The sequence below is a fragment of the Engystomops pustulosus genome, chromosome 4 (assembly GCF_040894005.1).
Source record: "Engystomops pustulosus chromosome 4, aEngPut4.maternal, whole genome shotgun sequence".
NCBI lineage: Eukaryota > Metazoa > Chordata > Amphibia > Anura > Leptodactylidae > Engystomops > Engystomops pustulosus.
The window spans coordinates 167452212-167524300 of record NC_092414.1 but is presented as its reverse complement, the minus strand read 5'-3'; the positions used below and the strand labels follow the sequence as shown (position 1 = coordinate 167524300).

Genomic DNA, 72089 nt, shown 5'->3' with positions numbered 1-72089 from the left:
AAGCACCCCACTCAGTGGCAACAAGCCCGTTCACCTCCGGCCGTGCACACCACTGCTCCTTCCCCTGTGTCAGCTGCTAGTCAGCCCCCTGCCCAGGACCCTGGCACAAAAACCCCATCGTCGCCTCCACGATCCTCCACAGCATCCACCAGCGTTCAGCTCTCCATACCCCAGACGCTGGAGCGGAAACGCAAATATAGTGCAACCCACCCGCACGCCCAAGCCCTTAATGTGCACATCTCCAGATTGCTTAGCCTGGAGATGCTGCCCTATAGGCTAGTAGAGACCGAGGCCTTTCGCAACCTCATGGCGGCGGCCGCCCCTCGGTATTCGGTCCCCAGCCGCCACTACTTTTCCCGATGTGCCGTCCCAGCCCTGCACCAGCACGTGTCAGACAACATCATCCGTGCCCTGACCAACGCCGTTTCTGACAAGGTCCACCTGACCACGGACACGTGGACGAGTGCTGCCGGGCAGGGCCACTATATATCGCTGACGGCACATTGGGTTAACTTGGTGGAGGCTGGGACCGAGTCTGACCCTGGGGCTGCTCATATACTGCCGACGCCGAGGATTGCGGGGCCTACCTCGGTCCAGGTGTTTCAGGCCTACTATGCCTCCTCCTCCTCCCACCCCTCCTCCACCTCCTCCTCCGAACTACCATCCGTGGGCACGGCGCCATCAGTCGGTAGCTCTAGGCACAGCAGCAGTGCCGTCGCTAAGCGACAGCAGGCGGTGCTCAAACTGCTGAGCCTAGGCGACAAAAGGCACACCGCCCAAGAGCTATTACAGGGCATCACGGCGCAGACTGATCTGTGGCTGGCACCGCTGAACCTCAAGCCGGGAATGGTTGTGTGTGACAACGGCCGTAACCTGGTGGCGGCTCTGCAACTCGGCAGACTGACACATGTGCCATGCCTGGCCCATGTGTTAAATCTGATAGTGCAGCGTTTCCTCAAGACATACCCCAATCTGTCTGATTTGCTCACGAAGGTGCGCCGCATCTGTGCGCATTTCAGGAAGTCCAGCCCAGATGCTGCCACTCTCAGGGCAGCGCAGCGCCGCCTCCAACTGCCCGCTCACCGACTGTTGTGCGACGTGCCCACGAGGTGGAATTCAACACTGACCATGTTATCCAGAGTTTACCAGCAGCGCAGAGCGATTGTAGACTGCCAGATGTCAACTTCCACCAGAACTGGTAGTCAGGTCAGTCAGCTTCCTCAAGTCTACAATGAGGAGTGGACGTGGATGTCTGATATCTGTCAGGTGCTGAGTAACTTTGAGGAGTCAACACAGATGGTCAGTGGCGATGCCGCCATCATCAGCCTCACCATCCCGCTGCTTGGCCTGTTGAAAAACTCTCTGGTCAGCATGAAGTCGGAAGCTTTGCGCTCGTCACAAGAGACGGGGGAAGAATATTCCCTTGTTGATAGCCAAAGCACCCTGAGGTCTGTTTCTCAGCGCATATCGGAGGAGGTGGAGGTGGAGGAGGATGAGGAGGAAGAGGAGGAGAATGTTGGCGAGACACAAGAGGGGACCATTGTTGAGTCCTTCACTGTTCAGCGTGTATGGGCAGAAGAAGAGGAGTTGGAGGAGTTGGAGGAGGAGGAAATGGACAGTCAGGCCAGTGAGGGGAGTGAATTCTTACGCGTTGGTACTCTGGCGCATATGGCAGATTTCATGCTAGGCTGCCTATCCCGTGACCCTCGCGTTCAAAGAATTTATTCCAGCACCGATTACTGGGTGTTCACTCTCCTGGACCCACGGTACAAGCAAAATCTTCCCACTCTCATCCCTGGAGAGGAAAGGAGTGTGAGAATGCATGAATACCAGCAGGCCCTGGTGCACAAGCTGAAACAGTATTTCCCTTCTGACAGCGCTAGCGGCAGAGTGCGTAGTTCTGCGGGACAAGTAGCGAGGGAGAGTAGGCGAGCAGGCAGCTTGTCCAGCACTGGCAAGGGTACGCTTTACAAGGCTTTTGCCAGCTTTATGTCACCCCAGCAAGACACTGTCACCTGTCCCCAGTCTCGGCAGAGTAGGGCTGATCTTTACAGAAAGATGGTGAGGGAGTATGTAGCTGACCATACCATCGTCCTAAATGATCACACAGCTCCCTACAACTACTGGGTTTCAAAGCTGGACATGTGGCACGAACTGGCGCTGTACGCCTTGGAGGTTCTTGCCTGCCCTGCCGCTAGCGTCTTGTCCGAGCGGGTTTTCAGTGCAGCTGGTGGCATCATCACCGATAAGCGTACACGCCTGTCGACTGACAGCGCTGACAGGCTGACGCTTATTAAAATGAATAAAGGCTGGATTTCTCAGAATTTCCAATCTCCACCAGGTGAAGGAAGCTCAACCTGAATAATTGATCCACTCCTCCTCCTCCTCATTTTCCTCCTTCTCCTCCTCTTTGTACAGTAAAGCAGAGGAAAATGGCTATTTTTTGACAGGGCCCACTGGCTCTTGCTATAGTACTTCATGCATTTAATTTTTCTGGAGGGCCACCTACCCGGTCCTCTGTTTGAAACAATTTTTGTGAGTGCCACATACAGGCACTCAATCTATTCCATTTTTCTGGAGGGCCACCTACCCGGTCCTCTGTTTTAAAAAATTTTTGGGACTGCCACATACAGGCACTCAATCTATTCCATTTTACTGCAGGGCCACCTACCTGCTCCTCTGGTTTGAACAATTTTTGGGACTGCCACATACAGGCACTCAATCTATTCCATTTTACTGGAGGGCCACCTACCTGCTCCTCTGGTTTGAAACATTTTTGGGACTGCCACATACAGGCACTCAATCTATTCCATTTTACTGCAGGGCCACCTACCTGCTCCTCTGGTTTGAACAATTTTTGGGACTGCCACATACAGGCACTCAATCTATTCCATTTTACTGCAGGGCCACCTACCTGCTCCTCTGGTTTGAACAATTTTTGGGACTGCCACATACAGGCACTCAATCTATTCCATTTTACTGGAGGGCCACCTACCTGCTCCTCTGGTTTGAAACATTTTTGGGACTGCCACATACAGGCACTCAATCTATCCCATTTTACTGGAGGGCCACCTACCTGCTCCTCTGGTTTGAAAAATGTTTGGGACTGCCACATACAGGCACTATCCAAATTAAATTGTCTCCATAGCAGCCTCCACACGTTGTCTCCATTGCTACCTCCAAAAGTCGTCCATATAGCTGCCTCCATACATCGTCCCTTTATCAAACGAGGTGTGTCAGGCAGAAATTTGGGTTGTTTTCATGGATTCCACATCAAAGTTGTTAACTTTGTCGCCACCCTGCTGTGTTATCCACAAAATATACTGGCAAACTTTTACCATTTAGGGATATTATTTCAGCGCTTCTTGCGCATCTGTTTACATTCCCCTCACCCGGCATATCCTAAACTTATAAGAACGCTACTACACTTGATCTTATACAAAAGGTTCTTAGAAGTGCTGTTTGGGGAGTAGCCTAGAGACAGGGGCTTGGATTGGCGAAAGCTCGCCTGGCAGCGGAACGCCAGCTCCATGCGCATCATGCGCTTCTTGCGCATCTGTTTACATTCCCCTCACCCGCCATATCCCAAACTTATAAGAACGCTACTACACTTAACTTGGTGCAGGCTGGGACCGAGTCTGACCCTGGGGCTGGTCATATACTGCCGACGCAGAGAATTGCGGGGCCTACCTCGGTCCAGGTCTCAAAGGCCTACTATACCTCCTCCCACCCCTCCTCCACCTCCTCCTCCTCCGAATTACCATCCGTGGGCATGGCGCCATCAGTCGGTAGCTCTAGGCACAGCAGCAGTGCCGTCGCTAAGCGACAGCAGGCGGTGCTGAAACTGCTGAGCCTAGGCGATAAAAGGCACACCGCCCAAGAGCTATTACAGGGCATTCCACATCAAAGTTGTTAACTTTGTCGCCACCCTGCTGTGTAATCCCCAAAATATACTTGCAAACTTTTACCATTTAGGGATATTATTTCAGCGCTTCTTGCGCATCTGTTTACATTCCCCTCACCCGCCATATCCTAAACTTATAAGAACGCTACTACACTTGATCTTATACAAAAGGTTCTTAGAAGTGCTGTTTGGGGAGTAGCCTATAGACAGGGGCTTGGATTGGCGAAAGCTCGCCTGGCAGCGGAGCGCCAGCTCCATGCCAAGATCCAACTAACATAGTTTTAACTGCAGCACCTTTAATCTACTACTAGTTCACTGCCTCCATACATGGTCCCCTTATCAAACGAGCTGTGTCAGGCAGAATTTTGGGTTGTTTTCATGGCTTCCATGTTAACTTTGTCGCCACCCTGCTGTGTAATCCACAAAATATACTGGCAAACTTTTATCAAGTACCGATATTATTTGAGCGCTTCTTGCTCACCTCCTTTGGTTCCTCTCTGCCACCCATTGGTTTGAAGCCTGAGTCCATTTAGGGTATGTCGCCATGACACTCTCTAGCCTGCTGCCGCTGCCTCTGCATGCCGTCCCCTATAGTGTCAGGGTCAATTATTGGATGTTTTAGATGCTATCTAGCTTCATTCTGTCACTCTGTCATGGCCATGCTGTTGCCCATAATTTTGGCATAATGGTGCGATTATGCAGCCTCAGAGGCATCCATGCATGCTGCCCCTGCTGTTTCCTGTCCATTTCCGTGGTGTTTCCATCCTTTTCTGAGGTTCCCAGGTGTTTGGCCAAGCTTCCCTGTGCAGAGCCTTGGTCCCCTTGAAAAATGCTCGAGTCTCCCATTGACTTCAATGGGGTTCGTTATTCGAGACGAGCACTCGAGCATCGGGAAAAGTTCGTCTCGAATAACGAGTACCCGAGCATTTTAGTGTTCGCTCATCTCTATTTATAAAGCTTTGTACATCTCAGTTCACCAATAATAAGTCACAAGATGTTATAATTGTTTTTCCTTTATCTCACTTGTTTGGTCACTGTAAATGATTCCAACAACTTCAGTCAACGGACCAATAAATGAACTTAAAATTAATAAATATATTTATTTGAGGAAGTAAATATTTTTTTTTAAAAATGGTGGTATAGCAGCCCTTTACCTCACAGTCACATATCTCCCTGATTTCTATAGGGATGTTTGCTCAAACCTTTGTCCGACTTTTGCCTCCTGGATGCCCTGTACCTCACCTTGACTTCACTGACTGACTCCCTCCCTCACTACCTCTGGCCTCATTCACATGAACATATGGCGGACGTATATATAGCTGCAAGTTTTCGGCTGGATATACATCCCCCATAGTCGTCTATGGCGCCTGGGCTCAGTATGGTGCGCACACCTTATTTTCCTACTTCTCTTCTAATTAGTTATTACAGCAGGAAGAGTAATGAGTATGACCTAAGATTGACAACATCATGTGGCATCATGTTTAACCCTTTAGGCGCTGAGGTCATGACCGCAGCACCTATAGGTGTCACCCACCTCTCCTTCCAGCGATCGCCCCTCTCCCCCTGCACTGAGTATGAGGGTGCTGATCGCCTCCACAGCAGCCCTGGGATCCAATGAAGGATGCCAGGGATTCCTGCAGATGTCAGCCTATACATTTGCATAGATGATCACTTGTTAAAATCCCAGAGGAGGACAAAAAATAAGTGTAAAAATAAAAATTAAAAATTTTTATACAAAATAAAAGTACCCTAAATGCCCAATATAGCGTAAAACTACCACAACCGTAACAACCCATACAATAAAATAAAATCATTATTGTACCCGTATGGCGAACGCTCAAAAAAAATAAATAACCATCCAACCAATAATAGCGCATCCATCCAACCAAACAAAAACACAACATAAAAATGAACAAAAAGTCACATTTACCGCTGTACGATACCAATAAAAAGTACAATTTGTCCTGCAAAAAAAAAAGCCCTAAAATAGCTTAATTAACAAAATAATAAAAATGTTACACCACCTAGTATACAGCAATACAATATCAAGGGATTTTTCTCTCCGGTGTTTATTCTGTAAAACAAGTCAAACATAAAAAAGCTATACAAATGGGATAACATACGTAACATGATAGCTAGGGTATTTGGTGTATAAAACACAAAAAAAACCATAAAAATCAATTGCAGAATATATTTTATTTGCACCCCTCCCCCCCAAAAAAGCTAATATAGGTTAAACAATGGGGTGTAGTGTTACTGCAATCTAGTTTATAAAATAGGTCCATAGTTTGGAGGTTTTTACCTCCCGACTATAATAGGGACTCAGCCAATGGGGAATGGCACCTGAAATGTGTTCCAGAAAAATCAGCCAAAAAGACGCTTCTTTCCTTCCAAGCTACATTTTCTGCACCTACAGCAGTTTGTGATCACATGTTGGATATCCCTGCATTCTAGAGAAACTGGGTAACAAACTATACTTCTTTAACCCCTTTTAAAAATAAAAATTTAGGGGCCAACGCAAGGTTTTTTTGGAAAATTTTTTCACTTACACGAGCCAATGTACCGTATATACTCGAGTATAAGCCGACCCAAGTATAAGCCGAGGCCCCTAATTTTACCACAAAAACCTGGGAAACCCTATTGACTCCAGTATAAGCCGAGGGTGGGAAATGCATCGGTCACAGCCTCCTCAGTATATAGCCTGCCGGACCCTGCCCAATGGTATATAGCCAGCACCTGCCCCCCAGTATATAGCCTGCCAGCCCATATCCCCCAGTATATAGCCAGCCCCCTGCCCCAGTGAGTTTTGATATATATATTTTTTTACTCAAGTATAAGCCAAGTTTGGGTTTTCAGCACATTTTTTTTGTGCTGAAAAACTAGGCTTAAACTCGAGTATATATGGTAAATACTTTCTATAAAACATTTCCGGTGGTAAAAAGCTTCATATAAGCCTTGATCCTATTTTGAAAACTACACCCAGAGAATTTATCATTTATAGGGGAGGTTCACTGTTCTTCTGTTCTGCGCTCTGCTGTGGCCCCTAAAGTAGTTTACATTCACATGTGAATTATTTCTGTACTCGTAAGAAACTACACAACAAAATTTGAGCTGTATTTTCTCATTTTATCTTGCATGAATATGTAAATTTTAGGACTGAATAATCATTGTATTGTCAAAATTTTAAAATTCCAAATAAAACCCCCGTTTTGTTTTAATTTTTGTGAGATACTTGAAGGGTTAACAAGCTTATAAAAGACTGTTTTGAATAGTTTGAGGGTGCAGTTTTAAAAATGGGTGATTTGTTGGGCGTTTCTAATAAATAGAACTTGGAAAACCCTTATGTAGATGAATCAACCTCTAGAAAATTGTGCCAGCATAAAGCAGACATATGGTTAATGTTAATTAGCAATAGCCAATTTGGCTGGATAGACTAACTGTATGATTAGCATAACATTTAGAAATAAAAAAATTTATTTTTATAAAATTTTTAATAAATTTCCATTTTTTTTATAAATAAGTGGCAAAAATGTAAACTAAAATATAGCATTAATGGGAAGTACAATATGTCATGTAAAAACAGTCTAAAAAATAAACTCAGGAAGATAAAGCGTTCCAAAGTTATAACTGCATATCGTGACACAGGCAGATTTGAAAAATCATGCTGTGTCCTAAGGGTGAAAATGAGCTTAGTCCTTAACCCCCTTCCCGACATTTGACGTAGTATTACTGCATGGCGGGAGGTGAGTTGCCGCAAAATGCAGTAATACTACGTCATGCTTCTGGCGCCGGCTCCTTAACGGAGCCAGCGCCAGAAGCTGCAGGTTTCGGCTATATATTATAGCCGACACCCGCCACTAACACCTGCGATCGGAGATTTCTCCAATCGCGGGGGTTAACCCCTAACACGCTGACTGCGGCGTGTCAGGGGCATGTAACGGCAATCAGACCCCCACCCCCCACCCCCCGGTGCTTACCAGTAAAAGTAAAAAAAAAAAGTTAAAAACACTAATTAAACACTTTTTTTAAAGAAAAAGAATTAATTAAATAAAGTTAAAGTCCCCTAAACACAAACATTCCCTATACACATCTAATTAAGTAAAAAAACCTGAAAATCACCCAAACCCCCTACATATTTTGTATCGGACCCGTAAGTTGAACGCCGTAAAAACAAAACCCGAAAAACTGAGAATTTGTACATTTTATGATGTGCAGAGAAATGTATGGAGAAATTAGAACATTTTGAATTTCGAAAATTGAGAATTTTTCCAAATTTTTACCAAATATCAGTTTTTTTCATAAATAAACTCAAAACATACCACCAAAATTTTTCAACTAACATGAAGTACAAAGTGTCAAGAGAAAACTATTTCAAAAACACTTGGATATGTTTAAGAGTTTCAAAGTTATAACCACTTATAGTGACACAGATTTGAAAAAATGGGCCGTGTCAGGAAGGTGAAAAGTGGCTTCGGAGTTAAGGGGCTAAGTATGCATCGCTCCAGCCTTGTCCTGCCCATCATAAGCCGAGAATACGTCATCACTGTGTTGTTCCCTAACAGGCAAAAGTAATCAATCGCTGCACCATCTCCCAGCTGCTGTGTGTGAGTCATACAGCTCAGGTTAATTAGTCTTGTATGGACAGTCCAGGAGGTTCCATGTAATGTGTTTATGTATGGCATTCAGACGCAACCTGCTTTGCCAAGGTCCTGAATTTTATAATTGCTTTTTGAGCAAAACCACTCAATTCAGGGATTAAACAAGATATGTTTTTGTATCAGTGTAGCTACATGATTTTCAAGGTATGTTTGGTTCACAATGCATAAAAATGAAAAATGGTAGATTGGTTAAGTAGTATATATTGATGAATAAAATCAACACACAGGTACACAGAGACAGTATACAAATAATGATAGGAACATGCAAGGTACAAACAAATGAGTCCAGACTAGAAAACGGAATAGTGTGTAAAAATGTGACAATCTATTCCCTTACAACTTGACAGTCCAAGGGTAGATTCAGACGGCCGGAATTGTGGCTATAATCTGGCCTCACCAATTACGGGACGAACTCGGACTCCAGACTTAGCAAGCCTAATATTTAGAGTAAGACTACATTCAGACAACCGTATGGGGGACGTATAAACATCGTATATATGTCCCCCACAGATGGCAATGGGCGCACGGTGCCGTACCGGAGTGGTACGGTCCCGTAGCCAGGAGAAAGATGGGACAAAGAGGGATGATTTAGTTTGGCCGTGGCCTGGGACCAGGTGCTCCATGGCCTGGTGGTTGGGGACCACTGCTGTAAGGGTTACTGATTGTATTTACATTTTTACATTATAGTTTTATTAAATGTATCTTCCTGCAGGTTATCAGGTTAATGATTGGCTGGAAAGTCCCAGAGCAGAGAGTCTATAAATTCTCTTTAGATATTAGTGTGTGTCTCACTTCTGAGATTGTCTTAGGACTTGGTCTTTGTGGCTTTGTCTTTGCGTGGAGATTTTAGTGAGATTCCTGTGTCTCTTGTGCTACTACCACATAATCCTATTGAATCATAGGATCAGTAGGATCATCCTACTGAAGCTGACCACTGGTCTATGCTGCGCTTCCTGCAAGCCAACAGCAGTCATTGCCACAGCCAGACGATTCTATAGCCTTCTAGCCTCAGCAGATGGAGTTACTGCCGGTTCGGTGATCACCGCTGTTTAACCCTTTAATGACCTTTTTTGTTTCTGTGATTACATTTTTCACTCCCCACCTTCAAAAATATATAAGTTTTTTTAATTTTTCCATGTAGAGAACTGTATTTAATATTCCATGCCGTGTACTGGAAAGTGGAAAAAAAATGCTTTTGTGCCATTTTGTTACAGGCTTGGTTTTACGGCTTTCACTGTGAGCTCCTAATGACATGTCTCCTTTATTCTTTTGGTCGGTACGATCACAGGAATACAATTTTTATTTTACAAAATTTGAGACCCGTAAGAAAAAATCTGTTTTGCCTACTACTGATGCTAATAACTTTTTCATCCTTTGGTGTTTGAAGCTGTGTGGGTGTCCCTTTTTGGTGGGGCAAGCTGACGTTTTCTTTGCTACCATTTTGGGGACTGTGTGACCTTTTGATCCCATTTCTAGAATTTTTATGTGTTGCAAAATGGGCGCTATTTTCCATTACGGGGGTCACCACCGGGAATAACCATAATTATATATTTGATAGATCAGAACTTTTGGGACACCTAACATGTTTATGATTTTGTTTATTTTTATAGCAGTTCTAGCAAAAGGGGGGTTATTTGAACTTTTGGGATTTTTTAAAGAAATTTTTCTCATTTTTACTTTTAAAATCTTACTGTTTTAATGGGACATTTCAAAAACACAAATAGAAATCTTCAATAGTGTTGTCCTCTCTAGAGAAATGTGCAACCAGTGGGAGATCTTTCCTTCTGTTTTCATTATCAGGTTGATCTGATATTGGTGCTCTGACCTTTTTCCATCAAAGAAAAGCTATATACACTACATATAGTGGGCAAAACTGAATGAACATGTCCAACTGTTCAGTGTTTCATTACTTTTTTTTCACAACTTTTTCTCTAATACGACTGCTAAATTCCTGGTTCAACTGAAATTGATATATAAAACAGTCCTCCTCATCATGCTGTTGACATTTTGACCACATCCAACAATTGATAAGCAATTGCTAATAATCGATGAGCATTGTACAGCCTTAAGCAATATGTTCTTAGACATAAGTGGGAACTGAGCTTAAAATGTCACCAAGATGTCACCAAAAGCCATATATCCCTAACATTTTCTATAGATAGGGTTATAAGTTCCAGCGTGTTACAGCAGCAGACTGGAAAACTGATGGGACATACAGGCACATTAATAGTATCCCATCTGGAAAGGCACTAAATTGGGAAAAAAAAGTCAAGTTCTGAACTTTAGAATTCTGGTGTTATAGGTTTTAACAAATTTCAAGATTTTTACTGACTTGTTTGCACACATATTTGTGTCCCCTTGTGCTGCACACTCCACTTTAGCTTTCTTGCACCAGATTTATTGAACATCACTATTTAAAAAGACACAAAACGTCATAATCTCACTCCAGTAGGGGTACCGTAACATTGCAGTAGTAGTTGTGGAGTTGTAGATTTGATGATGTCCTAAATTGATCAAACATTGTATGCTGTTGAAGAAGATTGTTGCAAATTATGGCCACACGGAGTCCAGAAAAAACAACTTTATAAATAACTCTCATGAAAAATCTTCCCCATTGTCTCAGATACTCTGCATACGACTACTGCTCCATAGTAAACTCCTACTTAGTACAGGCTTCCAGACAATTTGCACGCAGATAAACCAGTTGGAAATTTTTGAAGCTTTGTGAGCCGTGCTGTTCTTGTTAACATCGTAAATCCACGAAGATACCTATAATAAGCAAAGGCAAAGCTTCTTATATTTTCCTTTGTAGAACAATAAGGGAAATACAGAGTTTCGTGTTCTTCTAAGATGTGCTTCTGTGTGCTGGCAACAATTCCTGCAATTTAGTCCCTAGCTTCACATAAAGACAGCACTTGCACTGAATCATATTCCTCCTACAAGCCATTTCTAGAGTCTGCAAAGGATTACATAGACTCAGTATTCATTATCTAATTGAACTATGTCAGGGGTGAAAAGGAAGACATTTTACATAAGCCTTTTAGATAATTAAAACATACTGACTATGACATATAGAGCAGCGGTAGAGACCTGGATAGTTGAGGGTTCTCAGTGGCTACCAGGTCACATGTTAACTAATCTTTCATCTTTCTTCTTCTTTTCTGATGCTTTCAGAATGTAAGCCAGCGTGTTCCTATTACCACCTTTAGCAGGAATAATTTGAAGATATTTTCAAAGGCAAACACAATTATGGAATTTATAAAGAGATGCATAGATGCTCATAATAAGGACATTGCCCTTACACAAATCACTGGTCAGACCACTCATGGACTAATGTGTACAATTATCAGTGCCAGAGTTTAAGAAGAATCTAGCTGAACTGAAGTGAATGCAGACTAGAACAATTTAATTAGGGGAATGGGATGACTACAATACAATGATAGATTACTAAACTCTAACTATCATTATGTGGGGTTATTCAGTTTAGAAAAAAGAAATGACTAAAAAGACATAGTGTGTGCGTGCCAAATTTCCAACCTGTATCTATCAGCCCTGGTGTTTACAATCTTGGTTGCCCCTGGATACGACCATAAATCTTCTGACTGGTCGGATTCTTCTCATGAATAGCTTCTCTTGTCTGCACACTGCAGTGCTCTCTGCTTCCTGCCCCTCCCCCTGCATTACAAGACCACTTCAGACACAGGCACTTCCTGCCAGCAAGCAGCAGTGTGCAGAGACTTACTCTACAAGCTACAGACAGAAAAGGTCTTTATAGTAGAGCTGACTATGTGTTTTATTTATTAGGTGATGGAGCAGAGCTGAGAGTGTCATTGTGTTTTATATCCATCTCATGGATCTCATCATCTCTGATCTATCTCATCTTTTTTTCTGTGTGTCAGATACTAGTAGAATGTTAAGAAGCTAATTTAAAGTGTAGATAAACTCTGATAAACTGCTTGATACACCGCTTGCAAAACCGTTTTATAAAAAAAAAATCTGATTAAAAACATAAGTTTAAAAAATAATAAATATGACAACATGCTTTGCATTCTACAGCAGATGCTTCATCAGTTCTGGATATGTTTGCTATTTTAGAATATTATACAAAGGGCAAATCTATTAATATATGTAATAATTCCGTTTACATAAAAAATATACATATAGGGTGCATTCACACGGTAGTATGTCCGCCGGGTGGGCATACCGCCGTGGCTGGAGAGGAGGAGGAGGTGACCCCTCCCCCCTCCATAGGAAAAAAGCAGCGCACGACCACACACTCAGGAAAAGGTAGAGCATGTTCTATCTTTTCCCGGTGTATTGCGTGGAATGGTGCCACATGTGTGGCACCGTACCACCGCCGTGCCGCCATTGTCATCTGTGGGGACGTAGATGCAGCCACAAATTTGTGGCCGCATATACATCCCCACAGACGACCTTCTGAATGAGCCCATAGGTTTTACTTTTTTATGTTTACAGACATGTGCTAGGGCTTGTTATCTGCAGGACAAATTGTACTTTTTTAGTGGTGCCATTTAATATTCCATGCAATGTACTGGCAAAGGCGGACTTCAACCTGGAGAAGGCTTCTTCAGCCGCAGAGGGCCAGGCACGGGGATTGGCACCTTTCTTGGTGAGTGCCACAATGGGAGAAAAATGTGAAATAAACTGCCAATAATAGTTCGCAAAACCCAGGCTCGTAGGCCTTCTGGGCGTGGCCACTGAAGAACTGCAGACAGTTTAGCAGGATCCATCTAGAGGCCTCTATCCGATATAATGTAGCCGAGGAAAGGGAGGCTTCGCTGGTAAAACTGACATTTTTCAAGCTTGGCGTAGAGATGATTGACCCGTAGCCAGCCATGAACTTGATGTACATGTGACTGATGGTTCTTGTGGTCTAGAGCAGTGATTTTTAACCAGTGTGCCGTGGAACACTAGTGTGCCGCGACACATGGTCAGGTGTGCCGCGGGGAAAGTTCCCCAAACTATGGTGCCCCCTGCGCAGTCTCGGCTTCTTCCAATGTAGGAGACGTGTACAATAACACATGCGCAAGCTTTGAACCTCGCGAGACAAAATTACATCACCGAGGTCAGCGCATCATCCTGAGAGCAGAGAGACTCTCGCATTTGCCCACTGCCAAGGTAATGCCCACCAATAATGCTGACTATATGAGCTTTTGCCTGAGTATATGAACTGTTGGCAGAATACTCAGCATATGAGCTTAGTACTCCAGCAGTATACTGCATATAACAATGAGAAATGTAAAATGAGAAATACTATAGTCATGAGGCTGGAGTACTACAAGTACCAGCTCATATGCTGAGTATATGAGCTGGCACTTGTACTCTGGCCTCATGGCCATAGTACTTCTCATTGTACCCCTTTATTTTGCAGTATTCTTGCCGTCCTTCTTGGTGACAAAAAAGAAACCTGCGCTAGCTGGAGAGGAGGACTTGCGAATGAAACCTCTTTGCATGTTCTCTTTGATGTACTCGGACATGACAGCTGTCTCAGGAACAGAAAGAGGGTAGACACAGCCTCTAGCAGGCAGCAGGTCCACTGGGCAATCGTAGGGACAATGAGGAGGCAAAGTCTCTGCTTGTTTTTTGGAAAAAAACATCAGCATAGTCCTGGTAACAGATTGGTAGCCCCTCCAGGGACTTGGGGGTCACAGAGGAAGTCAAGACAGGTAGAGGGACCACCATACAGTGGGACTGACATTCTGGACCCCAACGTAGGATCTCCTCTGTATTCCAGTTGAGAAAGAGATGAGTTGGAGCATGGCAGCACATAGAAGGAGAGTTTTTCTTTATGAAGAGCTCCAATTTGAAGAGACATTGGCTCAGTGTGGTACCGGACCAGATCGGACAAGATTTGTCCACCTACTGAAGATATGGCAAGGGGCTTCTCGAGAGGAACCACTGAAATGTGATGCCGGGAGACTAGAGTGGCATCCACAAAGTTCCCTGCAGAGCCAGAGTCCAAGAAACCTGAAACTTGCATTGGAGTGTGGGTACCAACACTGAAGAGCGCAGGAACTGTCAGGCGTTGAGAAGCTGTATTCACACCTAGGGACGCTTCTCCCAAGAACTCTAGGTGCTTGTGTTTCCCGGACGCTGGGGGCAGACAGGACAAGCCCCAATGAAGTGCTTAGGCCTGGCCCAGTACAGGCACAGATTCTCCTGGCAGCGTCTGGAACATTCCTTGGTGGAGAGTCGGCTCTGTCAACTTGCATAGGCTCCTCTGCAGACTGTGCGGCTGGAGCGGCCTTTGGAAAACAAGAGCCAAGCATGGTAGACGTGGAAGCCGGGCTTGCAGTTGCTCTTGACGCAACCCTTCCGCACATTCCCTGGACCGCACGTTTATCCGAGTGGCTAGGTTGATGAGACCACTCAGAGTAGCTGGCAGGTCACGGGCGGCCAATGCGTCTTTGACCTGATAAGACAGTCCCTTTTTAAATTTTGCGGACAGGGCCGCATCATTCCAAGAGAGTTCCGAGGCCAGGATACAAAACCTGACAGCACACTTGCCTACGGGTCCCCTTGGCGTAAGTTCAGCAGTGCCATTTCAGCTGAGGAGGCTCGTGCGAGTTCCTCCAACATGGACTGGAATTCAGCCAGGAATGCAGTGTGGGTAGCCATGACTGGGCTGCCTCTGTCTCATAGAGGGTTAGCCCAGGCCAGGGCTTTCCTGGAAAGAAGACTGACAAGGAATGCCAATGTTTGGTGACAATCTGGGAAGGCATAAGCTGTATGCACTGGGTGATAAAGCCCCTGTACAGCTTGGGATCCCCATAATACTTGTCAGGCATAGAGAGTCTAAACCTTGGTTCTGCTTTTGGAAGACAAGCCGGTGTGACTGGAAAAGTCGCAGGAATTGAGGCTGTAGTAATCGCTGGAGCCGGATGCAGATGCTGAGTGGCAAGCATCTGTTGCAGCGTCGTGGTGACTTGGCCAAGCAGCTCTCCATGAGAAGCAATCTGCTAGGACTGCTGGGCAACAAAGCTGGTAAGATCAGCCAGAATAGGAAGCGTCACCTTGGCGGGGTCCATGGTCGGATCTTACAGTCAGGACCCCTGGACCACCGCAGGAGATGGTACTAGCCGAAACCTGGGCACCTGGTCTTTACTAGAGCCCACCGCAAAGCAGGATGGTCTTGCTGTAGCAGGGTGCCACCAGGTCGCTCCACAGGTGCAACTAGACCGTGGTGGCAGCCAAAGTCGAGTTACAGAATCAGAGTCCAGGCTGGTGTTCAGGCACAGGCAGACAGTCAGGGCAGGCGGCAGAGATGTAAAGGTCAGAGGTTGGGTCCGAGGTCACAACTGGAGATCAAAGCAGAGCAGGAACGGGAACAGGAACAAGCAGGGAATAACGCTGGGAAACTTTCACTAAGGATATGAGCTCTAATATCCGTTGGGGAGTGATGGGAGTCACCGTTTTAAATAGAAACCCGGAAGTGGCCAGCACCAATTAGCGGTGCCCTGGCCCTTTAAATCGCCGAACGGCAGCGTGCGTGGCTTAGCTGTGATGGTAGCAGGATTGTGGAGAAGTAAGTGAGGGCCAGGGACGCTGCCATGAGGCATGGATCGCAGCGACACCCATGACACAATTTTATTGCTATTTCCCGGGGCAATACAGGGAAAAATCGGCACAAATCGGAAATATTCGGGTAACACGTCGGGAAAACGCAGAATCGGGCCCTTAGTAAATGACCCCCATTATGTCATAACAAGTTTGGCACTTGCACCTTATGTGATGTAGGTAGTAAGCTTGGTTCTGGTGCAACTTCAAACTGGTAAAGTCTTGTAATTTAAAAAAAAAATCTTGGACTGGTGGAGAGCCCATAATCCTAATACAAGGTCCATGGTAACTTTGATATCAGTTGTATATCAGAAGAGTTTATTTACAGGAAGAAGAAATAGCTGGCTAAGCAGATACATGTCTTAGATGTCTGCTGCTAAACTGAATTGCTCTGTTCTCTAATGATCAAAGTTTTTTATTCCATAGTAATATATTATTCTCTTCCAGTTGTGTACCATGTACGTCTCGAAAGTAGACTCTGACCTGTGACCCCATTGGTTTTTTCTATCAAAAATACAAATTCTATAGAAATATATAGAGCATTTTACGAGTAGGTCACAGGAATTGAGCTGTACTGCTCAGGGTGACTAGTAGAAGCAGCAGTTTCACAAAGCATGAGTAGTAGACTAGTGAATCATATGCAGAGATAGAATGACCCTACATATTAAGGTAATAAACATAAAGGGAGGAATTTATCATGATGTGCCACTGCTTGATGTTATCCAGCCCCAAATTTGGATATACAAAGTGGAATAGAATACATAGAATTATACTATAACTTGCAGCAGGAACTGGAGTGTTATAAGTGGGTGTCATGCACCAACCTACTCTCCTCCCCTCCCCTCCTTTTTGTAGTACTGTTAAATTCCCCCTTTAAAGCTTTACAATCCAAATAAATGTGACCAAAACATCTAGAAGAAGAGTTGATAAAAGTTTTATATGGAAGAAATAATTGCTAAATGGTATTTTTACAGTACATTGAATAGGTGGCACCAGGTGTAGTGGACCCACTGAAACACCATGGACGATGACGTAAGCCGACACCTGGGAGCGGAATCTAAGTGGTACACGGTTTTCACCAGAGCCTGCTGCAAAGCGGGTTGAACTTGCTGCTGGGTGGTACCACCAGGTCGGTCTATAGGTGCGACATTGTTCAAGGTAGCGGCCAAGGCGTAGTGTAGAATCAGAAGGCAAAACGGCGGTCAGTAACAGCAGGAGGTCGAGGCAGGCAGCACAGTATCACAGTCGGGTATGTAGCGGTAGGTCAGGGCAGGGAGCACAGAATCAAAATCAACAACGGAACCGGGGTCAAAACAGGAAATCGTAGTATAGGCAAAAAGCTTAGATAGTAAGCTTTCTCAATGGCTATGAGGCACAAAAATCCGACGTGGTGGAAGAAGCTGGCTTAGAGGGAATTTCGTGAATGGCCAGTACAAATCAATGGTGCGCTGGCCCTTTAAATCTTCGGTAGCGGAAGCGCACGCCTTACCGCCAGAGCCAGAACAGGAACGAGGACAGGCGTGTATACGTGATGTTTTCCATCCATGCACGCATGTATGCCACTGTTTTCCATGTTTTATAGTTTTCAGCATGGTCCCTCACTAATTTCTGGTCCCCAACAAGACTTCCACTATCCACCTCTCATTTCTTTATGACAAAATCACTCCCTTTTCTATTTTCTTCCTTAATCGCTTGTCTTAATCACACATTTTATTCAAAGTTGGCAATGTTAAGCCCTATACATAAATCTATTGCATGGCCTATGGTTTGATAAAGAGGTGGTCTGTTTACAGAGAGGTAGCCTTCATAGTAGAAAAGGTTAAAAAAATAAATAAATAAATCACTGCATGGAGGGGGAACCTTCGCTAATAGCAATTACCTTGGCTCTTCCCAAATGTCGCTGCACACATGACAATGGGATTGCGAGGACAGGGAGATGTAAATATACTGTTACTGGTCTCTGTTCATTTCTATGATTGTTTTCTTCACTGGATCAGGTTATTTTTTAAATAGATGCTTTATAGGAGCCCCCTCACTGCAAATGTAGCTTCTGATGAGCACAGAAGCTGGATACTGGCCTTCCCTCTGATGATTTATCAACGCTTTTTTTCGCCTAAAGTACTAAAAGTAAAGTATTTGTTATTTTAAATGATCAATTGAGACCTATCTTTTACAACTGTGCATTCCAGTTGTCTGTTAATCTTCAGATGTTCTTAAATTTTCTATTTATTTTATATTGTATGAGCTATAATATTCACACCCGTGAGTTTCTAGCTGCCATGTTTCAGAAGATATAGGTAATTTGAAGCGTGCCATACAGCCAATCAGCTGAAGGCAGAATGGAGAAAGCTGCAGGGAGAAAGAGATGACATTTTGGAAAAGTACATGCCGCCAATGGTCTTTTTCAATTTTAAGTTTCCATTTATTGTTCACCAGCTTCAAAAATCCATAACTTTTTTTATTTTTCCATGTACAGAGCAGAATGAGGTCTTGTTTTCTGCAAATTCCAAATGCAGTAAACTTGCTGAAAAAACACATTTGAGCCATTTTTTTACAGCTTTCATAGTGCGCTCCAAATAACACCACGATGTCAAGCATATATTTTTCATAAATTTTTAAAAATGTATAAAAAAAATGGACTTTAACCCTAGGTTATCTGAATAATCCTACCATATACTGCCATAATACAGTAAAGCAGTATATGGGAATTTACCGTAAATGACACATTGGGGGTCATTTACTAAGGGCCCGAATCTTGATTTTCCGACGGGTTATCCGAATATTTCCGATTTGCGCCGATTTTCCCTGAATTGCCCCGGGATTTTGGCATACGCGATTGGATTGTGGCGCATCGACGCCGGCATGCACACAACGGAAATGGGGAGCCGTGGCCGTAAAAAAACCCGACAGATTTGGAAAAACCGCCGCATTTAAAAAAAAAGTGTTGCTTGACCTGCACCCAGCATAGGACGGTGAAGTTCAGTGCACTCCGACGGACTTCAGCGCAGCAGTGACACCTAGTGGACATCGGGGGAACTACCTTACTGAATCCCGGCCAGACCCGAATCCTCCGCAGAGAACGCGCCGCTGGATCGCGAATGGACCGGGTAAGTAAATCGGCCCCATTGTAATAAATGTGTAAAAACGAGACAGCCTTGGGTCTTCGTAACCCAAGGCTGTCATAGCAACAGATCGCCGCTTCCGCTGATCTCACAGGAAGCGGCGGTCCATGCCTATATAGTGGCGCCCAGAAGCAGGTTAAAACCTGCGATTGGCTGTTACCGGTGGGTGTCTGCTGCAATATGAGAGGGCTCAACCTGTGAGTCCTTTCCATACAGCACAGTTAACGTGTCATATACTATTACGTCACTCGTCGGTAAGAGGTTACAGAATAAAAACCGTGATATGAAATGGCACAAAATCTGATCGCATCTTAAAGAGCTGTTAATCCCATCAAGAAACAGCCACTTTGTAGCCTAAGGCTCAGCCCCATTTTTTGTATTCCGAAATGCGTCGCTTTATACAGTTATAACTTTTGAACACTTATCAAAGCAATTATGAGATTGTTTTTTTCTTCACATGTTGTACTTCACTTTTGTGGTAAATTTTGGCTGATAAGTTTTGCATTTATTTATATAAAAAAAGACCGGACCTCAGGGCTGCCATAGGAACAATTAGTGCCCCCCAAAGACAGCGTGAGGGGGAGGGGCCATTGTGGGGGGAAAGACCCCTGGCAAGCAGTTTAAATGGTGTGGTCGCATTGACCGCAGCATTTAACGGGTTAAACACCGGCGATTGGAGCCCACTCCAGCCGCGGGTGTTACACTGGGATGTCAGCTACTGGCTACAGCTGACATTCAGTGTATCCCGATGCCGACTCGGTTCCGATCTCGAACTGAACTGATATATCGGAAGCTGAGCGCAGTGACTTCGCGCTCAGTGTAGAGCGTTTAAGAAGTTAATAGAATCTTTTAAGGCTTTTGTAATTGGCTTGAAGTACTATAAAAATTTTGAAAACCTAAACTTATTCCTTACTCCAACCAACAGGGTGCCTTTTGTCACCGCCTGCCTTTGTTGGTACACAGGTATTTATTCACACTGATAATGTGGCCCCTAAAACACTGTGCAAATTGTTGACGTGGAGTTACCCATCAACCTCTGTATACCTTTAGAACATAGTGATGTGCTGACATATGTAATAGCTCTTTATTATTTTATCTTCACATTAAAAAAAATTCCAATCCCAGACAACCTATTCCATAATAGATTACTGATGCCGTTACTCCTAGAGGGATAATAATTATTCTGACTTTCCGGCAGCATTTATTAACTGACATCTCCATTGCGTTCAGACGAAATCCATTATTCCTCAAGCAAGTGACGAGTTAATACAATTTTTACATGAAGTTACAGCATTGTTTTAGCACCTCATCATTTTACTTTTTTTTTTGTGTTACGTGAATCACATTTCTCTGTTCAGTCTCATTCTAACCAGCAGAGTAAAACGTGCTTCCGCCTTGTCAATGCTAAAGACAGCAGGTGCTCAGTCCAATCAGAAATCTCATTTTCACCAAGAAAAGAGTGTAAACTAGAGGCAGAACTACCCCCCTGTTTGGTAGTGGGAAGGAAAGCCTATAGCTAATCAAGGTGGCATTGATCTAAGGTCAAGACAGCTGGAATTAAAATTATCTTCAAAGGAAGCTAGACAAACAAAAATGCACTATGATTTTCTGTTCTAAGAATACCTTAAAACCTGTGGTCTTATTCTTCTAGCACAGATATGGAAGAAATTCTAAGCACTCCCACCAGCCACGCATTCAGCAGATTCCTCCTTTGCCGCTGTAGTTATCTCTTGACCTGCACAAATTATCACTTGCACATCTCTTGAAGCTGTATTTTTAATGCCATTTTTCTTTTGCTCCTCAGCCGTTTCCAGACCCGGCAATGAAGGTGTTAATGTTCAGTCCTGACAAATGTGCATTTGACATACAATGGTGTAACGTAACCGTGGAATATTGTGGTGTTAATCTGAATGCTATGCATCACACACCTACTAAAGCTATTACATTAACCTGCGATGAGCTTCTCCGCCACACGGTTCTGACAGGTAGACTTGTAGATAAGTGTTGGAAACTTTACCCTGGAGCTATCTACTCCATTTGTCAAACTTCCCTATGTGAATTGCTACATTTGTTTTAGAGACACAGCACCACGTCTTTTTTTAATGCACCACTCAAAGGGAATAAGCCATCAGAAAATGACTTCTCTTTGAAGTTAAGCTTTTAGGACTTTTTTTTTTGTCTATATTTACAAATTTTCTTATTCCTATATTCAAATAATGATCTGAGACCTTCTCATCTATAGGAGATTTCTTTGCAGCAGTTACCTCATTATCAGCAGAAGGAGGAGTACAATGACAGCTGTCATCTTAAAGGGAACCTGTGACCAGGATACCCATTTTTAGCACTCCCCCAGTCCCCACAGAGCATAGTACATACACTGCCAAAGTGTTTTTGTATAAAAAATAGGTTTTACAGAAAAAAAGATATGTTATATTGTACCTTTCATTAGCATCTGCTGTGTGACTAGGCAGTTGCCAATTGGGAGGGGCTAGAAAGGAGCAGTCCCCCCCACCCTTGGGAAACATGTGACCTTTTCAAATATATGAATAACTCCCAACACTCGGGATTGGCTGTAGAGGAGCAGGGGGCGTCGCTAAGCCCAGTGATGGGTGTTTTCATATATTTGGAAAGGTCACATGGAGAAGCAATTTCCCAAGGGTGGGGGGAAAACTGCTCCTTTCCGGGACCTCCCAATAGGCAACTGCCTAGTCACACAGCAGATGCTAATGAAAGGTACAATATAATATATCTTTTTTTCTGTAAAACCAATTTTTAATACAAAAACTCTTTGGTAGTGTATGTACTATGCTCTGTGGGGACTGGGGGAATGCTAAAAATGGGTCTCCTGGTGACAGGTTCCCTTTAATATACGAAAAATATGGACCACAATTCACAATAGGTGGTGATCACCGCCAATCTACCTCTCGACCTTGGCACAATGGCCACCACGCAGAATAGGTCTACAAAACTTTCCTGTTATACTCAATGAAAATCTCTATTCTAATATATATCACATGACTACTATAAAGCATATCTTTTATCATTAACAACAGCTCAGATAACTTGGCTGCCGCCATACAGAGATGGACAAGCTGACATATTCATTATACCTTTAATGGGACTAGGTATAGGAAAGACAAACAATATAGTGATCCCTAATTTCAAGCAAAGTAAAAATTTTATACTATAAAATCAGTGTCTCCTCTGTCGCACCACCACAAGCAAAGGACACCATTGATAAAGATGTTACAAGACCATTTTGAGAACTGTATGCCCGGAACTGTATGATCACTTCATAAGATTGTACTGGCTTTTGAGGTTAAGGAAATGTGATTTGATCCAGGCCGATTTAGCAAGTTTTTCCACTTACAAAGAATGTATTGTAGGTGCACTTCAACTGCGAGAGACAGAATCTTAAAGAAAAAAAAAAAATTCCAGGAAATCCCATTGTAAGATAAAAATAATAATAATAATCAGCATTTGATTGCGTGAAATAAGTATTTGATCCCCTACCAAAATCTGTCTCTCTCAGTACAGTTAGTTTTTCCTAAAGAAGCTCCTCCTACTTTGCAGTCATTTACCTGTGTTCACGTGTTTGAACTTTTTTCTTGTATAACACACTCAATCACATTCCAACCTCTCCAGTATAGGCTAGACCAAAGAGCTTTCTAAGGACACCAGGGACAAAATTGTAGACCTGCAAAAGGCTTGGATGGGCGATAGGACAAAAATCAGCTTAGCCCGAAGACAAAAACGGTTGGCACAATTATTAGAAAATGGAAGAAACACTGCATGCAAGAAGTCACTTCTTGGGGTAAGGAGGATTCTGAGAAATGTTAGGAATCAGCGCAGGACTACACAGGAGGACCTGTTCAATGACCTGAAGCCAGCTGGGAAAACAGCTCAAAGATTACCATCAGTAAACCACTATGCCATTATGGATTACAATAATGTAGGGCTTGCAAGGTCCCCCTGATTATGCCAGCACATGCCCAAGGCCTGTTTGAAGTTCCCCACTGACCATCTGGATTTTTTTGCTGGTTTTGGAGGAAGAAGGTGGTTGAGTTCAAACCTTAAGAACACCATCACAAACGTGAAATATGGGGATGGATACATTTTACTTTGGAGATGGTTTTCTGCAAAGGGGACAGGACAACTGCACCATATTGAAGGGAAGATGGATGGGGCCATGTATCATAAGATTTTGGACAAAAACTTTCTTCTCTCAGTAAAAACTTTTAAATGATTCGTGGTTGGGTCTTCCAGTTTGAAAATGTCCCAGAACACACAACCAGGGCTACTAAGGAGCAGATCCTGGTATGGTCTCAGCAGTCTCCAGGCTTGAACCCAATCGGTGATCTTGGGCTGGAGCTGAAACTCAATGTTTCCCAGCAACAGGCTTGTAACCAAAAAGATCCAGAGTAGACCTGTATGGAGGACTGGGCCAAAATCCCTGCTGCAGTGTGTGCAAACTTGGTCAGGAAATACAGAAAATGTTTGACCTCTAATATGATTTTCTGGATTCTATTTAAGATTCTGTCTCTTGCAGTTGAAGTGGCCTACAATAAAAATTACTAGCAAAATTGGCCTGGGATCAAATACTTATTTCCCCCACTTTATAAGATGTAGAGTATTTATCAGGGAATCTATTACATATGAAGTTTACTATACAATCTGATATGTACTTGTGCCAAATCATTTTTTGAAAGAAACTGAAACACTGATTAAAGATATAAAAGGGCTTTTCCCAAGAATCTTGAAAACCACCCTGTGTGGTAAACAAGGGATAACAAAAAATAAAACCAAAACATGCTTGCCCCATCCCAACCTGCATGGGTTAGTAGTGTTGGTGGTCATAGGGACCTCTGAAGCCAAGCAGGAGCTTCAGCGAGCCCCAGTGTCTTATAATAAAGAATAAATGTTTTGTTATATGGCGCCAACATTTTCCACAGCGCTTTATAAATCATGTACAAACAGAATAAGACATCACAGAGTGACAGTCAGAGTAAACAATAGGAGTGAGGGCCCTGCTCAAAAGACCTTACAATATATGGACCTGAAGCATGTGACATCAATGTGGTCCATTGAAGCCAGTGAACGCCTGCAATGGGTCCAACACCGGCATCAACACTCCTGGCCCAGCCGTTACTGTCATCCAGCTGATACTCGATGTGACGCTGGAAGCAGGATCAGGGTAAGTATGTTTTTTTTTTTACTACTGCCATGACCCCCATGGGGATTTGAGGTTTTCTGCAATTTTTTTAGGCTACTGATTTATGCAAAGTTTGTTGAAAGGTTATTCACCATTTTACAAAATATTACAAAATGTAAAAGAGAATACAAATGTATAAAATAATAATGATAATAATAAATCATCTTTATTTATATAGCACCTTTATATTCTGTAGTGCTTTACAAATCATGGGAGACATATACAAATATAAACATTACATTACACAGTACAAACAGTCCTATGGGAGGAGTGAGGGCCCTGCTTGCAAGAGCTTACAGTCTATGCGGATGAGGGGGTGACACAAGAGCTTACAGTCTATGAGGATGATGGAGTGATATAAGAGCTTACAGTCTATGAGGATGATGGAGTGATATAAGAGCTTACAGTCTATGAGGATGATGGAGTGATATAAGAGGTATAAGAGCTCAAGGTATAATGCTCAAGCCATTCTTTATAAGGGAACAGAGTAAAATAATTTAACATATAAAAATGCTGCTACTTGAACCAGTCATCAGTCGCCATCTTCTATACAAAATCCAAGGCCAATGGAACTGCAGAGTAGACTGAAGCTTGGAACCTGGTGTTTACCGGATAACAGAGAACACAGGGTGGGTTAGTAAAGAGAAACCTAAAGTTTCATGTAGTTAAGATATGTGACAGGCTAAGGAAATGGCTATTAAGAGCATGTTTGAAGCTTTGTAAGTTGGGTATAAGTCTGATATTCTGTGGTAGGGCATTCTTGGGAGCAGTCTTGGAGATGTAAATGGGAAGTTCGAATTAAGGAAGAGAATAATCTAATATCACTGGCAGATCTCAGAGCACAGGTTGGGCATGTTTTCAAATGTAAAGAACAAATGCCATAATCCACATACAAATATAAGAACTTATCAAAACATTTTAAAATGTAGTAAAATCAATCTAAAGGACTAAAAACAAAGATATAGTAACCAGAACTACATATTATTAAGATTCTATTCTAGATCCCATAATTAGTGCTGCATGTGGTACCAGTACTGTAGAAAGAAAAAGAAATTCTTCCATAAATTCATTTTTTACAATGAAAGAAAGACACAACTTTGTCATTCTTTTCTACAGAAAAATCACACGTAATCCAAAATTCAATTTCCCACTCATGTGGCATGGGGATAGCTGCAAATTAAATTCTCCGTTGCCTCCTAGAGTGTTAGGGGCTCACTGAGCATTTCACTCCGGGTTACTCCTCTGCTTTCAACAACTGATCCTTATGCTCCAATAACTCCTCAATCTCTCATCTCAACCTGCCAAGCCACGAGGGCAGTCAGACATGATACGTGTCATACGTCTAGGGAAGAGGAAAACGTTTCAGAAGAATGTTATAATTGACACCCCGTTATTGAACAGACCTTGGATAATGTCATGACTCCTTATGCACAACAAAGATTTTAGCCATTTATCATTTTTCAATACAAGAGTAAATCCCATACACTTAACCCCAAAATGTTTCACAATTCTACTCAGAGGGGAATTTTTTTTTTTATAAAAAAAAAGTACCGTATATACTTGAGTATAAGCCGACCCGAGTATAAGCCGAGACCCCTAATTTTACCACCAAAAACAGGGAAAACCTATTGACTCGAGTATATTGGCCGAGGGTGTAGTATACAGCCAGCCAGCCTGCCCCTCATGTATACAGCCAGCCAGCCTGCCCCTCATGTATACAGCCAGCCAGCCTGCCCCTCATGTATACAGCCAGTCCCTCATGTATACAGCCTGCCCCTCATGTATACAGCCTGCCCCTCATGTATACAGCCTGCCAGCCTGCCCCTGTATGTTGAGCACATAAAAAAAAATAAACTTAATTCTCACTTTGAGGCGATACTCACCCTCGATACTCGGCGGTACTCTCGATCCCCGGCAGCAGCTTCTGTCTTCTTTCTTCTCTTGCGGGCGGAGTCGCGCCCATGCGATCTCTCCCGCCGGCGCTCACGATGATGCGGCGGTGTCGCCGCTGATGACGTCACACCGCATCATAGTGAGCACCGGTGGGGAGATCGCATGTACACGACTCCGCCGGCAAGAGAAGAAAGAAGACAGCAGCCGCCGGGGATCAAAAGCCACCACCGAGGATCGGCGCCGAGGAGCGGAAGGTGAGAACTAAGTTTATTTATTTAATGTGCTCAACTTCGGGATCGGGAGCCGCCAACGGGTATTGGGAACCGCCGCCGGTGGATCCGGGCACCGGAGGGTGAGTATTAAAATTTTTTTTTATTGACTCGTGTATAAACCGAGGGGAGGTTTTTCAGCACATTTTTTGAGCTGAAAAACTCGGCTTATACACTAGTATATACGGTAATACTTTTGTAAGTGGCAAAGAAAACCCCGACTTCTCTTTGAGGTCAAGGACTGCATTGTAGGACAATTCCTGGACAGCTTTCTTTTGAATTATTTAATGAATGTGATAATTATGGTGGACAGTGGTAAGACATTTTTTATGTCATTACTTCAGTATGGGGTGTGCACACTGTCAGCTGATTTCTACTCCCTATTGAAGGACAGGATAACAGCACATCCTTCGGTACTATGGATAGTTTTCCCTAGTCTTAGGAGGACTGTTGCAGACCTGTCATTACCAATAATTCAATTAGATTAATTTAAGTCCAAATCCCTCATAAACGCTAAGGAGGACTGTTCTCTTTGAACATATCAGATCTAAACATCATAATACTGAATTGCTCTCATTTTACTGCTTTCCCAGTCTCTGTATCCTGTTATTTGACCCAAATGTACAAACCTACGTGACTGTACATTGTGGTGGCCAGTATGTTACCGTTGTCTAAGGCTGGGCGATCAAAGAAGGAGGAAAACACTTAATGATAACCAGGCAACCTCCATAATCAGTATTGAACACCCTATTGCCCGTATTAGAAGCCCCCTTCCCATTTTTTGGGGTTGCTGTAGTGTAGGCAGGGCAGCTGGGTGCTCAGTGAAGGCATTGAGGCCTACCAAGCTTCGGCCTGTGTTAGGTCCTAAGATAAAATCATTTTCACAGTCATCTTCTACAGATGAGCATCTGAAAGCATTGTAAATGTATAGTGTAGTAAGGAAGCTTGTCAGTACAAGGCCAACACTCCCACAGAAACGTCTGACCAAGCCGAGTACTGAATAGACATAGACAATAACAATGGGGCACAATTACCAAGGGTCCGCACACCGCATTTCCGTAATCTTTCCCGACTATTTCCAATTAGCGCTGCATTTAACAGGGGTTGTTGGCGCACGCAATCGGATTTTGGCGCAATTGCAAAACTTTCATGCAACACAAATGGGGGGTGTGGCCGTCGGACAACCCGTCTGATTCGGACTAAGCGCGAATTTAACATTCAAATTGTGTCGCAAGACATGCACTTACATACACCGGGAAGAAGAAGGTGAACTCCGCCGGACCTCAGTGGGGAAGTGACACATGCATGATCTTAGTGACCTAGTGGGACCAGGTAAGTAAATGTGTCCCAATATCTTCAAGGAAAACTTTCTAACCTCTGTAAACAGTCTGAAGGCGGCAAAGCATCAAGTTTAATGTCAAAATATTCACATGTCCCCTTAAAGGGGTTCGCCACTAACAACAAACTTTACCAGAGTAAATACTACATCCTAATTAGGTCTCCCAAGCTGTACTTTCCCCAGTAAAGTTTATAGCTGCTGGCACCACAAATCAGCACGATGTTACAGAAGAAAGAAGACGGGCGTGGAAGCCAGAAGAGGACTCACGCGGACATCAGGGGAGCAGCGGGGCACATCGGGGCCACCGGAGGATGAGTATATAAGTTTTTTTTTTTTTTTTTTTTTAATGCTGGGGTGGCTATATACTACTGGGGGCCGGCTGTCTACCGCTGGGGGCCGGCTCTCTACCGCTGGGGGCCCGCTGGGCTGGCTCTCTACCGCTGGGGGCCCGCTGGGCTGGCTCTCTACCGCTGGGGGCCCGCTGGGCTGGCTCTCTACCGCTGGGGGCCCGCTGGGCTGGCTCTCTACCGCTGGGGGCCCGCTGGGCTGGCTCTCTACCGCTGGGCTGGCTCTCTACCGCTGGGGGCCGACTGGGCTGGCTGTCTACCGCTGGGGGCCGGCTGTCTACCGCTGGGGGCCGGCTGGGCTGGCTGTCTACCGCTGGGGGCCGGCTGTCTACCGCTGGGGGCAGGCTGGGCTGGCTGTCTACCGCTGGGGGCAGGCTGGGCTGGCTGTCTACCGCTGGGGGCAGGCTGGGCTGGCTGTCTACCGCTGGGGGCAGGCTGGGCTGGCTGTCTACCGCTGGGGGCAGGCTGGGCTGGCTGTCTACCGCTGGGGGCAGGCTGGGCTGGCTGTCTACCGCTGGGGGCCGGCTGGGCTGGCTGTCTACCGCTGGGGGCCGGCTGTCTACCGCTGGGGGCAGGCTGGGCTGGCTGTCTACCGCTGGGGGCAGGCTGGGCAGGCTGTATACTACTGGGGGCAGGCTGTATACTACTGGGGGCAGGCTGTATACTACTGGGGGCAGGCTGGGCTGGCTGTATACTACTGGGGGCAGGCTGGGCTGGCTTTATACTACTGGGGGCAGGCTGGGCTGGCTTTATACTACTGGGGGCAAGCTGGGCTGGCTGTATACTACTGGGGGCAGGCTGTATACTACTTGGGGCAGGCTGGGCTGGCTGTATACTACAGGGGGCAGGCTGGCTATATACTGGGGGGGTCTGTGACCAATGCTTTTACCACCCTAGGTTTATACTCGAGTCAATAGGTTTTCCCAGTTTTTGGTGGTAAAACCAATTTTTAATACACAAACACTTTGGCAGCGTATGTACTATGCTCTGTGGGGACTGGGGGAGTGCTAAAAATGGGTCTCCTGGTGACAGGTTCCCTTTAAGGGTACTTCTTCTGACGAGCAGTCTTTCTACGTCGGCACGCCAGAAGATTCCGGGACATCGGGTCCTGTAAGTGCAGGTGTCAGGGTGTGACATCACAGCCCAGACCCGGCACTAACACCCATGTTTAAACCCTAAAACGCTGCTGTCAAGCATGAGCTTACCGGGGGATCCGATCCCTCCTGCCGCAGACCTGGCGTGTGTCCCGAGGATGGAGACTTCTCTTGAAGCCGGGTGCCGCCTCCTGGCAAGACCCGGCTGTAACTAAATGAGCATGCTCATTTTATAATAATAATTAAATAAAATAAAAGTCCCATAATCTCTTCAAATAAACTATATAATACACGACAACACAAAAGCATACATATTTGAGATCACCATGTGTGTATTAACCCCTTATGACCGACACTAGTTTTCAGCTCAATGACCAGACTTGATTTTTCAAATCTGACAAGTCTCATGATAATTGGTTATAACTTCGGAACGCTTTAACATATCCGGGTGATTTTGAGATTGTTTTCTCGTGACGCATTGTACTTCATGTTAGTTGTAAAATTTAAGTGATAAGTTTTGCGTTTAGGTCTGAAAAAAAGTGAAAATTTGGCAAAAGTTTGTAAAAATGTTTCATTTTCCAAGTTTGAAATGTTCTGCTTTCCAAACAGGAAGTAAAACTACCCAAAAAGTTTGATAATTAACATTTACAGAATATCTGCTTTATGTATCATCTCATTTTTCTAGGATGTTATGAGGCGCAGAAGTTTAGGTGCGATTTTTCTCATTTTCATGAAAATCCCCAAAACTCACATTTTGGAGGGACAACTCAGCTTCCAAGTGACTTTGAAAGGCCTAAATAATAGTTATTGGGGGACATATAAAAGTAAAAACACAGAAAATATTAACAAATATTCATAAAAATACATTTACATTTCCCAATACAATAAAACCAATCCCCCGCTACACTACAAAATAAAATTAAAAAAAAAAAAATAAACACATCGCCATAGTCGCTCCATTTGCCCATGATTATACATACTATATATCAAAACGACTGAAAGAAAAGGAATTCCTCAGCAATGTTCATTTTGAGTTGATTTGAAAATAAAAAAAATATATATATAACACTATAAATTGCCAAAAAAGCCCCTTTTCCGCTTTTAGACAATAATAAACCTAAAAAAAAAAAAATCTCTACACTTTTATTACCTTTTAAATATGTCCAGAAAAAAATGGTGCAAACATTTTTAAGTTTGCACGCAAAAAAAAAGTTATGGTCCTCATCCTGCCATGACAAAAACCGCCCTGGTCATACTGTCTAAAAATGTAAAGAAACATCTGCAGCGTTATGTCAGTAGTTTATCATTTTCTCAACAACAGTAAAAGCGCACTATTACATTGTTTAGTGACGCGGTTTTGCCTGTGTACATAGGTGTAAGTGAGGGCATCAGACCCTTACTATGATCCCAGCCACAAGTGGTGACGTCACCCGCACCCTGCTCCTAGCGCGCCACAAGCATGACGAATGGCTTGTGGTGACGTCAAACAACACGTGGTGCGGGTGCAGCACCTATAGGCTGCCGGTGTGGTGACGCCACCCGCTTCTATTTCCTGCTTTCCGAATAGCCATTCAAAAAAAACATGGCTGGGCGGGATTTCTAGGAACTAGCCAATCAGAGCGATGAACCGGGGAACATGTCCAGGCATAGTACGGGGAGCCGGCAGTGTGACACGTGGTGCAGTCTCTCTGTGTCCGGCGCTCGGTGACAGGTAAGTGAGAGGATGAGGGCGCAATATAAGCCACAGGGATGTCTGGCTTCCGGGTGTACACGAACAGTTACACATCCGATGCTTGTCCGGTCACATAGTAGGAGCCGGATAGAAATCTGTATGCGATAAGGTGGTCTCTAAACACGTGTTCACACTGGCCGATGTGCGATTATTTGCGGCAGTGCTCAGCAGCTGTTCTGTCTCCCATGGTCTGGCCAGTGTAAGCACAGGCATATCAGCCACACTCCAGTGGTTTCAGCCATTTATTCTATTGCATCAGGTGATGTAATAATAGTAATACTTCTCATCCCTGATACCACATCTCTCCTGAGCCTGGAGTATGAAGCCCTGCATCCAGCCATTACTTCCAGGGGGGTCATGGAGCCCCCTAAAGGCAATAAGTAGCCTTCTCAGCCTGGGGTGATAAAGGAAGTGACATCCCATGGCTGGAGCAGGTGCCAGGAAACCCCCGTTAAGGCTGCATTTGTGAGATTGTGAATGAGCCGGCTTCTTTGCATGAACAAGGGGAGTCGGCTTCCTGCAGTGAGCTGATGGCTCACTTAATCCCGCCCCTAAACAGCTAACCATGCCTCCTTTAACCTGATTATAGGTTATAATACCTGATTATAATCCAGCACACTAAGGCTGGCGGCACACATGGCGTTTTTAACCCGTTTCTAAAAACGTATGCCTTCTTTTTTACAGGTTTTACCAATTATGTTAATTAAAACTGGTCAAAAACGCATGTGTTTTTTAGCGGGCTGCTTAAAAGCGGCCCAAAAACTGGCATTTGCATAAAAAAATAGTTGTAAGTTGTACATTTTCTGGCACCCTGACAGAATCTCCTGTGTAGTCCCAGGGAGGAGCTCCTTGGTGACTCAGCTCTTGGCCCCCACCGTTTGCTCCTGTACAGCTCCTTCCTTGACCACTGATGTCATCTCACCAGGCTGTGAACTCTGTGAAGGACCAGGAGTTAGGAGCTGTACAGGAGCACAAAGGTGGGGGCCAAGAGCTGAGGAGTCTAGAGCACAGTTCAGGGACGTGTTGTTTTTTTAAATGCAGCCAAACCAAAGCCCAACCCCTGGGACTACACAGAGGATTCGGTCAGGGTGCAAGGTAAGTTATAACACACAATGTTATTGAAATATGTTATGAAATATGAAATACTTGCTTGTCTCTGCCACTGAGTTGCTGATTTACCTCTGCATCCTGGGTATTGTAGGCTGAGAACCTGGACTAAGTGTTTTCTTAAAGGACACCTGTCATCAGGTCTCTGCCACTTGTCCTGTCACTACTACCTGTTAGAGCAGCTCACAAGGATCCATCCCAGCCTTTATCTAGTTATTTCATACATTATTCATTGTAAAATCATCTATTCTTTATCATGTAAATGAGGCTGATCACATGGTTAGAGGCAGTGATGTCACCCCTGTTCCCCCTCCCCTCTCCTCCCCCTGCTCATGTCTGTGTGTAATGTATAGTAAAGCATGGCTAGTGTGAGTGCTGTACCTGCTGACATGCTGCATCCTCCTAATATACAGGTGAGAGACACAGACATCAGCTACACATGAATCTGACATGTTCTGCTGTAACATGGCTGCCTGGAGCTGCTGTATCTCTCCTATACACACACACATGCACACACAGGCTGCAGGGGGCGTGGCCACCAGCACCAGGAAGCACATCATTATACAGCCTCACATCATTATACAGGCTGTCAGTCATGCACTGGGGGTGTGGCTGTGCCTCCCACTCATGAATAGAGTGGACAGCTTGAATATGCTAATGCTTCATTGGACATTTCACAGGTCATTTGCATACAGCTTTAGGACCTCATTGCTTAGGTTTACAGGCATGTAGAGGGACAATGAAGGGATAGAGGCAATGCTCTCTAATGGCAGTTTATGAAAATAGATTTAGTTTAGGGGGGTTATTTTGCATGACGGGTTCTCTTTAAGTGAATTGTTTTCTGTATTATTAATTTATTTTTTATATATATTATTTTTCTGGCTTTTCTAGAAAATGGATTGCACAACTTCCTCTGATCCATTTCATGAGTTCTCCGGCTCCGTTGACTACTTAAAGGAATCAAAATTAAGACCTGTCCATAAACACAATGATAAGGAGTACGAGAAGCGCAGGCTGATCATGAAGATCAAGAGCTGCTTATCACATAAAGCATTTCAGAAGGAACGTAAGCTCCTGGAGAAGACCAAGTCTAAAGAACCTTCCGCCTCCCCTCCGAAATATTCTCCTGCTTGTGTTGGTGACAGTGGCTCGTCCGTGGCCGGCAGTTCACCACCAAGTCCAGTGTCTTTTCCTAGTCTTTCCCAGAAACCTAGGAATTACGTTGCTATTGATTGTGAAATGGTTGGTTGTGGTCCACGAGGGAAGATCAATGAGCTGGCGCGTTGCTCTATAGTTAACTACAAAGGAGAAACTATATATGATGAATACATTAAACCTGAGCAGCCGATAACATCCTACAGAACGCGGTGGAGCGGCATCACTCCAAAACACATGTTGAAAGCTGTTCCATTCAAGACGGCCCGGAAAGAGGTGAGCAGTATCAAAGGGAAATCACATTTATAATGCAACATTCCTTATTCTGTCAATCTACAAAATATTTGTAGATCCAGACTTAGAACATCGATCACAAACCCTTTTATCTGCCAAATAGAAATTGTTGTAAATGCTAGAAGATCCGGGTCACAATTGGGTTTCTGTTATGCCCTTACATTATATAATGTAAAAGAAACGAAACTGGGTTCCAAGTAGGGTTGCACTGATACCAGAATTTTGAGTGAGATCTGATACCCAGGAAAGTATTGCGATACTCGATGCCAATATGATACGTTCAAGAAAAGAATAAAATATTATCTGAATGTTTAAGGTGCAGTCACATGAGGCGACATGAGGTCTGGGGCGGGGCTCAGCCTGATCTCATTTGCATTTCTAATGAAACGCGTGTAACGCTCAATCGGTGTTTTGCCAGGAGGCTTTAGTGTTTTATCACAGTGTAGTACATGTGTTGGAAAGGTTCTTCTAGGAATGATAATATAAAATAGTATTCTAAATAGTATAATTTAGGGCTCATGTAGATGTCTGTGTGCTATCCTTTTTTTGCGGGTGGCAAACGGACCTACTGTTTCCTATGAGTCTGTTAACTTTTTGTTTGTTTTTTACGGATGTGCAGCATGCGTTATTAAGTCTTGCATGCAAACCCCATACATTTGCAAAAAGATGGATGTCACATTAATGACATCCATATGCAGAGTGTTTTTTTTTTTTTTCCTTCAAATGTTGCTAGGCAGCCAACTGGGCAGGGTAAGAAGTAGATCAGAAACCAATCAGCTTTTTTTTTTTGCATACTTGAAAAAAACAGATGGCGTACGGATACAATAGGGACTGGTCACAGACATCACCTCCGCATTTTTTGCAGGTGAGCAGCAGACACGCCCGTCTGAATGAGCCCTTATTTTTTTGTCTTAAACATTTATATTCATTTTATTGTATTATATACAAGGAGCCTGTGGAAGTCATTCAGTATCGCAAGTAACAGAAACCTGGTATTGAACCGTTTTGGCTTTGAAAGAATCGCAAAAGTGCAGAGATTTCAATGCATTGTGCAACTCTAGTTGGATGAGTAGCTTCCATCATGCTACCATTATATAAAAATAACGGTCGCCAAACGAGAAAATAAACTTAGGGTGCACTCACAAGTGGCTGTTAACGCATGCGTTTCAAAACACAGTGCAACAGCTGAAGAGAGATTTGCTTAATTAAATCGATTTTTAACATTTGCCTTTATAAAACACAACAGTTAACAAAATATTGGCACATGCATTAACAGCGTGTTAACATTTTGTAAATGCAAATGTTTAACATCTGTTTAATTAGGCAAATCTCTCTTCAGCTGTTGCATTGTGTTTTGAAACGCATGCGTTAAATGCCATGTGTGAATGCACCCTTATATGTTAGAGATGTCCATTTAATTATAGCAGAGGGCTTAGAGGTTGTTCTCGTCTCTGCATTCAATTTAATTTAATCTGCCATATATATACATTTCTTCAATTAGATGTTATTTAAAAAAAAATGTTCCTGTGTGAAGATAATTTCTCATAAATGTTGTCATATGGTCCCTTAGAAACAAGACTGTGGCCTTGGATACAACCACCTCTGCTGGAAGGATTGCACAAAGAAACAAAGTTTTTGTATATGAAATGAGAGTTACTGCAGGTCCCACAGCCGTCCTTGGTAATGATTGCTGAATCCAGGTGGTCTGGCAGGACTCTATAGCGCATGTGTGGCCATTGCTGCCAGAGTGCGAGGGTGGTCCTATCTGAGGAAGCTATCTCGTTTCTAAGGGACAACATGACTACATTTATGAGAAATTATCTTCACACAGGAACATTTTTTTTTTTATAACATCCAATTGAAGAAATGTGTGTGTATATAAATATATATCTGTATCTCAAATGAAATGTGAATGGCCAGATGGGAATACCCCTTTAAGTTCTGACAGTCCACTGTAGCACCAATGGTCAGCTTCAGGGTGTCAGACATATGGCAAACATCACACTCCTACAGTACAGGAGATCTGGCCAGAATTTGATAGTGTGCCTAATACACTACACCTATAAAATTATTGTATAATCCCGTTTTGTGTTTTTCCTCTTTTAGATCCTGAAACTTCTGAACTGTAAGATCGTGATTGGGCACGCAATACACAATGATTTCAAAGTTTTGAAATATTATCATCCTGAGAAACTCACTAGAGACACCATTAAAATCCGTCAACTCTACAAGAAGGCAGGATTACAAAGAAGACAGGAGGTTTCTTTAAAGAAATTTGCAGCAATTGTTCTGCGTAAACAAATACAGGTAAATTTGTATGAAACAAAAGAATGATGCCGCAGATGTAGCCGTAATTTACACAGTGTTCAATCGGAGTCTGCTCGCCTAGAAGGTGTTCCTTTACTCATCAATGTGGGGACTGAAGTAGAGGATCCTCCGGCCGCTTTCCCACAGGCCTTTTTCGTTGGAAACCGGCCGGAGGATCCTCGACTTCAGTCGCCGCATTGATGAGTAAAGGAACACCTGGGTCTCGGGAAATGTATATGGATTTCGTACAAAGAAACTGTTCCAGCTCTCGGTCGGTATGATAGAAGTCTTCCAAATGTTTTTTCAATAAAAGTACAACTATGATGTTATACAAAAAGAGAGCACACTTATTACAGACTAGCATTTGTACCACGATATTTGTACTTGTAATGAAGAAATGCATTGGTAAGACTTTTATCATACTGACCAACAGCTGGAACAGTTTGTTGGTTGGGAATCCAGAGCCATAATTTAGGTAGATTTGCTGCGTCTCGTAGAAGTGGCTGAGATGGCATCTGTCAGATATTTATGGTAGAGGCAGTCCCCAGGTTACGTACAAGATGGTTCCATAGGCTTATTCTTAAGTTGAATTTGTATGTAAGTCAAAGCTGTATATTTTATAATTGTACTTCCAGACAATTTTTTTTTTTACCCCAGTGACAATTAGAGTTTCACAATTTTTTGCTGTAGTGGGACCCAGGACTATCAATAAAGCTTCATTGTAGACACCTTACAGCTTATCATTACAGCCTCGGACTATAGTAACATCCAGAGAGATCACCAGAGGTCACAGCGGTCAGAGAGGTCCATCTTTAACTAGGGGCCGGCTGTTTTTAAGCAGGGAACTTCCTGTATATGCTTTAGATATGCTATAAAGCACAAGGAGGGTTTTACCATTAGAAGGCTACAGGATTCTGTACACGCAGCATTGTAGGCTCCTTATGTTTTGCATGATATATAGTGCTGTATGGACATATATCCAGATCCCTATGATTTTTTTTTCTACGCTCTTTTCTACAGTCATGGTCAAAAGTTTTGAGAATGACACAATATTATATTTTCACATGATCTGTTGCCCTCTGGTTTTTATATGTGTTTGTCAGATGTTTTTATCACATACAGAAATACAAGTGCAATTATATTATGAGGAACAAAAGCTTTTATTGACAGTTAGAATGAGTTACTGCAGCAAGTTAATATTTGTAGTGTTGACCCTTCTTCAGGACCTCTGCAATTCTCCCTGGCAGCTCTCAATCAACTTCTGGACCAAATTCTGACTGATAGCCGTCCATTCCATTGATTGACCACAAGTTCTCAATGGGATTAAGATCTGGGGAGTTTCCAGACCATGGACCCAAAAATCTCTATGTTTTGTTCCCTGAGCCATTTAGTTATCACCTTTGCTTTATGGCAAGGTGCTCCATCATGCTGGAAAGGGCATTGTTCATCACCAAACTGCTCATGGACGGTTGGGAGAAGTTGCTCTTGGAGGACATTCTGGTCCCATTCTTTATTCATGGATGTGTTTTTAGGCAAAACTGTGAGAGAGCCAATTCCCTTGGCTGAGAAACCACCCCACACATGAATGGTTGCAGGATGCTTTACAGTTGGCATGAGACAAGACTGGTGGTATCGCTCACCTTGTCTTCTCCAAACAAGCTGTTTTCCAGATGTTCCAAACAATCAGAAAGGGGATTCATCAGAGAAAATGACATTACCCCAGTCCTCAGCAGCCCACTCCCTATACATCTTGCAGAATATGGCTTCTTTGCTGGCCTCCTTCACACCAGGCCTTGCTCCAAGAGTCTCCGCAGTCTCACAGTGCATGCAGATGCACTCACACCTGCTTGACTGCCATTCCTGAGCAAGCTCTGCACTGACGGTAGCCACATCCCGAGCTGAAACACTTTTAAGAGACGGTCCTGGCGCTTGCTGGTCCTTCTTGGGCGCCCTGGAGCCTTTTTGGCAACAATGGAACCTCTCTCCTTGAATTCCTTGATGATGCGATAGATTGCACCTTAGTCAACAATCTCTCTAGCTGCGATACTCTTCCCTGTTAGGCCAGTTTTGTGCAGTTCAATGATGACTACACATGTTTCTTTAGAGATAACCATGGCTAACAGAAGAGAAAGTTTCCAGTGGTGTAATTCTTAATTATGATTGATCTCCAGCCCTGTCCTCATCAGCACCCACACCTGTGTTACTGGAGCAATCACTTAAACGATGTTAGATGCTTCTCTTAAGGCAGGACTGCAATGAAGTTGAAAAGTGTTTTGGGGGAAAAAGTTCATTTTCTAGGCAAATATTGACTTGGCCATTAATTGCTGTTAAGCTGATCACTCTTTATAACATTCTGGAGTATATGCAAATTGCCAGTATAAAACCTGATGCAATAGACTTTGTAAAAATTTATATTTGTGTCATTCTCAAAACTTCTGGCCATGACTTTACATTTATTTTTGCTGTATTATGATGAAATCTTTTTTTCAGGTTGGGCACAAGGGGCACTCATCCGTTGAAGATGCACAGACAACTATGGAGCTTTTTAAGTCGGTGGAGGACGAGCTAGAAGATGAGCAGTTGTCTCACAAGGAGTTCTTTCGTGATTTGTACTGGCCGACAGCTATTACTGATGAATACAAATGATTAAACGCTGCTATTGGCCTAAAATTGTAAAAAGTTTCCTATTGTTTTGTAACTTGATGTTTTAAATGGCTAATTAAAAAAAAATATATATATACCGTATTTTTTGCCCTATAGGGCGCACCGGACTGTAAGGCGCATTAGTCCGATGCGCCTTATATATGTAATAATTACATATATAAGGCGCATCGGACTATAAGGCGCGGGGTCCGGCGGCCGGGGGCGTGGCGGAGACCCGACGTGACGCGGCGACGGGGAACGCGGGGAAGGTGAGGGGGAGGTGGAGGTGGAGGAGGGCAGCGGACCATACTTACATAGGTCCCCGCTACCGGAGACAGCAGATCTCCCGCTGGAGATCTCCGGTAGCGGGGACCTATGTAAGTATGGTCCGCTGCCCTGTGCCCAGCGCCATACATAGGGCGCACCGGACTATAAGGCGCACTTTGGATTTCCACGGAAATCCAATGCTTTTAAGTGCGCCTTATAGTCCGGAAAATACGGTATATATTATACATCTTACCATAGAGCCAAAAACATGTAGATGTCTTGCCCACTTTCCATTAATATTACCTACATGTATAGATGATGGTTGAAACTACCCTCATACACCGGGATATTCTCATTCAGGACACCACCCTATTAGCTGTGTGCATACATTATATGTGACTGACCTCCCGGGCAATGCGTAGTATTTACACAAGTGACCAAGCTGTCCAATGTGAACTCTCTCAAAGACCACTAGTACTATGAACCTGGGGGAGACATCACATATTGCTGCTATAAAGCCAGTCATGAAATGTTTGCTTTGACCTGTTATTTATGCAAATAAAGAAACCAAATGACTATTAACATATTAAACTGGTGCTAACTAAACACGTTGTAGTCAATGCCTTTTTGTGTATGTAATGTTTAGTAATTCGGAGCAGATTTTCTGTGTTTGAGAAGCACACAAGTAAAAAAAGATAATATAAACAGAGCATTTGTCCCAACTTTCACTTTTAATGGATATTTATGAGCCTTCTTCATACAACCTTCACAGCTCCATGGCGGATATATCCTTCACGGAGCGTGAAGGGGTTAATTACATTGAAAGGGCTTTCTGAAGAAGAGAGCTCTTGACTTCAGTGTTAAAATCTCTGCCTCTTTGACTCTATACACCAATTCACATCTCACTTCAAAGTTTATTCTCTGGTTGATGCTTCTGCACTGGGTAGTGAAAAAAACATGATAAGCTGGTAGGCAACATATTGTGGCTCATTTACTATGGTTCCGCGGATCACACTATTGTCAGAATATCCTTCGATTTCCGATATGCAACGCATTAAGAAGGGTTTTCTGGTGCATGCCATTGGATTTTGGCGCATCGCGCCAGCTTTCATGCGACAGAAATCGGGGGCGTGGTCGTTGGACAACCCGACTAATTCGGACTAAGCGCAGGATTTATAATTTCAAATTGTGTCGCAAGACATGCACTCACATACAATGGGAAGAAGGTGAACTCTGGCAGACCCGAGCGGGGAAAGGACACATGCAAGATCTCGGGTGCACAATCTTAGTGAATCGCGGCAGACTTCATCCTCGTCAGACAGTGCACGTCGGGGATTGCACAGGGACCGGGTAAGTAAATATGCCCCATTGTAATGGTTTAATAGTTTCTGCTTGCAAGTTTCCTTTAAGTTATATATTCTGTTTTATGTTATAAGGTCTGCCCTGTTTGCCACTGTAGCTCATATTAAAATTATAGTGTTTCTCTGGTCTGACCGTAGGGCACTTAGGGCGGAATTTAACAGGGCTTCTGCGCCTGGACACTGGTGTAGAAACCCTAAAATAATCGCGGCATGGTGGCTGAGTGAGTAGCACTTCTGCCTTGCAGCACTGGGGTCCTGAGTTCAAATCCCACCCAGGTCAACATCTGGAAAGAGTTTGTATGTTCTCTCCGTGTTTGCGTGAGTTCCCTCCGGTTTCCTCCCACACTCCAAAAACATACTGGTAGGTTGTTTAGATTGTGAGCCCCATGGGGACAGGGACTGTTTGACATGCTTTGTGCAGCGCTGCGTTATCTGTGTGCGCTATATAAATAAAAGAATTATTATTACAAATGCTTGCTTATTGCTAGCACTTGTGATTATGTCCCCTTTACGCCACCTCCATGGGGCGTGGAGGGGTGCAGAAGTGGGTGTGACCAGTTTGGGTCGTTCCTTTCCCCGCTCCGGCACACTTGCAGCAGCCGTTAACTTTTCATATGTGAAAAATCACCAGCTGCGCTTATTTCTGCTCCAGGCTTATGATAGCTATCCCCCTTAGGGTATATTTTTTCTGTCAATTGTAACATCTATTCATAAGGACAGGACAATCCCTTATATACAACAGTGTCAGGTACATGAATTACACTTTATACCTTTCTGTGTCGTTCTCTGCCAGTGTCACCCCAATGTCATGAATTTCCCCCCCAATATAGTACACGTTTTATAATGTCTGTCTCCTTTTTTCAGCAAATTTAATAAAATTTGTAGTTAGTACTTTCACTAAACTGTTGTCCAAATCTGGCTTTTTCCTTGTGTATGTTATAGAGAAGGTCATTTGGTGCGATGAGACCAAAAACTTTTTGGTGGGAACTCCATTAGCCATATTTGGAGGAAGAAGTTCAACCCCAAGCATAGCGGTGGTAAAGGAGACAGGTTGACTTGCCATATTGAAGAGGGGATGGATTGTGCCATGTATTAGGAGATTCTTACCAACAATTTCCTACCTTCAGTAAAAGCCTTCAAGATCGTCTGGGTCTTCCAGTATGACAATGACCATAAACACACAGCCTGGGCAACGAGTGGCTCTGTAAGAAGTATTCCAAGTTCCTGGAGTGTAAACAAGGAAAAAACTCCAGCACATCGATGGTAATCCGTATAAAATAGTAGCTTTATTTCATCCACATAAAAATCTAGGCATCATAGACACAATAAAAAACTGACGCGTTTTGTCCTATCGGACTTAGTCATGCTATGTGCATGCTGTGTCCATGGATTTTTATGTGGATGAAATAAAGCTACTATTTTAAATGGATTACCATCAATGTGCTATTGCAAATGGTTTGGCAAATATGTCGCTATTAAAGGGGAAAAAAAAACTATACAAAAAATAGAATATACAAACAGATTAATAAGCTACAAATAAGCTTGTTTAATAAAGGAGAAAAATGGACAAATACTCTGAAAAGTGGTTGTTTTGTGCTTTTACGTTTGCTATATCTTGGATGATGTGAAGCCATAACCTCAACATTTCTGGCAACCCAACCACCAGAGGATGCCAAGATGCGTGAAACAAAGCTCCCTCTACAAGCTGTTTTATTTTTGCTCAATGTTTTCTACTTATTGCAGTCCCTGTTGTTAAATGAGTCACTGCAGGGAACACTATGCCGTATAGTAGAACACACTGGGATTCCAATAGAAAAAGAGTCTGTGTGATTACTGCAAGAACACACACTTAAACTCCACAATAAAGCATTGTGTACAATAATGTACCATTATTAGCCTATTCTGCAGATACACTTGTTTTCTGGATCTGCCAGCCAGGTCAGGCTTGTATTACTTTGCCAGTCCTTTGTGATCGGAGGCTGTGCGGTTACTCGTCTAAGCCTATTTACAGAGAACACCTAATAAACACCTTTTTAGTACATTTTATGATTAGTGGACAGTAACTCTGGATGTAGATTTGGAATCAACATCTGGAACCATATAAATTTAAGTATATTTTTTTTGGTCTATAAGGCACTAAAAATCCTTTGATTTTCTCAGAAATCAAAGGTGCGCCTTATAGTCCAGTGCGCCTTATATATGAACCGTACTTACAGACAACAGCTGTCTTGAACTGTGCACAGGTCTGCCACCTGCTGCCCATTCATTCTTATAATTAGGTGCGCCTTATAATCCGGTGCGCCTTATATATGAACCTAGACATTTTAGCAGGCATTTATTGATGGTGTGCCTTATACTCTGGTGCGCCTTATAGTCCGAAAAATACTGTAACCTGCCGGCTGCGCAAGGAAAGAGTTTTCGTTCATCTGCAAGACTTGTAGACAGCCAAATGATGTCACTGGCTGTCTGCACTGATGGGACGTTACCGTAGGGTGAATATTGAGTCTCTGCGAAGAGGCTCTCTGGTGACCTTGGCCAGAGCACCTCTGGCTCATTTACATATTTGTATAAAGTATTTTTCCAGGTTATACAGATGCTGCAGAATACAAGAAGAGCACCCACACACCCAAGGTAATGGACATGACAGTGAGGAATCATTTAGAATCATGTTATAGGACGTCCCTGTATGTTGTCTTTTTTCAATAAAGTGGATTTTTACCTATTGGAATTTTTGCTTTGATGCTGGACTCCTTTTCCATTTTAGATTTACATACTGATCCTCGGAAAACATGTCTGTGTTACGACTACATATGGTAACGGCATTGGTAATGGTGAGCTGAACAAATCTTTTTTTTCTCTTTATCTAGCGAGGATAGTCTACCTTCAGTATATCTGGTGGTAGATGTCCTTTAAAGGGGTTGGCCACTCTTTTACATAAATTACCCACGTTCCTTTACTGCCTTAATAATAAACCCAGTTCTACCCCTGAGGAAGTCTCCTGGTAGGAGACGGAACGCGTGGGGAGCCCTTTACCCCCTCCACCTCCATTTCATGACTTAACTCCTTGATCTCTCTTCTACCGACTGGAACACCATGGTTCCGTGTGCAGTGTAATGTATTTAGGCTTTATACAACACCTACTTACCCTTCTATGTTATATACTTTGATTGTATTCATTGCCTTGTCTACATTTGGGACCGATTAGCACACACAGTCAGGTGTCTACAGATTACTCTGGAAGTGTTACATTTCATGTGTGAGGGGGTTTTGTTGGTTTACCTGTGTAACCAACCTTGCATTTCTTGTATGTACGTAGTACTATTTAATTGATTTTAATTGTGAGTCTTTTGTATGCTAAATATGTTAACCCAATAAAGATTTGTTCTAATATTCCATACCTTGCCTTATGACACACCAACTTTGTTTTTTGGTTTATGCAAACCCAGTTTGTTCAACAATTGATCATCTATGGTGCTTCCTTTAGTGCTGTCTGTAAACTATATGTGGATCTCTGTACAGTATACATGTCTTTGCACAAGTAAATAGGAGGGACCTGCAGCCGGAGATGGTGACGCATCCTACTCCTCTCTCCCTGCGTCAGTGAGACAAACTGAGATAAAAAAAAAAACACACTGGAGGCTGCCATTACATATGGACTGAAGGATTGAGAAATAGGAAGTTGTGTAGAGATGCAAAGTGCAGCATGTGGAGAGCAGGGAAAAGCTGAAGCCCTCACAGGAGGCAAAAGTACAGGTGCATATAGATGCAGAGATATGTCTAAAGGAATACATTTATTGAAAAGTGGCCAACCCCTTTAAGGCGCCTTGGGGGTGGGCTACATAACGTATATATTAGCCCTCGATCTTTTTGAATGTCAATCATTAGCTAAGGAAGAAAAGCGTATATTGTGAGGAAATTGTCTGAAGTAGTATGTAGTTAACAATTCTGTTTGTAATTCTATTGAAATTCTGTACATTTAAAATGCTTTCCAACACATTTTGCCAGAATCAGTGGTCCAGTGTATATTTTTATTTATTAAGTAATCTTCATTTTACAGTAATTTGCAGGAGTGTTGATGGCCTAGCTGCTGTGACTCACTGTTCCCCTCCCCTTTTCATTGAGACTCTATGTATTCTAACACCTTATTGTTCTAATATCTCTCTAGCAAGAAGGAATTGAGTAGTGATATTTCAGTACAAATAGTAGATTAAACAGGAGGATAATATGAGGCAAAGTAAGGGGAGAAAGAGGGACTTTCCTCCAATAAGATATATTAAACACCTTCTTGTGTTCACTTGTACTGTTCAATTAAATGCATGTGCTAATTACCCAAATTCATAATGAAACAATCCTTGGAAAATATTCCTTCTACTGTCTCTTGTTTCTTTAATCTCATTGAAATGCTCAGTTAGAAAGTTTTATAGAAAAAGTCAGCATGCCTTAAATTGAGAGTTTTAACAATTTTACTTTATAACTTCTAATTTTGGCAAATCCGTCAGGTATAGTGAAGTGCACCAACTAAATTGCTAGAACCTGTGGATAGGAATCATAATTGCTGTTACCGTGTTCACTTCATCTGTATACATCTAAATTACAGACCAGAATCACACTGGAAAGTTTGCTGTAGTTAAAAAAAGATAACATTATCTTTCTATGTATAATCCTGGTATTAGGCAGTGGCGTAACAATCCCCTGTGACCGCGACTGGGCCCATCAGGAGATGTGGGCCCGCAGCTGTCATTGTGTGTCACTATGAAAGCATCTTCCCATGTGCTACACAGGAAGAACACAGCTCAGCACACCGGAAGATGTTATTATAGTGAACTATGGGAGAAGCCATGGGCCCCCTGTCTCATACTCTAGGACAGAGGTCAGGAACCTTTTTGGCTGACAGAGCCATGAACGGCACATATTTTAAAATGTTATTCCGTAAGAGCCCTACAATATGCACATGCCTCCCAGTAGATAGGTAGCCCTAGCACATGCCTCCCAATAGATAGGTAGCCCCAGCACATGCCTCCCAGTAGATAGGTAGCCCCAGCACATGCCACCCAGTAGATAGGTGGACACAGAGCATGCCCTCCAGTAGATGGGGGCATGTGCTGTGGGTACCTAAGTAGATCGGTAGCCACAACACATGCCTACCAGTAGATAGGTAGCACATGCCCTCAGGTAGATCGGTTGCCACAGCACATGCCCTCAAGTAGATCAGTTGCCACAGCACATGCCTCCCAGTATATAGGTAGCCACTTCACATGCCTCCCAGTATATAGGTAGCCCTAGCACATGCCCTCAGGTAGATCGGTTGCCACAGCACATACCCTCAAGTAGATCGGGTTGCCACAGCACATGCTTCCCAGTACATAGGTAGTCACAGCAAAAAAAAAAAAAGAATAATCACCTACCTGAGTACAGCTCCTACAGCCAGCTCCACAAGACCCACATGCTCTTCTCTTTGACCCAGGCTCAGACGATGGCGGCGATGGCACCATTGTCGCACAAAGGACATAGGCGGCAGTAACATCGCTGTCTGTGTCCAGTGATCAGTCTAAGAGACACAGCAGCCATCACTATTCATTAAAGATCTGAGAGCCAGATGCAGCCAACAAAAGCCCCTCTTGGAATTTTACACCAGGGCCCATGGTTACGCCGCTTTAAGAAGGAAATCCAAAATATCTGATAACATAAATGTTTCCTAGATGATTAACACGAGAGACCGGTGATCCCTATTGTATAAAATGACTAGTAAAAACTTCTACAATTGCCTTAAAACATAAAAAGAAGTGTCCGAAAAATAGGGTCCAGCTTCCAAAGTAATTGAATTGAAATGTGAAAAATGTATTGGTCTTGCGCCGTACTACTACTACCCGTGTCGGGTCCCGGTGCATGGAGAGGGCTCACAGGCTACATCCTCTCCATAGCCGGTAAGTCTTTGCTGCATATTGCAGCAAAGACTTATCGGTAACACCCGTGATGGGTGCTAGCACCAATTGCTGATGTTTTTTCCGCTGATCGACGCCGGCGGCTTCAAATAGATGGCGGCGCATGGGCACCACCATCTTGCCTTGGATCGTCACTCCCTGTAACGTCATCCATCTTCCAAAGACCCAAGGCTGTCTCTTTTTAACCCTATCATTACAATGTGCTATCATTAAATGCGTTTTTTCACTATTTTCACAGCATTTGGATTTTTTTTTCTGCTTCCCAGTACACGGCATGAAATAGTAAATACCTACTCTTATACAAGGGGGTACAGATATTCTCCTACTCCCGGTCATGTGACAAGATGTCACATGTACATCAAGAAGGGGAATGATGAAGAAAACACCTGCTGCCTGTGATTGACAGCTCCATTTCTGAACTGGTTTTGCCTGCAGCTGTGGTTTGAGTGATGGACGGCTGAGCCAGTCAGTGCTGGGGGTAATGTCCATTACTGCCTTATATTCTGCCCAGCCCTTCATTGGGTGCTGGTTATTCAGTCTTCTGTGTTCTCTAGTGCTCTCGCTATTGCGGTTTTTGGTATTCTGTGTATTGACTCTGTATGGATTCTGTACCTTTGCCGCCATCTTGGTTTTGACCTGGTTTGTTTGACTCCGCTTGTCTGTCTGTATCTGTTGTTTGTCCCTCAGTATCGTTTATCCCCTAGTGTAACTCCACTTTCCTGTCTTTGTCTTGTGTCGGTTTCTGTGCACCTGTGTGAACACTGGTCTATTCCTGTATTCCGGTTACCTGCCCGTTCCACCATCCAGCAGCTGCCAAACGAAGTAAGTAAGTTTCCTGTTATCTTGTAGGGTCACTCAGAGACTGTCAGTTAGGTTCCTGATAGTGGGTTCGCCCTTGCCAGGGCGGTTTATCTGTTTCAGGCAGGGTGAGTTCGCCACCACTTACCTAATCTCACCATTTAGCTAATCTAGCTAGCGCCAAGCCTGGTTGTGGTTGCGCAGTTGCTGGATGGATACTGACAACCACAATGTCATTACAAAGATTATTTAAAAACCTTATAGATTAAATACTTTATATAATGTTCAAAAGAAGAAAGTATCCACCAAAATATACACTATATCACAATAAAAAAATGGAGAAATGAATAAGTCTGGAAGTATTACGTTAGAGAGTCTATTGTCAATGGAAGATCTGAGATTAAGACCTTTAGGGTATTTATTGAGTTCCATGATCCAGTATGTTTCCTTATTGAGAAGTGTTTTCCTCCAATCAGTATTTGCTTCTTATTATTTTTTGGAACCAGCTTCGGCACTGTCTACCCATTCTTTGCAGCTAACGACTGTATTGAGTGTATGAGAGAGACAGGGGTAGAGACAACATCTACTGAGTATATAAGAGATACAGAAGGAGGGAGACAGCATCTATTGAGTGTATGAGTGAGACAGGGGGAAAAAGAGATAGTATACACTGAGTTTATGTCTCCGTAAATCTCTGCGGAAGTGATGCCCTTCCCCAACCTTTCCTGCCTCCCATCAGTAGCTGCAGTTGTTTGTGATAACAAGGGCATCAGCCTCCGCTCTTCTGTGGTCTACTGTGCAACAGCTTCAGAGCTGACTCCATTCTGGAAGGGGGGGGGGGGGGTTTGAGGTTTCTGTGACTCCGGACCCCTCTCCTGGTGAAGCCCTTGACTGCAGTCACAAGGAACATCCCCTGATGGTAGCCCTGTTTTTAGGAGTTTGACATTTTTAAATCTGTATAATGCACTTTAACCAAAGTAGAAGGAAAGGAGAATTAATTATATGCCAAGGACCATGATCATAAATGTCTTCTAAGCAGGGTCCATCAATAGTTATCAGCTGCATGTGGCTGTGTGAACACAGTGCCCAGATCTGGAAGTAGTTGGCGGTTGGTCCATTTGTTTGGGGGCCAAGTATCATGAGGATAGCACATTATAAGTATCAATTTAATTCCTGGCCTACTCCTTTAAGAAAAAACAAAACTGAGCTTTACCTGTCCTGTTTACTTATTAAACTTTTGTAAATTTTCATACATTCCATTTTCCTCGTTTTATGAAAAAACTGCGGATATCTATGTTCACCTCACTGGCAAATCAACAGTCTTTTATATCTTCCATCGCAAGGTTCAAACATCTGTACAGAGCTATTGATCTATGGTGACATCAGTTATGAGACATCCTTATGGATTGCTCTGTATAGATTTTAGTATTAATGTTAAAAGCCACTTAACTGTAATAATTTATCTTGCTTAATATACTTACCACGATGTGAGAAATTATTATCTTTCGCTTCTTGTTTTATGGGGTCTTCAAAAGGACCTTTAATAATAATAATAATTCTTTATTTATATAGCGCACACAGATTATGCAGCGCTGCACAAGCATGTCAAATTGGTCCTTTAGTATCATATTTTGTCTCGATTCTTTGAATTTGGTTGTTTGAGTTTCTATATTTAATATTTTTCAATGCGTATTATAACAACTTTTCAGAATGCCTGTTTAAGGTAATTTGAATCCTGTTGTAGCATGGTGTACTTATGGTCTATTCTTCAGATTTCTTAGTCCAAAGGGGAAATTTATCATTACTTATATTATTATGAGAGGTGTAATGAGCGCTCACATGCACACGGCTGGATGCTTGGCCAGGCTACACGGGCGCATAATTGCGTGAACCAGTGTTTGTACAAATGTCACTCCTAAACGTATACCTACATCAAATGACTGGGGTTAGCATCAAGAAAGATTACACATGTTTGTCAGCTGAATGTATCTTTTATATAAACAAATGTTACTGTAGAGAAAGGGGAGTGCAGGCCCTAAATTCACCCACAACCCCTGTCAACTACCTAACAAGCCTCGCAATCCCTATTGGTTAGGAATTTCTGGTCAACAATCCCTACACTGCACCGGAAAGATGACCAGACACAGAGGGACAAGCGTAGACAGACAGAACCGGGTCATATCCAAGATCGCAGAGATGCACAGAATCAAATAGCAAGAGAATGGTCAAATAATTTATCAGAGGTCAGATATACACAAACCCCGCACACCAGAGTCCAAACACGGGTCGCACTTACGCCAGGGAACCACGCAAATTAGCCCTTAAGCTCCGCCCAGTCACACAAAATGGCATCCTTACGATAATTCCTACTCCCCTAGCACACAGCACACCTAGTCAACTCAATTCTCATGTCCGGGATACCAAATGCATCCAATTACCAGACACTACACACCAAGCGCACACAGCCTAGGGGAGCACTACGGCACAGAGCCACTCTGCATCCGATACAGTCAAATGCCCACACTTTACCACAGCGGCCACCACTGGTAATTAAGCCTCGCGAGACACCCACACCAGGGCTTGACACATACACCCAGATACATACTTTTCTAGGTGCCGAACAGATCACCTGGACCCACACTGTCTATAGCTACTGCTCACTTACTGACACTCACTGCCTAGAGCTACTGTTAGCATACAAACACACATAAGGTAACAAGGCTTAGCGGTAATTCACCTCTCCAGAGTTATGGGAACGTTTAGAGCACAAGGAAAAAAGTATTAAAGGACTATTTAATATGCAAAATAGGCACAATGCTTTATAGATACAAAAAGGGTAAAATAACAGACATACATAACAGCAAACAGTAAAATAAAAAGGGATAAAATAAAGAAAAGACAGACTTCTTACTAATTGGATTGGCATAGAGATCCGCGGTGGAGAAAAAGGATGAAAACCCTGGGAAGTCCTACAAGCTTAATACATTCTCCATAGACAACCAGAATTCAATGGTGGCATGTTACTTTTAACTAACCACCTGATCTGCCCCCTTGGTCATGTGAGAGTGACATGGCTACACCTGAATGAAGGTGAAAAGTTGGGGACATATTACCAAATTATGTAATATCTTCTCACATGGGTCTCCTGGGAAGAAGATATACATCCACCACATTTCTCAGCATGAATTACCAAATATAACAATACCAAAAGGAATAAAAAATTAATCAATAATTTTAGCTTTGAAAACCTCTTTGAGTGGACTATAGGTGAAATCTAATTTTTAAAAAAATGTTTTTGTAAACATTTTTTAGGCTGACATTTTGGTGTGTAAACTGTTAATTTTCTAATTTTGCTAACTTGTATAACATACCTTACTTATGGAGGTGAAATACCAGACGTTTATCACATCTCTGAGCAGTCATAATATGCTTAACAAAAAGCCACAACTTCGCCTAATTTGTAACACAGCATGCACCATTACCAGACACATCAGCACAAACAAGCTTTTGGTTTTTATTTGGGTGGAGTACCATATTTTCATCTGAAAACAAGTCATTCAACGTGAAGAGCAGTGGTCAGTGTTCCTCAAACTGGCTATTTATTTAACAGTAACCAAAATATGGTGGAAATTGTATTTAATCAGTAAGCAATTCAGGCATTCTTATGTCAACCAGCACACTGGTTTATTTAGCAAAATACAAGTATATAAGATTAATAACCGTTTTAATGGCATTTGAACAGAGATTCCGATTTTCTAGCCCAAATGAAAGGCCACAAGCCAAGTAAAATACCTGGAACATGCTGCCCTATACTTTGTTAACATTTTCCCATTCCAGCCCTCATTAGACCACAGTTGGACATGTCTTGAGGAATAAGTGTAGAGAAACATTACTAAATTAAAAAAACACTGAAATGGACAATGAATGACTTCTTGGTAACATGGGTGGGTGTCCTTTCATACATACATACATACACTTTTTTGTGCAAAATTAACCATCACAATTCTATTCTATATACATTGCGAATTCTAATTAGCCCCTATCCACAGGATAGGGCCTAACTTGCTGATCGGTGGAGGTCTCAGTGATGAGACCCCCACAGATTACGAAAGCAAGGGGTCCAATAGGGTCCCAGTTACCTCAGTCGGAACCGTTGTTGCTTCATGAGAGTAATGCAGCAGAGGGCCGTGCATGAACATTCTGCTCCAAACATCTCAATGGTGCCGACCGAAATTACCGAGCCCTGCACTCACCGATTTCCATCAGCTCCATAGAGATGAATGGAGTAGAAAAGTCATGTGCTGCCGTCTGCTCCGTTACTCTCCTGAAGCAAAGAGGGGTCCCACATCCTATCCTATGCATAGGGCCTAACTTGTACTACATGGGAAAACCCCTTTAAGGAATTTCAAACAAAATCTTCTTACCACCATATACAAACATAGGGGGACATTTATCTTACGCCACTGTCGTATCACAAAGTCCCCATCCCTCCAGCACTGCCGGATACATAAAAAGGCTCCGGCCTCTTTATGAATATGACCATTGGCTGTGCAACGTATATTTGTATATAGAATTGTGCAATTAATCAGTGACCATTCAGCTTAGCTTGGAGATGGTGTGAAGGGGGAATTCACAATTGCTGGCGGTGCACTAGCAATTGCAATTATTTCAAAGCCTTGGGAGCCACTGCTAAACTCCGGGAGTTGCCTGCCAGGGAGACCAAGATAGTGCTGAACCTCTAACTGCTGCTGAACTCACACTGAAAGAGGTATCTGCACAGTTGCTTTTGCACAATTGCCATTCAAGCGTCAACCACCTCTTTAACTACTAAAATATAAGAAATCTGTGTGGATGTTGGGTTACTGGAGGAGCGTTTCACAAAGAATGAAGCATGTATTTTACAGGTTGAAGACCTGTTCAACCCGATGCCTGCACAATTGCGCTTCCTGAAAACTGGTTCTGGGTTACCCTGAGGCTTATACATCAGCCTATGCAGAGGAGAGAGGGCACCATGTACTGCCAGGCCACCACCATCTGCACCACAGCTGCACGTCCATTCCTGGTTATCTGAAGTGTAACAGGGAGCAAGATGCCATCTTATAGGCCGCAAGGAGGAAAGTTACGATTACCTATCAAAAGTCTACTGTCTCTCTCTTCCCCAACTTTTCTGCAGCAGGAACAAAGAATTAGAGCCTCTTTAATTGGGAAGGAGGAAAGCCTGAGAAAGCTACAAATAGGGACTGCCCTGTGCTACAGTCCTGCATTAGTGATGTTATGTGTGTATTAACTGATTTACTGAACCCGAAAATTTGTCTTTTGGTAATTGCTATATGCTGGATGGATCCTCGTCCACCTACAACTTCCCAATGCAAGAAATTAGTGAATTCTATCATCCCATTTGAGTGAGTGCTATACAAACATAGATGTCAACCAGAGAAATATTCTAAAATATGGGACAATTTGCCGGCACCTCGTCTCCACTAGGGGACCCTCAATCATGATTCTTAGTGTCAACATGCTTCTGGTTCCTTTATTACATACTGTGGATATTTATGCTGTGATATAATGGGATTGTTATTATTATGGCTTGTATTATGTAGTGTGTCCTCACCTATATGTGTCCATCCATGAGACTAGATTCTAATGTAAAGTGATTTGGCTGTGCAGGATTTTTATATAACTTATCCATTTCTCTTTGTTCCTGTAATATCTTGGATTGACATTCTTATTTAGCTGTATACCCTATCTTTGATACACTCACCGGCCACTTTATTAGGTACACCTGTCCAACTGCTCGTTAACACTTAATTTCTAATCAACCAATCACATGGCGGCAACTCAGTGCATTTAGGCATGTAGACATGGTCAAGACAATCTCCTGCAGTTCAAACTGAGCATCAGTATGGGGAAGAAAGGTGATTTGAGGCCTTTGAACGTGGCATGGTTGTTGGTGCCAGAAGGGCTGGTCTGAGTATTTCAGAAACTGCTGATCTACTGGGATTTTCATGCACAACCATCTCTAGGGTTTACAGAGAATGGTCCGAAAAAGAAAAAACATCCAGTGAGCGGCAGTTCTGTGGGCGGAAATGCCTTGTTGATGCCAGAGGTCAGAGGAGAATGGGCAGAATGCTTCGAGCTGATAGAAAGGCAACATTGACTCAAATCGCCACCCGTTACAACCAAGGTAGGCAGAAGAGCATCTCGGAATGCACAGTACGTCGAACTTTGAGGCAGATGGGCTACAGCAGCAGAAGACCACACCGGGTGCCACTCCTTTCAGTTAAGAACAGGAAACTGAGGCTACAATTTGCACAAGCTCATCGAAATTGGACAGTAGAAGTTTGGAAAAACGTTGCCTGGTCTGATGAGTCTCGATTTCTGCTGCGACATTCGGATGGTAGGGTCAGAATTTGGCGTCAACAACATGAAAGCATGGATCCATCCTGCTTTGTATCAACGGTTCAGGCTGGTGGTGGTGGTGTCATGGTGTGGGGAATATTTTCTTGGCACTCTTTGGGCCCCTTGGTACCAATTGAGCATCGTTGCAATGCCACAGCCTACCTGAGTATTGTTACTGACCATGTCCATCCCTTTATGACCACAATGTACCCAACATCTGATGGCTACTTTCAGCAGGATAATGCGCCATGTCATAAAGCTGGAATCATCTCAGACTGGTTTCTTGAACATGACAATGAGTTCACTGTACTCAAATGGCCTCCACAGTCACCAGATCTCAATCCAATAGAGCATCTTTGGGATGTGGTGGAACGGGAGATTCGCATCATGGATGTGCAGCCGACAAATCTGCGGCAACTGTGTGATGCCATCATGTCAATATGGACCAAAATCTCTGAGGAGCTTCCAGCACCTTGTTGAATCTATGCCACGAAGAATTGAGGCAGTTTTGAAGGCAAAAGGGGGTCCAACCCGTTACTAGCATGGTGTACCTAATAAAGTGGCCGGTGAGTGTATATTAGAATGGCTTTTGATATGCGATATGTCAGCAATGTTTGTGTTTTACTTTCCCAAGTTTAAAAATAAAAACTACAATAAGTAAAACTATAATATAAAAAACTATTATGTTGGTTGTGGAAAGATAATCCTGACAGTACTGTTTATTTCCTCAGTCACCTTGTAGCGATACCATCACGCTCAACGCTATCGAAAAAAAACACAGTAGCGCGACCTACGGTTTTCCTCCCCTCCATCTGCAGATTGCCTACTCAGAAAATGTGGAATCCTTTTGTGGCAAAGCATTATGCAGATACAGAATTTTAACTCCGCTAGTCATGTTGAGAGAACTAAAAACGACTAATTATGTTGTAATTTGGTTTGTCAAATACCTATTGTTTTCCACAGCTCGTGATTTTATTTTCTCTCTTTTCTAATCACATAAGCAGAACCAGAGCAGCTGTTGAATTACTTCATTAAAAATGCATTTAAATGATAAAAAGTCCATTTAAGAGTAGGTTTAAAAAAAATTACAAAAATACATAAATAAAAACCTTCTTTATTGTTGCCTCCGCTGCCTGTGGGGATACAAACCATTATTAATGGGAAGTCAATTAGCAGCACAAAGTAAACTGTAAAAGGCATGCAGGCTTTTACAAGCTTTTTTGTCTTTTTTTAAAATTTTATCAGCTTTGACATGCAGTCCCTATAGAAAGTGCCCAGACTGCTGACTTCTGTGGGTGCTGAGCTGTAATAAAGATAGCAAAATCTAAAAAATGAAATATACCAGAGTGCATGGTCATCATTTCCTTACAGTGAATGGATGTTGTTTAAAGGTTATCTACTACCAGGATGAAGGATTGTAAACTAAGCACACTGACACTGGTGTGTGCCTCCTCGCAGGACCTGCTCTTCTTTTAGGTTCTTATGCCCTGTTTTTTTTTTAATAAAAAGGTTTTTGAAAATTTATGAAAATGAGCCCTTAGAAGTCTAATACCGCTATTACTAGAGCAGAGAGGAGGAGCTGTGGAGCCACTGATAGAGCTAAGAGCACAGCAGTGTGAGGATACTGTTATTGCACTTGAGCAATTACAAACCTGGAATATAAATCCAATTATCAGAATCCTGTTGTTATTTCAAGGTAATGTGTCACCATGATTTACCTACCCGAGCTTCTATACGTAGGACCAACCATGGCTATATTTTTGTACAACTTGCCAAATGTTAACCTTAGAAATAAGCAAATTAGACTGAAGTGTGTTAGTAGAGTGCCTAACAACACCCCTTGATACACTGCACAACATAGCTCCTTCTCTAAAGAGAATCTGTCACCACGGACCTCTCTGGACTCATGAAGTAATGACCGGTCTTGATCTAGTCCGAGTAATAACAACAATAGAAGCATTGATAGACATGTTTTAACCAACTAACACAAACAAATTCTACTGATAGTAGTGCCAATGCTTAAGGACAAACATGTAATCTGTTCTTTATATACAACTGTATGTAAGACTTTTCGTTTTTCTTTAAATAAAAATTTTAACCCCCCCCCCCCAAAAAAAAAAAAAAGAAAGACAAGTTACAGAAGCTCATTACACCTGCATTGCAAATCGCCTTTCTGCCTTTTCTAAGCATTTGCATTACAATATAATTGTGTGTTATACCTTGCACCCTGACAGAATCCTCTGTTAAGTCACAGGAGTTGGACTTGGTTTGGTTTGGATGCATTTCAAAATACAACATGTGATTGTCCACGACCTTTGTGCTCCTGTACAGCTCCTCCTTCCTACGTACTCACAGAGCTCACAGCTTGGTGCGATGACATCAGTGGGGGAGGGAGGAGCTGCACAGAAGCACAAAGATATAGTTTGAGAGCTGAGGAGTTTGCAGCAGAGACAAGTCACATGTTGTTTTTTTTAAATGCATCCAAACCAAAGCCCACCCCCTAAGACTATACAGAGGATTCTGTCAGGGTGCAAGGTATGTTATAACACACAATTATATTGTAATGCAAATGCTAAGAGAAGGCAGAAACACATATTTGCATTGCAGGTGTGATGGGCTTCTACAACAGGTGTTTAGTGAAAATGTGGTCCCTGGTGACAGGTTCTCTTTAATCCTTTCTCCCCCTGCTATGTCACTCCAAGGTCCAGCCAGAGCCCTGAGGTGCTCTGCAAAAGCACTTCAGCCCAATTTGCATATATTTCTAAAGTGAATTTCAGGCATGGCAGGAGCAGCTGTGCAATAAAAATAATGGTATGCATTATTAATGGTAGCATGCATGGGCATAGCCCTACATAACATATCCATTAGTTCAGGTAAATCGAGTGATGAATTCCCTTTAAACATAAATCCTTTATTAAGCTGAATCTCGTATACTGTAGGAATGAGTAAGGACTGAGACATTTTTAAGAGTTCAAAAAGTGTCACCTGCTCCCCCCCTCCTCCTATGTCTTGTATTTTTTGTTTTTTGTGCATGTAAATCTTATCTTTGATGATATTTATAACTTAGTTTTTCATTAAAGATGAAACTGGAGTGCTGGATCCTACTGCAAGTTCAGTTGGTTTTGGAATATATACATACAATGCTCCTTTGCAGCCGTGCCAAATTTTCAACATAGTATGTAATTAGGCAATAGCTGCCACAGATAGCAGGATTGTTAGCATTTTATGTTAAAAAGGGTTATAGGTTGAAAGCTCAAGCTCTACAGAAATAATTAATGGATAGAAAATGCCTTTAAGTTGGTCCAGGATTGGCTTATCATGGAAGGGGTGTGGCCTAATTTACAACAAACATTTTTCCAAAGTATAAATATTTTTGTGCCTTCTTCTTACGTAAACTATGTGAATGAATAGAAGGTGTAAAGTTAGACAGTCTAAGTGTCAGATTTAAAGTAGCTGGCGCAGACCGGTGGCAGGACTGACAGGTCCTTGTGCATAATTTAACACAAGGAATACTGGCACAACGGTGCCAGTATGCATGGGGCAGTTTCCACTTTCCACCAAATGTACAACAGTGTTAGAACATTAGAAATATACTAATTAGCTCATCATGTTAAATTGTAATATAGTCTGTGAAGTATATCTTTATATTTTATAATCAGAATAATAATTATTTGTATATTTTTGAAAAAATTAAATCAAGTCAAGGAAAAAGAAAAAAAAAAGCTAACAAGTGGTTATAGATACAAAAACTGTAAAAAGGTTGACAAAAGGTTACTAATGGAATCAGAATTAGAAAGGATGAAAACAATGAATGTTATATTTTGAAACATGCAGCCTTGAAAAGAATTGAGTTAATGGAAGTTAAGAAGCCCCGCATTACCAAAACCACTCGACAAGTTGCCAGCCCTTCGACTGACCTATGAGGCTCAACAATCAGACCGTGATGGGGCTTAAGAATCCTCCCTGACAAATTGGAATGAATGTAATTCTTTATATTTCTTTTTGTTCTGTTTATTAAAGGCAGAAATTCCAGTAGTGGGGATTATTTTGAGAGCTCAGGTAAAATTTTAAAGTGTACTTTTAGTCAACAGTAACCAGTATATGTGTGCTTCATGAAAATATTTCTCAGCTGAATAACTAAAAAACAAAAAAACTGCTGAAAAAATTGTAAGCAAAAATCAATACATTTGAAAGGTCACTCTATGTTTCCCTTGTAATCCAATATATCCCCCTTTTAAATATAGTTTTCACTAAATACTTTTATTTTTGTCTGGAATTTTAAGTCCAGACTCGATACCGGACCTAATATTTTCCCATATATATATTTTTATTGTGTTTATTCTTATGCCTAAAAATACATTGTATATGGTCTTACAGATTTGGTAGGTTAAGAAAGTGACAAGTGCTCCTATATCATGTTTCAGGCACTTCAAAAATAATACAGCTTCCATTAGTTGGCATCTCGATGTGGCCAGTGATTGGCTGAGACGTCATTTCCTGTCTGTTGAGAAGGACCAGGAAGTAGGGAACACTGGTGACGTTGCTTCCTTTTGACATCCTCAAATCTACTGTAATTCATTTTTATTCTTTACATATTCTATTATTCTCTTTTATTTTTTCTTTTCAAATATTGATTAAAAATAGACACTCGTAAAGTGCACCAGTTCTATCACAGCATTGAATGCAGCATACTGACAAATCTGGTACATGGTGAGACTATCTCATCTAAGGATATACAACTTGTTAGTTGGCTTAATTTGCATTGTAATTTTAAAGCATCTCTGGAATGCTTTATTGGAGTCCTGCTCCTATCCCAACTCTTTGAGGTCAATCAGTGACATTCTACTAATGTGAAGGTAATCTATGAGTCTAGTGATTGGGCCAGAAATAACATGCCCGAAGATGGTGTATTAGTCCTTGCAGAGCCACAAAGGGAGCTGCTGGTTGTTACCATCATACTAGCATGAGAACACATAGGTAAGTAATGTTTTATATCACTCAAAAACATTGTAGAAAACCTATTAAGTTGCATAAGGACATTTACAGAACAAAGCAAAGAGAACTGAGGATGGCCACAAAATGTTTTTCATCCTCAAATTGTCATTAAAGGACCAACATGGTGTGATGAGCAAAGTATAAGTTACCATCATACTAGCATGAGAACACATAGGTAAGTAATGTTTTTAAATCACTCAAAAACATTGTGGCATTTATGACAAACACATCCCAGCACATGCTACAGTTTACCAATGTGCACCATAGCGAGTACGTATTGTTGTACACAAAGTTGTTCAGTGACTACTGAACACAATTAGAAGTGCCATCTAGAAACTTACAGCTGATAAGTGTGCTCCTTTGGCTACAGAGCTGTATGATACATTTCTTGTATCACATCTCCACACTGCGCAACTAAAAATACCACGGTCACTTATAGTATACTATCCACTGGATAATAACAAGGTGCTCCTAAATAATATATTCTCCAAAACAACACAACTGACCATGCAGTGCCCTTCCCCACCCATATATCGATAATATGTTATGCCTTCTGAATAAGTTATGTAGAACCCATTGAATAAATCTAATAGTCTATGTACACACTGTAATTAAAAAAAAGTGCCTATTACACATATATTGTACCTGAAGAAGATATTTTTTATATTGTGGCCAAAAAAACCCCTAGAATATGAGTTAACTCTCGGCACTAACACAGCCTCCTCCTTCAACTAATAAGTGCAGGCTATCCTACCACTTCTATCTGGAGCTATAAATATTTAGGAGGAAATGTCTTAACTGATAATCTTAGTGAACAATTATTTAATATTCAAGTTGTAAGTAATTTGTTAAAGTGCTAACGAAAGTGGGGCCACTTTTTTTTGCGCTGTAGATGGACTTCTCACAGTAAAACTCCCAGCACTGCCCTCATAGCGGTCACTATCCTACAAGCTGACAAGATCACCAGTCCACCATGTGATGTAGACGCAGGTTCAACAGCGCCAGCGATTTTATTCTTTATGGGCCTGGCGGATAAATTTGCATTCCTCACATATGTTTTTCTATTATATTTTTGAACAGCCCTAAAATATAGATATATAGTATTGAGATCATTAATTGGCTCTCCTTACTGACATTTACATATTGTATCATATCTTTATATATAACTAAAGGCAAATCCATTACCTCAGTGAATGAGCGACAAACATAAGAAACAAGTCAACCTTAATCAATGTTTTCCTAATATTTTTAGGAAATCTTGGCCATGAAAGCTAAAAAAGTTAATTTCAATTAATAATTAAACTTTGCTTGTTTAAAGTTGTATATTTTAAAGGTTTTTAGGGCATTGTAGTGTTCATGCCTGCCGCACTGCACACTAGGTGGCGCCAGTAAGCCAGAATGTCTCTGTGCTTGACTGTAAAGTTTGAAGCTGAGGATTTGTTCGGCTTTTAGTTAGGGAGAAACTAGGAAAATAAAAGCAGCAGCCATGGCACGTAGAGCACAGCAGCCGACTTCGGAGAGAGTGGAAAGTAGTAATAAATAAAATCTATTTTACATAAGGTTCCAGAATCTTCCCATTGAACATTAAGTTGCTATTCCTGAGAGCAGCAGTAAGTGGTGAGGTTGTACTTTCTGCCGCTTCATATAAAAAAAAAATAAAAAAGGTCATGTCAATTGAAGTTATACTGAAGTTTTTTCTATGGATTTAATGCAATGAATGAATAGTTATAATTACAAAAGTCCAATCCAAGGTATGTCATTCTCTATGTCAGGATCATGACAGAACCAAAATCCCATGGATGAAAACATCTTCACATCATATACAATAGAAACAAACTACACCAAAGAAAAGTGTCTGATGATCAGCCCAAGATGATTAATTATGAAACGTTGAGGTTTAAAGGGGGTTTCCCACGAAAGAAAATTCTCACATCTCAATCCCCCAGTGAAATTAACACAATAAAGATCATTTAAACCCCTTACTTTACAATGTTACTCAATGTTATTGTTTTAGCTCCTATCACTCCCTAGGCTGCTCAGTGCAAAATACCAGAGTGTGGATGGGGACTTTCTAAGCAGACAGATTATTATCCATCTAGGTCTGTGGGGTGACAATGTGGTTAGATTATCAGGGTACAGGTGTATATGCACTTTAATCTGATTCTAACATTGTACTAACACACTGACAGATAGAAAGAGAGATGAGGCAGACGAGAGCTGAGATGAATGATGTCTATTACACATAGGCTGACAGACAGAGTCTGACAGACTTTTACACTGTCAGCTCTGCTACGACTCTGGTCTCACAGATATGCGCCTACCTCCTCCTTTCCCCAGATCACCTATCTGCTTGTAGTTTGCAGCTTCTATTTCCTCACAATGTGGTGCTGGCAGGAACTGAATCAGTGAGTGTCTCTGAGCTCCGTGCAGGGGGTGTGATTACAGGCTCAGAGCAAAAAGAGACAGAAACTCAGCAAGCATGGCCTCACACAGGAATCCAAGATGGCGGCCCGACCCTAAGTCAGAAGTTACAGGGTCGTGTCTAGGGGGAACTGAAATTGTGTACACCAGGACTGATAGAGACAGGTTCGACAAATATCTGTGAAATGCTGTATATTTGTTAATAACGAATAACGAACGTTAATAATTAATTAGAGAATGTTAGCTTGGAGCCATCCGCAGGTAGGCGGAGCGCGGCCATGACGGGGCGGGCTGGGAGGGGGGGGGGGGGGATGTGATGGGGGGAGGCGGTAGTTTTGGGGGGTGGAGTATAGGTTGACAGTGATAGGTGGGTTTATTGTGGGGGGGGTGGAGTGAGGGGGTTTTTAAGGGTCGGCAGGAAGGGCCAGCCATCTTTGGTGGCCGAGCAAAAATTGTGTGCGGAGGGGTAGTTAAGAGCGGGAGTTAAGGAGGCTGAGCACTCACAGGAATGATGGAGGCCTTTCTGGCGCAGGTTCGGGCGCAGGCGGAGGCACGGGGTCCAGGTTGGATGCAGGAGCAGCTGGCGGCTTTTTCAGTGGGTGCCGCCGCGGCAGGTCCTAGCCCGCGGCCAGTACGGGCATCGAGATCGCGGCCACCGGAGAGGCTGAGTCCCGAGCCTTCCCCAAGCAGAGGATCGAGGAGCGGTGGTCGCATGCCATTAGTCGGCGGCACGGCGAGGTCACCGGCAGTGCGAGCGGGCGGCAAGAGGAGTGGAGCATCGACGCCGGGAAACCAGGCAAGCGGAGCCAAGAGGAGAAGCCGGGGCGCGTCTGCGCCTGAAGATCGGAGGGTCCCAGCAGGTAGCGCACGGAGTGGAAGTTCCTCGGCGGGACGCGGGCCTGGAGCGGCGGGAGCCAAGATGGCGGCGACACGTGGCAGGAAGAAAATGGCGGCCGGCGCGGATCGGAGGCGGAGCAACGGCAGGCGGGAAGTGGATGAGGAGGACGATTGGCCACAGCGGAGCAGCAGCAGCAGAAGATCGGTGAGGAGTGAGGAGGATGGCGGCACCAGGCGGGCGGTGAGTCGCAGAAGCATCGGGAGTGGCGGGGGGATTGTCGAAGGGGAAGCGGAGTCTGGGGAGGGATCGGCCCCCAGTAGTCCAGGCAGCCAGGTGGGCGAATGTGAGGTGCTCTCGGCCAGGTCACGCAGGGCGGCTGAGAGCGGAGATGAGCGCAGAGCGGTGGGGGGGTGGAGGCCGGCCCCCTCTGCCAGGGACGCTGCACAGCGAGCGGCTAGGTCAGAGGCCTGGTCAGGGCCGCAAGGAGTATGGATGGCGGACCAGGGGCAGGGGACCCCTGGGTCCAGGGCTGTGCAGGAAGTGGGGTGGGGAGTAGGGTATAGTGGTGATGGAGTTAGGGCCGCAGGTAATGCGCAGTCGTATCCACTGACCGCAGACAGTGGAGAGGGTTCAGGTGGGGCACCAGGGGGAGACCCGAGTTGTGTACGCGGAGTGTCTTCGGTGTTTTTTCCTTTGCAGGGGCAGCGCAGCGCCGAGGCCATGATGCTGGACAACGTGCGTCGCGCGCTTGGACTGGCAGCGGCAGGAGACGGTCTGGTTCAGGGACCTGCGGCAGGATCCGGAGCTCCGACAGCAAGTGAGGCGGCACCGGTGTCGAGCGGGGTGCCGGTAGGATCCGGAGGTGCGTCCGGGGCAGGGGCAGGAGCCCACACCCCCCCTTTGGCGGCTCCAGGTGGTGGCGGAGCGGCGATGACAGGTGGGTCAGCAGCTACACAAGCAGCACATACATCCACGGGAGGTCCCGTTAACACAGTAGGTGGTGGGGTGGGGGGAGGAGAGACCCCACTTAACCAATTTATGCAGGGTTTGCAGAGGTTAATGGCTGAGTTTGAGAAGTCAGGGGGGTCGCAGCTGGGTGGCCAAGGGGCGGCCTCAACGGGGTCGGGAGGAGCGAGCGTTGGGGCAGTACAGTTGGAGGCAGCTGGGGGAGAAGCCGTAGTAGCAGCAGAAAAGCCGGCTACGGCAGAAAAGTCGGTCGCCTTACAGACTGATACGACAGTTGCAGTGGCTAAGTCATTACCTGTATCTGATGCGGCAAAGGGTAACTTATACATCTGTTTTAATGGGCCGCTGGGGGGGCATTTAAAAGCCGAAGTTAAAGAAAAGATTTGGAGGAGGGAGAACTTGGATATATTTACGTTGCTACCTTTAGAGCGTTTCAGCATAGAACGCTGGGAGAAAGGGAAAGAACATAGAAAGGAGGAGGAGGAGGAGCGGCGCCGGTACAGGCTGATACCGCGAAATTTTGGGAATTGGTTGCATGCTTTCTCCATATTGGGGAGTGTGCTGGGGGAGAAGCACCCGGAGTGTTGTTCGGGTTTGTTCTGTCATCAAGAAACTATCTGGGAGGCGTATAAGACGTATGGGGGGACGGCTTGGCTGAAATATGATGAACAATTTCGCCAGAGGATGTCTATACAGCCGTCACTGCAATGGGACCACAGAGACATGTCGCTTTGGCTGCAGATAATGACAGCGCCGAAGCCTGCGGTAAAGGGAGGTTCTTTTGGAGGGGTAGCAGTGGCAGGTACGCCTTTTCAGCCAGGGCCCGACGGCACTAAGTCAGGGGGTTCGTCGGGCGGAACCAAGAAGGGGGTGTGTTGGAAGTTCAATGAAGGGGGTTGTTCCTGGGGAACATCTTGTACGTACAAGCACGAGTGTTCCGGTTGTGGCGGGTTCAACCACCCCTTGTCCAGATGTTTTAAACGGAAGGGACCGGGGCAGCGTTCCGGGGACAGTTCTCAGAAAGGGAGTGACTCCGGTGAGGTTAGACGCCATGATGCCATGGCTCGAGAGGTACCCAAATAGGGAGAAGGCAGTGTTGTTGATAGAAGGCTTTCGGGAGGGGTTTCAGATTCCATTTAGGGACAGGGCCCCGGGGATGTTTGCAAAGAATTTGAAGTCAGCTGTGGACTGCCCTGGGGTGGTTAGGGAGAAGTTGAAGAAAGAGGTGAGTTTGGGGCGCATGCTGGGTCCATTTGATAGTCCCCCGGTGGAGGATTTGCGGGTTTCTCCCTTAGGGGTGGTGCCGAAGAAGGAGAAGGGGAAGTATAGGTTGATTCATCATTTATCATACCCAAAAGGTGGGTCGGTTAATGATGACATCGATTCGTCTTTGACTTCCGTTTCCTATACTTCCTTTGACACAGCAGTGGGTTTAGTGAGGGCCGCGGGGCGGGGGGCCTTGATGGCCAAGGCGGACGTTGAAGCGGCGTTCCGTTTGTTACCTGTGCACCCCAAGTCAATGCATTTGCTGGGGTGTTGTTTTGAAGGGGAATTCTTTGTGGATAGGTGCCTGCCAATGGGCTGCTCGATCTCATGTGCTTATTTTGAAGCATTTAGTTGTTTTCTGGAATGGGCAGTTAGGGAGCGGGCTGGAGGTAAGGGAGTCATACACTATTTGGATGACTTTCTGTGTGTGGGACCAGCAGGGAGCTTCAAATGCCAGGTGTTGTTGTCCACGTTGTCGGAGTTGTTTGCTGAGTTTGGGGTGCCGTTAGCAGTTGAGAAGACTGAAGGGCCGACTACGACACTCTGTTTCTTGGGAATTGAGATTGATTCATTGGCAATGGAGTGCCGGTTGCCTTGGGACAAGTTGGAGGAGTTGAGATTGGGTGTACAGGAGGCGTTGGTGAAGTCGAAGTTGTCATTGAGGCAGTTGCAGTCATTGTTAGGGAGACTGAATTTCGCCTGCAGAATTATGCCGATGGGGCGGGTTTTTTGCAGACGCCTGGCCCAGGCTACAGCCGGTGTTAGGAGGCCGGAGCATTTCATTCGGTTAAGAAAGGAACACAAGGATGATTTGAAGGTGTGGGACGAGTTTCTGGTGACATATAATGGGAAGACTTTGTGGATGGCGGATCAGGTCTCCAATAAGGAGCTGCATTTGTTCACTGATGCGGCTGGGTCGGTAGGATATGGAGCCTATTTCCAGGGTGAGTGGAGTGTAGGCGAATGGCCGGTTTGGTGGCGGGAGCACGGTTTGACGGTAAATCTTTGTCTGTTAGAATTATTCCCCATCGTGGTTGCCATGGAATTGTGGGGGGATAGATTGGCGGATCGTTGTGTGGTCTTCCATTGTGACAATATGTCAGTGGTTGAGGTGATTAACAGACAGACGTCGTCCTCACCTCCGGTGATTGTGTTCTTGAGGCACCTGGTTTTGCTATGTCTCCGTTTGAATGTCATGTTTCGTGCAGTTCATGTCCCCGGTGTGGATAATGAGGTGGCGGATGCTCTGTCTCGATTACAGTTGGACAGATTCCGGGAACTGATGCCTCGAGCGGAGGTCGAACCGAAGCAATGTCCGGATCGGTTGTGGGAGATGGTGCGGTGAGATTTTTGTCTTGGATTCAGAAGTCGGTAGCCCCGGGGACTTGGGGGGCATATCGGAAGGTATGGCGTGAGTGGTTCGTATTGGAGGATGAATGGCGGGCAGCGGGTTTATCGGCGGGCCGGATTTCAATCCTCTTTTGTTATTTGAGCAGGTTGTTTGACATGCAGGGTTCTGGTTCAAGGGTGCAGCGAGCATTGGCTGCACTTTCATTTTTGTTTAAGTTGATAGGGGGTGGTGATGCCACGCAGAATTTTGTTGTGCGGCAGGCGGTGAGGGGCTTTGTGAAAGGCCGGGCACAGGAGGATGGGAGACGTCCAGTGTCGTTCAGATTGTTGCAGGAGATACTGGTGCAGCTCCAGGGGATTTGTGTATCTGAGTATGAATACTGGTTATTTGCTTTGGCGTATTCTTGGGCGTTTTTTGGGGCGTTCCGGATTGGGGAGTTGGTCAGCAGGAGTCGTCACCGGGCAGGTGGTATCCAAACAGATCAGGTGCAATGTGTTGATGGTGTGATTTCTATCGTTTTGTTGGGATCCAAGACTGACAAGTCAGGACGTGGTTTTGTGGTGCGTTTAGGCCCGGTGCGGGGTTTTAGTTGTTGTCCGGTGTCATGTTTTGAAGGGTTCATGTCTAGGCGGGTAGAGGGGACGTCTTTGCTGGTGCATGCGGATGGAACAGCGTTGTCCATCTTCCAGTTTATTGCGGTTTTTAGGAAGTGCTTGGGGAAATTAGGATTGGATGGGAAGGAGTACTGCTCTCATTCTTTCCGCATTGGAGCTGCAACGGAAGCGGCTAGGTGGGGGTTGCCTGAAGAGGATATCAAGCGGATTGGGCGATGGGAGTCTCGGCGCTTTCGTTCTTACGTGCGCATGCATAGGTTGGAGCGGTGAAGTGTTAGTTGAGTGTGGGGGGGGGGGTTTGAATTTAATGGTGATGGTTTTATTTTGTTTAATAGGTGTTAAGAAAGGTGTCATCTGGATTTTCGGGCACTCTTTCATTTATTGGGCAGAAAAGAGAGCGCAACTGCGCCTGGGTGGTAGGTCATTAGGGCTGCCTGAGGAATTGGTAAGTGTACGTTGGCTGGGTTACAGGGGCCTTCAGTGGGGAGCTGTGCGTTCTCGCTTGCGGAGTGGTTTTGAGAGATGGGGTCAGCCGAATGTGTTGATTATACATGCAGGTGGGAATGACTTGGGCTCTTTTCCTATGAGAAATTTGGTGAAAGACATGAAGAGAGATGTGTTGTGGTTGTTGGCGGAATACCCGGATGTATTGCTCGTATGGTCAGAAATGGTGAGGAGGGAGCGATGGAGGAATGCTGTATCGGTGGCAGCGTTGAATCGGGCCCGCATAAAGATTAACAAATGTATGGGTAAGTTTGTGCGGTTGAATGGAGGCCTAGTGGTTAGGCATGGACTGTTGGAGGCTGATCGCAACTATACGGGTAAGGATGGCGTGCATCTGACTGACCTGGGTCTGGATGTTTTTAACTATGGACTGTCTGAGGTGGCGAATTTTGGTTATCGGGTGTGGCGGGGCATGGCGCCTTGAGGGGTCAAGTCGTCATGCGGTGGCGGGTACTTGGCAACAGTTATACGGTAAGAAGGTAAATTGGTGGTGATGATTTTGGTTATGTCCGGCTTTACTATTAAAGTTCTTCATAGACTGCTTGAGGGGGTGTACCTCAGCAGTTGGTTTGGTTATATGTTTGGTTGGTAGCCACATTCTGCTCTCGCCACTCGCCAGGAGGTTTGCGGCTTGTGGATATGGTAGTTGTGGTTTTTGCACGCTGAGCGTGATTTGGAGCGGTATTTACAATTATGTTTGGTTGGTAATGGTGCCGGACTTAGGTGTTACTTATTAATTTTAAAATGATCCAGATTTGTTGTCAAGTACTCGACCACTTAATTTAATATATTGATATGTTTGTTGAATATAATGTCATTTTATTATTATGTTTTAATAAAGTTTATGTTTTACAGATTGTTACAAGATTTGAATAAAGCTGTGACCAGCACTTTTCCAACAGAACATTGTCGTGTTTCATTTAGTTAACATATGATAGGAAGGCATGTTTGTTTATAATTGTACCCTCTCCCCTCGCACCCCCACCCCCCCCCACCCTCAGCTCAGCCCTGCCCCGGTCATGTTAGCTTGGAGCCATCCGCAGGTAGGCGGAGCGCGGCCATGACGGGGCGGGCTGGGAGGGGGGGGGGGGGGGATGTGATGGGGGGAGGCGGTAGTTTTGGGGGGTGGAGTATAGGTTGACAGTGATAGGTGGGTTTATTGTGGGGGGGGTGGAGTGAGGGGGTTTTTAAGGGTCGGCAGGAAGGGCCAGCCATCTTTGGTGGCCGAGCAAAAATTGTCCCACCCACCCTCCCCATTATATGTTATGTATCAGGGTCGCATTGTGCGTTATCTGGGGAGGAGGGATACAATTAGTTTCAGATCCTTTTGTATAGGGCGGTGCTAGGGAGATTAGGATGCTTCTTGTAAAGGTGGCGGGTACTTGGCAACAGTTATACGGTAAGAAGGTAAATTGGTGGTGATGATTTTGGTTATGTCCGGCTTTACTATTAAAGTTCTTCATAGACTGCTTGAGGGGGTGTACCTCAGCAGTTGGTTTGGTTATATGTTTGGTTGGTAGCCACATTCTGCTCTCGCCACTCGCCAGGAGGTTTGCGGCTTGTGGATATGGTAGTTGTGGTTTTTGCACGCTGAGCGTGATTTGGAGCGGTATTTACAATTATGTTTGGTTGGTAATGGTGCCGGACTTAGGTGTTACTTATTAATTTTAAAATGATCCAGATTTGTTGTCAAGTACTCGACCACTTAATTTAATATATTGATATGTTTGTTGAATATAATGTCATTTTATTATTATGTTTTAATAAAGTTTATGTTTTACAGATTGTTACAAGATTTGAATAAAGCTGTGACCAGCACTTTTCCAACAGAACATTGTCGTGTTTCATTTAGTTAACATATGATAGGAAGGCATGTTTGTTTATAATTGTACCCTCTCCCCTCGCACCCCCACCCCCCCCCACCCTCAGCTCAGCCCTGCCCCGGTCATGTGTTATTTTGTTATCCTGAGTACATATAAGAAACTTGTCTTTATGGGAATACCCCTTTAAGGCAAATCTACCATAAAAATTCCCCCTCCCGCTGTGTGCTGAAACTTCCTCTGCTACAGTGAGATTACAGCAGGCAGCGGGGAGGGGGAAGTGCCAAACAGGGGGAGGGGAGACAGTGTAACTGCCTTTGATGCTGCAGCATTTTAGGCGAATAAGCATAATTTTAAAAGTTGATATAAGAAGGAAGGAGGCCTTGGCTAACAAATATAAGAAGATTACCACAGTCATGGTGCCTGTATCTATAAGTAAGCGTCTCTACTTTATCATGTTTGATTTTGATGGCAGATTTGCTTTAATTTGTGGCAGAGAACTAGTTTTGACCACCAATACAAGTAATAGGGGGCACAGACACAATGTACCCCCCCAAATCAAATGGGTTGTTTCCAAAATCAAATAACACTACAAAAAAAGAAGAGACAAAAACCAAAATGTAGACAGCATAAAATAACACTTTATTTAAAAAGACAACATACACAAAAAAGGCCCACCAATGGTCAAATCACTAAATATACATAACAAATAGATCACAATAAGCTTGTATAGAGGTACAGAAAGTCTAGTCCTCAGAACTAGTCAAAGTATTTTCTTACAAACAAGTATGGCACATTACCCAGAGTAATAACAGAGGACAAAGGACACATACACACGTGTTTCGCCTTGCTTCATCAGGGGTATTGATTTTGATAGCAGATTTGCTTTAATTTGTGACATAGAACTAGTTATAGGGAAAATGCTTTCAACATATTTAAGATTGTCTTTTATTGAAAGATACTATCTATTTCCCTCTCAGCAGATGCTTTCTGTGGGCTCCTGCCTTGTAAGGTCCCTTGGTGACCACTGTGGTCCTCATCTCCTTGACTCACAGGCCGAATAGTGAGGAAGGCTGGGGACACATTCTGTGATACCTCTTTGATCACAATAATTCTTTTGCTAAGTGAAGAACTTAAATGTACACACTTGAAATATATAAAGAATACTCTACATGGTAGAGAACATGAAAAAAAAATCTATATACTTCAATATGTCATGCCCATGAAATGGAAATGTACATTAGATAAAAGTAAAAGAGATCACTTTACAACAGTGGCATAACTTGAAGCTGATGGGCCCCAGTGCAAAGTCTGTGCCAGGCCCCCTGACTATAATGTATGGTTTATAGTACTAGTCTTCTCATATGGGAAAGTGACACTTTATGGGCCCCCTAAGCTACTTGGGCCCGGTTGCGACCACACTCTCTGCACCCCTGCTTTCCCTCATAATCCATTACTGGTGATCATGACATTTTTTTAGGATATGCCAAATCAGAGACCGCTGCTTTCAACACGCACCCACTAAGGTATTTGTTTCCTAGAACATTTGTAAAGCTTGTCAGCCAAGGACTTCCCATCAGTGGTGACATACTGTATTATATGGAGACCTGGTAAAAGCTTGAGTGCATGAGAATAGGAATTATTCATATTGGCCCTCGCTTCGTTCTACCGAAATAATCACAAATTTTGTGCGCTGTAAAAATTGTGATTAATTATGCGACGACGCCTCCTCCATGCGATGTGGGTGTGAAGGGGCACAGCCAGTGGCGGTGTGGGCCGGCACAGGTTGTTCCTGCCCTGTGTATATTTGCACGTTTTTATGCAAAACTACACCATGTTGGACCTAGCGTAGTTATGTCCTCCAACGCAACACTGCTGGCGGAGGGGGGACAGGGCTTTATCACACGCAGGTGCTTGGTGCACCACCGTATGATCAATATCCCCCACGTGGCAGGTGCTGTATTATAAGGATGAGAACAAAATTGGAAGACCAAAAAACAAGCGCAACAAAATAGTGTAGTATTCTCTCTTACATGGAAAAGATTAAGGTGTATGCTCACCTTCCACAGGTTGTGAGAGGTCACTACCAAACAGTGCACATGTAGGTATAGATGGATTTAGGGATGATGACTCCCGGTGTAGCTTCATATACAAAACCCGTCAGACTGATGACGTATCAGGTACAGATCCTAAACGCTTCTAACCTTTTATACAAGAACCATACATCCGACATGCACATGGTGAAACAAGCCGTTTTTAGTTTTTACTTCTGTGAAATAAATACCCCCTTTTCTTAACTAAGGAGCGCCGCAGTGGATTTTTTCTCATCATGCTTTGGGCCAGTGTTTTTTTTTAGGTGCTGTATTATAACTTCTGCATGAATCTTTACTTTCATAACAATTGATGGTATTTTATTAATGAAAATAAGCTTAATATCGGGTATATCCATCAATCTTATACATTTCCATTTTAGATCTAGAGAAACAGAGATCACATTTACTGTGAGATACAGTTTACTGTAAAAAATGTACAGCTAATCACTTATTGGCAGAGCCGACAAGTGAACGCCTGAATGTCTGCATCCAGTTATAGAACAAAGAGGCCACTTTCATGGTGATGTATCTGGACAGTGTGATCCCACTTTCTGATACAAAAGACAGGTAAGAGCAGTGTATTGAGCCGTCAGTGTACACACTGTGCATGTTTGGGCTGGTGCTGGAAGCCCAATAACCAAATATTCACAGCACGGTGCTTATAAAAAACCCTTTTCATACATTACACAGAAGAACAGTTGTTTGTGGGCCCAAACCTCTCCCCTCCCACCCTCACGTCTCTTCCCATCTGGGGACGCTTGTCTGTTTGAAATATATGGAGGCCATAGTGAAACACGGGCAGCCTTAATGAAAGCGAGGATTGACGACTACTGTTTAGATGCAACTCTGGGCTGAGATTCAAATGCAGTTCTGAAGTATGGTCTGTGAGTGAGCTCCTGCGGGGAGCAGGGGCGCGATCTCATCAAGGAGATCTCTGTAACCCGCTGACGCCAGCAGCACTCAAGGGCTGGAGAAACCTTCCAAGCAGAATACACAGACACAGATGTGACCATTATACATGAAGCTCTGAGTAAACCAAGATGCTTTATTTCTCAATACATCCACTGGGCGCTTCGTTTTTTTTTTTTCTTAAGGGCACTGGCTGAACGTCAGCACAATGTAGGCAGCTTCTTTACAGATGCCAATAAGGACCCATGTTTTCGAGCAGCAGGGGTATAAAATGCTTATTTTTCTTAAACAATAAGTAATTAGGCTGAACAAACAGTTTTGCGCATCCTTCTGCACAGCAGCAGACTCTCCAGGGGACTGCAATCCACTTTCGAGCATGTGTCTTATTCAAGTGTATGACAGTCTAGTAAAACAGAATTTAATATTGTAGTCCAGAAGTGCCAAGATGAGCTTGAAAAAAATTTCTGTGTAGGACTACAAATACCAAACTATATTGCCAATTATAATGTTATTACATCCTGCTGAACTGCTCAAAATGGAGCTCCCTGTTACTGTAAATAAGGCACATCTGGGCTTTTAGTGATGCTTTTTAGAAGGATAAGCTTTCCTATGTCCTATGTCCTACACCACTTTCAGATCCACTACTGGTTTTAGGGACATATTGGCACCAACAAACAGCCCTGGTATGCAAATACCACCTTTGTAGGTTTTCATAGTTACATAGTTTATACGGTTAAAAAAAGACACATGTCTGTCAAGTTCAACCAAAGCAGGGAAGGGATTGGATGAGAAAGGGATTTATGGGAAACAATTCTATATGATCACATAACTTTCAAAGTTAATTTGATGTAAAAAAAAATCATCTTTTTACTATCACTTCTATTGAATCCT

At 43.6% G+C, this 72089-nt stretch overlaps 2 protein-coding genes across 4 annotated transcripts; both read left to right on the top strand.

The window, feature by feature from the left end:
• The first annotated feature begins 30950 nt into the window (after positions 1 to 30950).
• LOC140127626 (interferon-stimulated gene 20 kDa protein-like) lies at positions 30951 to 39519 on the top strand. Of its 3 annotated transcripts, XM_072148514.1 has the most exons (5): positions 30951 to 31127; positions 32190 to 32243; positions 33147 to 33686; positions 35811 to 36011; positions 38502 to 39519. In XM_072148514.1, exons 3-5 carry the CDS (start codon positions 33150 to 33152, stop codon positions 38655 to 38657), a joined length of 894 nt encoding a protein of 297 aa, XP_072004615.1. In that variant the 5' UTR covers positions 30951 to 31127; positions 32190 to 32243; positions 33147 to 33149; the 3' UTR covers positions 38658 to 39519. The 3 variants fall into 3 exon arrangements, with proteins under 3 accessions (XP_072004615.1, XP_072004614.1, XP_072004616.1); XM_072148513.1 differs by lacking the exon at positions 32190 to 32243 and having other exon boundaries at positions 30953 to 31127; XM_072148515.1 differs by lacking the exons at positions 30951 to 31127; positions 32190 to 32243 and adding an exon at positions 31256 to 31407.
• Positions 39520 to 61283: 21764 nt separating this feature from the next.
• LOC140125694 (uncharacterized) lies at positions 61284 to 67314 on the top strand. Its single transcript, XM_072144555.1, has 2 exons — positions 61284 to 62612; positions 66208 to 67314. The coding sequence occupies exons 1-2, from the start codon at positions 61346 to 61348 to the stop codon at positions 66798 to 66800; spliced, it is 1860 nt and encodes a 619-aa protein (XP_072000656.1). The 5' UTR covers positions 61284 to 61345; the 3' UTR covers positions 66801 to 67314.
• The last annotated feature ends 4775 nt before the right edge of the window (positions 67315 to 72089 follow it).

What these genes read in the sequence shown, in the direction of transcription:
- LOC140127626 (XM_072148514.1), top strand. Translation starts at nt 33,150, where the DNA reads ATGGATTGCACAACTTCCTCTGATCCATTTCATGAGTTCTCCGGCTCC. An exon ending in TCAAGACGGCCCGGAAAGAG is followed by an intron (nt 33,687 to 35,810) that starts GTGAGCAGTATC and finishes TTCCTCTTTTAG; the next exon opens with ATCCTGAAACTTCTGAACTG. An exon ending in TTCTGCGTAAACAAATACAG is followed by an intron (nt 36,012 to 38,501) that starts GTAAATTTGTAT and finishes TCTTTTTTTCAG; the next exon opens with GTTGGGCACAAGGGGCACTC.
- LOC140125694 (XM_072144555.1), top strand. Translation starts at nt 61,346, where the DNA reads ATGATGGAGGCCTTTCTGGCGCAGGTTCGGGCGCAGGCGGAGGCACGG. An exon ending in TGGCGGAGCGGCGATGACAG is followed by an intron (nt 62,613 to 66,207) that starts GTGGGTCAGCAG and finishes TTTGTTTAATAG; the next exon opens with GTGTTAAGAAAGGTGTCATC.